This window comes from Schistocerca gregaria, chromosome 8 (genome assembly GCF_023897955.1).
Source record: "Schistocerca gregaria isolate iqSchGreg1 chromosome 8, iqSchGreg1.2, whole genome shotgun sequence".
NCBI lineage: Eukaryota > Metazoa > Arthropoda > Insecta > Orthoptera > Acrididae > Schistocerca > Schistocerca gregaria.
The window spans coordinates 47,468,279-47,540,367 of NC_064927.1; positions in this window are offsets into that span (position 1 = coordinate 47,468,279).

A 72,089-nucleotide genomic window follows, 5' to 3' on the forward strand; every position below is an offset into this window, starting at 1 on the left:
TGGGGAACTTCAGATTGTTGATGAATCACAGATTATGTATCTGCATCGGGTACAACAGGCACCATGTTTACTTTTCTCCATGGGAGTAATGTCTCAAACTGTCTACGGTTTCATCGTTCCCTGGAACAGCAGTAGTAGTTTCCGAAGCATATCTGGAGGCATTCTGTAATCTGTGGACCTTCAGAGGGTTGATGAAACACAGAGATTACATCGAGATTGAATACAACAGGCACCATGCGGAATTTTCTACATTTGAGTAATGTCCCAAATTGTCAACGCTTTGATTGATTCCTGGAATCTAATAGTAGTTTCCGAAGCACATCGAGAGGCATTCTGTAATCAGTGGACCTTCAGAGTGTTGATGAAACATAGAAATTACATCGGGATTGAGTACAACAGGCACCGTGCGGACTTTTCTCCATGGGAGAAACGTCTCAAACTGTCTACGCTTTGATCGTTCCCTGGAAGACCATCAGTAGTTTCCAAAGCACATCTGGAGGCTTTCTGTAATCTGTTGACCTTCCGAGTGTTGATGAAATACAGAAAATGCATCAGCATTTAATACAACAATCACGATGAGGATTTTTCTCCATGGGAGTAATGTCTCAAAATGTCTGCGCTTTGATCGTTCCGTGGAAGACCATTAGTAGTTTCCGAAGCACATCCGGAGGCTTTCTGTAATCTGTGGACTTTCAGTGTGTTGGTGAAACAAAAAAATAGCATCGGGATTGAATACAACAGGCACCATATGGACGTTTCTCCATGGGAGTAATGTCTCAAACTGTCTACGTTTTGATCGTCCCCCGGAAGACCAGTAGGTGTTTCCAAAGCACATCTGGAGGCATTCTGTAAGCTGTGGACTTTCAGTGTGTTGATGAAACATATAAATTGAGCCGGGATTGAATATAACAGGCACCATGTGGTCTTTTTAAATTGGAGTAATGTTTCAAACTGTCTACGCTTTGATCGATTCCTGGATGACCAGTAGTAGTTTTCGAAGCACATCTGGAGGCACTCTGTATTCTGTGGACCTTCAGAGTGTTGATGAAACACAGAAATAGCATCGGGATTGAATACGACAGGCTCCATGCGGAATTTTATCCATGGGAGTAATGTCTCAAGCTGTCTAAGATTTGATCGTTCCCTGGAAGACCTGTAGCAGTTTCCGAAGCACATCTGGAGCCATTCACTAATCTGTCTACCATCAGAGTGTTGATGAAACACAGGAATTGCATGTGGATCGAATACAACAGGCACCATGTGGACTTTTCTACATGGGAGTAATGTCTCACACTGTCTTCGCTTTGATCGTTCCCTGGAAGACCAGTTGTAGTTTCCGAAGCACATCTGGAGGCTTTCTTTAATCTTTGGACCTTCAGAGTGTTGATGAAATACAGAAAATGCATCAGCATTCGATACATCAATCACCATGCGGACTTTTCTCCATGGGAGTATTGTCTCAATATGTCTACGCTTTGATCGTTCCCTGGAAGACCATTAGTAGTTTCCGAAGCACATCTGGAAGCATTCTGTAAGCTATGGACCTTCAGAGTGTTGATGAAACACAGAAATTGCATCGGGATTGAATACAACATTCACCATGAGGAGTTTTCCCCATGGGAATAATATCTCAAACTGTCTACGCTTTGATCGCTCCCTGGATGACCAGTAGTATTTTCCGAAGCACATCTGGAGGATTTCTGAAGTCTGTGGACCTTCCGAATATTGATGAAATACAGAAATTGCATCGGCAGTCAACAGAACAGACACGATCTGGACCTATCTACATGGGATCAATGTCTCAAACTGTCTACGATTTGATTGATTCCTGGAAGACCAGTAGTAGTTTGCGAAGCCCAGGTGGAGTCATACTGTAATCTGTGGACCTTCAGAGTGTTGATGAAACACAGATATTGCATGGGGATTGAATACAACAGGCACCATGCGGTCTTTTCTCCATGGGAGTAGTGTCTTAAAATGTCTACGCTTTGATTAATTAATGGAAGGCCAGTAGTAGTTTCCGAAGCACATCTGGATGCATTCACTAATCTCTCTACCTTCAGAGTGTCGATGAAACACAGAAATTGCATCGGGATCGAGTAAAACAATCACCATGTGGACTTTCCTCCATTTGAGTAATGTCTCAAACTGTCTACGATTTAACCTTCCCCTGGAAAACCAGTATCTGTTTTCAAAGCACATCTGGAGGCATTCTGTAAGCTGTGGAGTTTCAGTGTGTTGATGAAACACAGATATTGATTCGGGATTGAATACAACAGGCACCATGTGGACTTTTCTGCATTGGAGTAATGTCTCAAACTGTCTACACTTTGATCGATTTCTGGAAGACCAGTAGTAGTTTTCGAAGCACATCTGGAGGCATTCTATGATCTGGGGACCTTCAGATTGTTGATGAAACACAGATATTGTATCTGGATCGAATACAACAAGCTCCATGTGGACTTTTCTCCATGGGAGTATAGTTTCAAAGTGTCTACGCTTTGATCGTTCACTGGAACAGCAGTAGTAGTTTCCGAAGCACATCTGGATGCTTTCTGAAATCTGTGGACATTCAGAGTGTTGACGAAATAAAGAAAATGCAGCTGCATTTAATACAACAATCACCATGCGAACTTTTCTCCATGGGAGTAATGTCTCAAACTGTCTACGCTTTGATCGTTCCCTGGAAGACCAATTGTAGTTTCCGAAGCACATCTGGAGGCTTTCTGTAATCTGTTGACCTTTAGAGTGTTGATGAAATACAGAAAATTCATCAGAATTTGATACAACAATCACCATGCGGACATTTCTCCATGGGAGTAATGTCTCAAACTGTCTACGCTTTGATCGTTCCCTGGAAGACAATTAGTAGATTCCGAAGCACATCTGGAGGCATTCTGTAATCTGTGCACTTTCAGTGTGTTGGTGAAACACAAAAATTGCATCGGGATTGAATACAATAGGCACCATTCGGACTTTTCTCCATTTGAATAATTCCTCAAAATGTCTACGAATTGATCGATTTCTGGAAGACCAGTAGTAGTTTCCGAAGCACATCTGGAGGCATTCTGTAATTATTGGACCTTCAGAGTGTATATGAAACACAGAAATCGCATCGGGATATAATACAACATTCACCATGAGGACTTTTCTCCTTGGGAGTAATCTCTCAAACTGTCTACGCTTTGGTCGTTCCCTGGAAGACCAGTAGCAGTTTCCGAAGTACATCTGGAGGCAGTCACTAATCTGTCTACCATCAGAGTGTTGATGAAACCCAGAAATTGCACCGGAATCGAATACAACGGGGCCATGTGGACTTTTCTCCATGGGAGTAATGTCTCAAACTGTCTACGTATCGATCGTTCCCTGGAAGTGCAGTAGGTGTTTCCAAAGATCATCTGGAGGCATTCTGTAAGCTGTGGACTTTCAGTGTGTTGATGAAACACAGAAATTGCATCGGGATTGAATAGAACAGGCACCATGCGGGCTTTTCTCCATGGAAGTGTTGTTGTTGTTGTTGTGGTCTTCAGTCCTGAGACTGGTTTGATGCAGCTCTCCATGCTACTCTATCCTGTGCAAGCTTCTTCATCTCCCAGTACCTACTGCAACCTACATCCTTCTGAATCTGCTTAGTGTACTCATCTCACGGTTTCCCTCTTCGATTTTTACCCTCCACACTGCCCTCCAATGCTAAATTTGTGATCCCTTGATGCCTCAAAACATGTCCTACCAACCGATCCCTTCTTCTAGTCAAGTTGTGATACAAACTTCTCTTCTCCCCAATCCTATTCAATACCTCCTCATTAGTTACGTGATCTATACACCTTATCTTCAGTATTCTTCTGTAGCACCTCATTTCGAAAGCTTCTATTCTCTTCTTGTCCAAACTAGTTATCGTCCATGTTTCACTTCCATACATGACTACACTCCAAACAAATATTTTCAGAAATGACTTCCTGACACTTAAATCTATATTCGATGTTAACAAATTTCTCTTCTTCAGAAACGCTTTCCTTGCCATTGCCAGTCTACATTTTATATCCTCTCTACTTCGACCATCATCAGTTATTTTACTTCCTAAATAGCAAAACTCCTTTACTACTTTAAGTGTCTCATTTCCTAATCTAATTCCCTCAGCATCACCCGATTTAATTGGACTACATTCCATTGTCCTCGTTTTGCTTTTGTTGATGTTCATCTTATATCCTCCTTTCAAGACACTGTCCATTCCGTTCAACTGCTCTTCTAAGTCCTTTGCCGTCTCTGATAGAATTACAATGTCATCGGCGAACCTCAAAGTTTTTACTTCGTCTCCATGAATTTTAATACCTACTCCAAATTTTTCTTTTGTTTCCTTTACTGCTTGCTCAATATACAGATTGAATAACATCGGGGAGAGGCTACAACCTTGTCTCACTCCTTTCCCAACCACTGCTTCCCTTTCATGCCCCTCGACTCTTATGACTGCCATCTGGTTTCTGTACAAATTGTAAATAGCCTTTCGCTCCCTGTATTTTACACCTGCCACCTTTAGAATTTGAAAAAGAATATTCCAGTCAACATTGTCAAAAGCTTTCTCTAAGTCTACAAATGCTACAAACGTAGGTTTGCCTTTTCTTAATCTTTCTTCTAAGATACGTCGTAAGGTCAGTATTGCCTCACGTGTTCCAACATTTCGACGGAATCCAAACTGATCCTCCCCGAGGTCCGCATCTACCAGTTTTTCCATTCGTCTGTAAAGAATTCGCGTTAGTATTTTGCAGCTTTGACTTATTAAACTGATAGTTCGGTAATTTTCACATCTGTCAGCACCTGCTTTCTTTGGGATTGGAATTATTATATTCTTCTTGAAGTCTGAGGGTATTTCGCCTGTCTCATACATCTTGCTCACCAGCTGGTAGAGTTTTGTCATGACTGGCTCTCCCAAAGCTGTCAGTAGTTCTAATGGAATGTTGTCTACTCCGGGGGCCTTGTTTCGACTCAGGTCTTCCAGTGCTCTGTCAAACTCTTCACGCAGTATCGTATCACCCATTTCGTCTTCATCTACATCCTCTTCCATTTCCATAATATTGTCCTCAAGTACATCACCCTTGTATAAACCTTCTATATACTCCTTCCACCTTTCTGCCTTCCCTTCTTTGCTTAGAACTGGGTTGCCATCTGAGCTCTTGATATTCATACACGTGGTTCTCTTCTCTCCAAAGGTCTCTTTAATTTTCCTGTAGGCAGTATCTATCTTACCCCTAGTGAGATAAGCTTCTACATCCTTACATTTGTCCTCTAGCCATCCCTGTTTAGCCATTTTGCACTTCCTGTCGATCTCATTTTTGAGACGTTTGTATTCCTTTTTGCCTGCTTCATTTACTGCATTTTTATATTTTCTCCTTTCATCAATTAAATTCAATATTTCTTCTGTTACCCAAGGATTTCTAGCAGCCCTCGTCTTTTTACCTACTTTATCCTCTGCTGCCTTCACTACTTCATCCCTCAGAGCTACCCATTCTTCTTCTACTGTATTTCTTTCCCCTATTCCTGTCAATTGTTCCCTAATGCTCTCCCTGAAACTCTGTACAACCTCTGGTTCTTTCAGTTTATCCAGGTCCCATCTCCTTAAGTTCCCACATTTTTGCAGTTTCTTCAGTTTTAATCTACAGGTCATAACCAATAGATTATGGTCAGAGTCCACATCTGCCCCTGGAAATGTCTTACAACTTAAAACCTGGTTCCTAAATCTCTGTCTTACCATTATATAATCTATATGATACCTTTTAGTATCTCCAGGGTTCTTCCACGTATACAACCTTCTTTCATGATTCTTAAACCAAGTGTTACCTATGACTAAGTTGTGCTCTGTACAAAATTCTACTAGGCGGCTTCCTCTTTCATTTCTTAGCCCCAATCCATATTCACCTACTATGTTTCCTTCTCTCCCTTTTCCTACACTCGAATTCCAGTCACCCATTACTATTAAATTTTCGTCTCCCTTCACTATCTGAATAATTTCTTTTATTTCATCGTACATTTCTTCAATTTCTTCGTCATCTGCAGAGCTAGGTGGCATATAAACTTGTACTATTGTAATAGGTGTGGGCTTCGTATCTATCTTGGCCACAATAATGCGTTCACTATGCTGTTTGTAGTAGCTTACCCGCATTCCTATTTTCCTATTCATTATTAAACCGACTCCTGCATTACCCCTATTTGATTTTGTGTTTATAACCCTGTAATCACCTGACCAGAAGTCTTGTTCCTCCTGCCACCGAACTTCACTAATTCCCACTATATCTAACTTTAACCTATCCATTTCCCTTTTTAAATTTTCTAACCTACCTGCCCGATTAAGGGATCTGACATTCCACGCTCCGATCCGTAGAACGCCAGTTTTCTTTCTCCTGATAACGACATCCTTCTGAGTAGTCCCCGCCTGGAGATCCGAATGGGGGACTATTTCACCTCCGGAATATTTTACCCAAGAGGATGCCATCATCATTTAATCATACAGTAAAGCTGCTTGTCGTCGCGAAAAATTACGGCTGTAGTTTCCCCTTGATTTCAGCCGTTCGCAGTACCAGCACAGCAACGACGTTTTGGTTAATGTTGCAAGGCCAGATCAGTCAATCATCCAGACTGTTGCCCCCGCAACTACTGAAAAGGCTGCTGCCCCTCTTCAGGAACCACACGTTTGTCTGGCCTCTCAACAGATACCACTCCGTGGTGGTTGCACCTACGGTACGGCCATCTGTATCGCTGAGGCACGCAATCCTCCCCACCAACGGCATGGTCCATGGTTCATGGTTCATGAGTAGTGTCTCAAATTGTCTACTCTTTGATTAATTAATAGAAGGCCAGTAGTAGTTTCCGAAGCACATCTGGAGGCATTCACTGATCTGTCTACCATCAGAGTGTTGACGAACCACAGAAATTGCATCGGGATCGAATAAAACAGGACCATGTGGACTTTTCTACATGGGAGTTATGTCTCAAACTGTCTACGCTTCGATCGTTCCCTGGAAGACCAGTAAGTGTTTTCAAAGCACATCTGGAGGCATTCTGTAAGCTGTGGACTTTCAGTGTGTTGATGCAACACAGAAATTGAATCGGGATTGAATACAACAGGCACCATGTGGTCTTTTCTGCATTGGAGTAATGTCTCAAACTGTCTACGCTTTGATCGATTCCTGGAAGACCAGTAGTAGTTTTCGAAGCACATCTGGAGGCATTCTGTAATCTGGGGAACTTCAGATTGTTGATGAAACACAGATTATGTATCTGCATCGAATACAACAGGCACCATGTGGACTTTTCTCTATGGTAGTAATGTCTCAAACTGTCTACGGTTTCATCATTCCCTCGAACAGCAGTAGTAGTTTCCGAAGCACATCTGGAGGCATTCAGTAATCTGTGGACCTTCAGAGTGTTGATGAAACACAGAGATTGCATCGAGATTGAATACAGCAGGTACAATGAGAACTTTTCTCCAAATGAGTAATGTCTCAAATTGTATATGCTTTGATTGATTCCTGGAAGGCCAGTAGTAGTTTCAGAAGCACATCTAGAGGCATTCTGTAATCTGTGGACCTTCAGAGGGATGATGAAACACAGAGATTGCTTCGAGATTGAATACAACAGGCACCATGCGGAATTTTCTGCATTGGAGTAATGTCTCAAACTGTCTACGCTTTGATCGATTCCTGGAAGACCAGTAGTAGTTTTCGAAGCACATCTGGAGGCATTCTGTAATCTGGGGAACTTCAGATTGTTGATGAAACACAGATTATGTATCTGCATCGAATACAACAGGCACCATGTGGACTTTTCTCTATGGTAGTAATGTCTCAAACTGTCTACGGTTTCATCATTCCCTCGAACAGCAGTAGTAGTTTCCGAAGCACATCTGGAGGCATTCAGTAATCTGTGGACCTTCAGAGTGTTGATGAAACACAGAGATTGCATCGAGATTGAATACAGCAGGTACAATGAGAACTTTTCTCCAAATGAGTAATGTCTCAAATTGTATATGCTTTGATTGATTCCTGGAAGGCCAGTAGTAGTTTCAGAAGCACATCTAGAGGCATTCTGTAATCTGTGGACCTTCAGAGGGATGATGAAACACAGAGATTGCTTCGAGATTGAATACAACAGGCACCATGCGGAATTTTCTGCAATTGAGTAATGTCCCAAATTGTCAACGCTTTGATTGATTCCTGGAATCCAATAGTAGTTTCCGAAGCACATCGAGAGGCATTTTGTAATCAGTGGAACTTCAGAGTGTTGATGAAACATAGAAATTGCATCAGGATTGAGTACAACAGGCACCATGCGGACTTTTCTCCATGCTAGTAATGTCTCAAACTGTCTACGCTTTGATCGTTCCCTGGAAGACCAGTTGTAGTTTCCGAAGCACATCTGGAGGCTTTCTGTAATCTGTTGACCTTCAGAGTGTTGATGAAATACAGAAAATGCATCAGCATTTAATACAACAATCACGATGCGGACTTTTCTCCATGGGAGTAATGTCTCAAACTGTCTAAGATTTGATCGTTCCCTGGAAGACCAGTAGCAGTTTCCGAAGCACATCTGGAGCCATTCACTAATCTGTCTACCATCAGAGTGTTGATGAAACACAGAAATTGCATTTGGATCGAATACAACAGGCACCATGTTTACTTTTCTACATGGGAGTAATGTCTCAAACTGTCTTCGCTTTGATCGTTCCCTGGGAGACCAGTTGTAGTTTCCGAAGCACATCTGGAGGCTTTCTGTAATCTGTTGACCTTCAGAGTGTTGATGAAATACAGAAAATGCATCAGCATTTAATACAACAATCACGATGCGGACTTTTCTCCATGGGAGTAATGTCTCAAACTGTCTAAGATTTGATCGTTCCCTGGAAGACCAGTAGCAGTTTCCGAAGCACATCTGGAGCCATTCACTAATCTGTCTACCATCAGAGTGTTGATGAAACACAGAAATTGCATCGGGATCGAATAAAACAGGACCATGTGGACTTTTCTACATGGGAGTAATGTCTCAAACTGTCTACGCTATGATCGATTCCTGGAATGCCAGTAGTAGTTTCCGAAGCACATCTAGAGGCATTCTGTAATCTGTGGACCTTCAGAGAGTTGATTAAACACAGAGATTTAATCGAGGTTGAATACAACAGGCACCATGCGGAATTTTCTGCGTGTTGGTAATGTCCCAATTGTCTACGCTTTGATTGATTCCTGGAATCCAATAGTAGTTTCCGAAGCACATCGAGAGGCATTCTGTAATCTGTGGACCATCAGAATGTTGATGAAATACAGAAATTGCATCGGCATTTAAAAGAACACACGCCATATGGACTTATCTACATGTGATTAATGTCTCAAACTGCCTACAATTTGATTGATTCCTGGAAGACCAGCAGTAATTTCCAAAGCCCATGTGGAGTCATCCTGTAATCTGTGGACCTTCAGAGTGTTGATGAAACACAAAGATTGCATCGAGATTGAATACAGCAGGTACAATGAGAACTTTTCTCCAAATGAGTAATGTCTCAAATTGTATATGCTTTGATTGATTCCTGGAAGGCCAGTAGTAGTTTCAGAAGCACATCTAGAGGCATTCTGTAATCTGTGGACCTTCAGAGGGATGATGAAACACAGAGATTGCTTCGAGATTGAATACAACAGGCACCATGCGGAATTTTCTGCATTTGAGTAATGTCCCAAATTGTCAACGCATTGATTGATTCCTGGAATCCAATAGTAGTTTCCGAAGCACATCGAGAGGCATTTTGTAATCAGTGGACCTTCAGAGTGTTGATGAAACATAGAAATTGCATCAGGATTGAGTACAACAGGCACCATGCGGACTTTTCTCCATGCTAGTAATGTCTCAAACTGTCTACGCTTTGATCGTTCCCTGGAAGACCAGTTGTAGTTTCCGAAGCACATCTGGAGGCTTTCTGTAATCTGTTGACCTTCAGAGTGTTGATGAAATACAGAAAATGCATCAGCATTTAATACAACAATCACGATGCGGACTTTTCTCCATGGGAGTAATGTCTCAAACTGTCTAAGATTTGATCGTTCCCTGGAAGACCAGTAGCAGTTTCCGAAGCACATCTGGAGCCATTCACTAATCTGTCTACCATCAGAGTGTTGATGAAACACAGAAATTGCATTTGGATCGAATACAACAGGCATCATGTTTACTTTTCTACATGGGAGTAATGTCTCAAACTGTCTTCGCTTTGATCGTTCCCTGGGAGACCAGTTGTAGTTTCCGAAGCACATCTGGAGGCTTTCTTTAATCTGTGGACCTTCAGAGTGTTGATGAAATACAGAAAATGCATCAGCATTCGATACAACAATTACCATGCAGACTTTTCTCCATGGGAGTAATGTCTCAAACTGTCTAAGATTTGATCGTTCCCTGGAAGACCAGTAGCAGTTTCCGAAGCACATCTGGAGCCATTCACTAATCTGTCTACCATCAGAGTGTTGATGAAACACAGAAATTGCATCGGGATCGAATAAAACAGGACCATGTGGACTTTTCTACATGGGAGTAATCTCTCAAACTGTCTACGCTTTGATCGATTCCTGGAATGCCAGTAGTAGTTTCCGAAGCACATCTAGAGGCATTCTGTAATCTGTGGACCTTCAGAGAGTTGATTAAACACAGAGATTTAATCGAGGTTGAATACAACAGGCACCATGCGGAATTTTCTGCATGTGAGTAATGTCCCAATTGTCTACGCTTTGATTGATTCCTGGAATCCATTAGTAGTTTCCTGAAGCACATCTGGAGGCACTCTGTAATCTGTGAAGTTTCAGTGTGTTGGTGCAACACAAAAATTGCATCGGGATTGAATACCACAGGCACCATTCGGACTTTTCTCCATAGGAATAATCCTTCAAACTGTCTACGATTTGATCTATTTCTGGAAGACCAGTAGTAGTTTCCGAAGCACATGTGGAGTCATTCTGTAATCTGTGGACCTTCAGACTGTTGATGAAACCCAGATATTGCATTGGGATTGAATCCAACATTCACCATGATGGCTTTTCCAAATGGGAATAATGTCTCAAACTGTCTACGCTTTGATCGTTCCCTGGATGCCCAGTAGTATTTTCCGAAGCTCATATGGAGAATTTCTGAAGTCTGTGGACCTTCCGAATATTGATGAAATACAGAATTTGCATCGGCATTCAACAGAACAGACACCATCTGAACTTATCTACCTAGGATCACTGTCTTAAACTGTCTACGATTTGATTGATTCCTGGAAGACCAGTAGTAGTTTGCGAAGCACATCTGGAGGCATTCACTAATCTGTCTACCATCAGAGTGTTGATGAAACACAGAAATAGCATCGGGATCGAATGCAACAATCACCATGTGGACTTTTCTCCATGGGAGTAATGTCTTAAACTGTCTACGATTTACCCTTCCCCTGGAAGACCAGTAGGTCTTTCCAAAGCACAATTGGAGGCATTCTGTAAGCTGTGGGATTTCAGTGTGTTGATGAAATACAGTAATTGAATCGGGATTGAATACAACAGGCACCATGTGGACTTTTCTCCAAGGGAATAATGTCTCAAACTGTCTCCGTTTTGATCGATTCTGTAAGACCAGCATTAGTTTCCGAAGCACATCTGTAGGCATTCAGTAATCTGTGGACCTTCAGAGTGTTGATGAAACAAAGGAATCGCATCTAGATTGAATACAACAGGCACCATGTGGACTTTTCTCCATGAGAGTAGTGTCTCGAACTGTCTACGCTTTGATCGTTCCCTGGAGGACCAGTAGTACTTTGCGAAGCACATCTGGAGGCTCTCAGTAATCTGTGGACATTCAGAGTGTTGATGAAATATAGAAAATGCATCTGCATTTGATACAACAATCACCATGCGGGCTTCTCTCCATGGGAGTAATGTCTCAAACTGTCTACGCTATGAACGTTCACTGGAAAACCAATAGTTGTTTCCGAAGCATTTCTGGGGCATTCTGTAATCTGTCTACCTTCTGAGTGTTGATGAAACACATTAATAGCATCGGGATGGAAAACAACAGGCACGATGTGGACTGTTCTCCATAAGCGTAAATTCTCAGACTGTGTACGTTTTGATCGTTTCATGGAAGACTAGTAGTAGATTCCGAAGCACATCTGTAGGCTTTCAGTATTCTGTGGCCCTTCAGAGTGTTGATAAAATACAGAAATTGCATTGGATTTTAATACATCATATACCATGCGGACTTATCTACAAGGGATTAATGTCTCAACTTGTCTACGTTTGTTTCGATTACAGGAAGACCAGTAGTAGTTTCCGAAGCACATCTCGAGAAATTCTGTAATCTGTGGACCTTCAGAGTGTTGATGAAACACAGAAATTGCATCAGGTTTGAATACAAAATGCACCATGCGGACTTTTCTCCATAGGAGTAATGTCTCAATCTGTCTACGTTTTGATCGATTTCTGTAAGACCAGTAGTAGTCTCCGAAGCACATCTGGAGGCATTCTGCAATCTGCAGACATTCAGTATGTTGATGAAACACAGAAATTGCATCACGATTTAATACAACAGGCACCATGCGGACTTTTCTCCATGGGAGTAATGTCTCAAATTGTCTACGGTTTGATCGATTCCTGGAAGACCAGTAGTTTTTTACGAAGCACATCTGTAATCACTCACTAAACTGTCTTCCGTCAGAGTGTTGATGAAAAACAGAAATTGCATCGGGATCGAATTCAACAGGCACCATGTGGACTTTTCCCCATGGGAATAATGTCTCAAACTGTCTACGTTTTGATCGATTCTGAAAGACTAGTAGTAGTTTCCGAAGCACATCTGGAGGCATTCTGTAATCTGTTGACCTTCAGAGTGTTGATGAAATACAGGAATTGCATCGGGATTGAAAACTACAGGCACCATTCGGACTTTTCTCCATGGGAATAATGTCTCAAACTGTCTACGTTTTGATCGATTCTGAAAGACCAGTAGTAGTTTCCGAAGCACATCTGGAGGCTTTCTGAAGTCTGTGGACGTTCAGAATGTTGATGAAATAAAGAAAATTCATCTGCATTTAATACAACAATCACCATGAGGACTTTTCTCAATGGGAGTAATGTCTCAAACTGTCTACGATTTGATCGTTCCCTGGAACAGCAGAAGTAGTTTCCGAAGCACATCTGGAGCCATTCACTAATCTGTCTACCATCAGAGTGTTGATGAAACACAGAAATTGCATTTGGATCGAATACAACAGGCACCATGTTTACTTTTCTACATGGGAGTAATGTCTCAAACTGTCTTCGCTTTGATCGTTCCCTGGGAGACCAGTTGTAGTTTCCGAAGCACATCTGGAGGCTTTCTTTAATCTGTGGACCTTCAGAGTGTTGATGAAATACAGAAAATGCATCAGCATTCGATACAACAATTACCATGCAGACTTTTCTCCATGGGAGTAATGTCTCAATATGTCTACGCTTTGATCGTTCCCTGGAAGACCATTAGTAGTTTCCGAAGCACATCTGGAAGCATTCTGTAATCTATGGACCTTCAGAGTGTTGATGAAACACAGAAATTGCATCGGGATTGAATACAACATTCACCATGAGGACTTTTCCCCATGGGAATAATATCTCAAACTGTCTACGCTTTGATCGCTCCCTGGATGACGAGTAGTATTTTCCGAAGCACATCTGGAGGATTTCTGAAGTCTGTGGACCTTCCGAATATTGATGAAATACAGAAATTGTATCGGCATTCAACAGAACAGACACTATCTGGATTTATCTACATGGGACCAATGTCTCAAACTGTCTACGATTTGATTGATTCCTGGAAGACCAGTAGTAGTTTGTGAAGCCCATGTGGAGTCATACTGTAATCTGTGGACCTTCAGAGTGTTGATGAAACACAGATATTGCATCGGGATTGAATAAAACCGGCACCATGCGGCCTTTTCTCCATGGGAGTAGTGTCTCAAATTTTCTACGCTTTGATTAATTATTGGAAGGCCAGTAGTAGTTTCAAAATCACATCTGGAGGCATTCACTAATCTGTCTACCATCGAGTATTGATGAAACACAGAAATTGCATCGGGATCGAGTACAACAATCTCCATGTGGACTTTTCTCCGTGGGAGTAATGTCTCAAACTGTCTACGATTTAACCTACCCCTGGAAGACCAGTAGGTGTTTCCAAAGCATATCTGGAGGCATTCTGTAAGCTGTGGACTTACAGTGTGTTGTTGAAACACAAAAATTGCATCGGGATTGAATACAACAGGCACCATGCGGGCTTTTCTCCATGGGAGTAGAGTCTCAAATTGTCTACGCTTGATTAATTAATAGAAGGCCAGTAGTAGTTTCCGAAGCACATCTGGAGGCATTCACTAATCTGTCTACCATCAGAGTGTTGATGAAACACAGAAATTGCATCGGGATCGAATAAAACAGGACCATGTGGACTTTTCTACATGGGAGTAATGTCTCAAACTGTCTACGCTTTGATCGATTCCTGGAATGCCAGTAGTAGTTTCCGAAGCACATCTAGAGGCATTCTGTAATCTGTGGACTTTCAGAGAGTTGATTAAACATAGAGATTTAATCGAGGTTGAATACAACAGGCACCATGCGGAATTTTCTGCATGTGAGTAATGTCCCAATTGTCTACGCTTTGATTGATTCCTGGAATCCAATAGTAGTTTCCGAAGCACATCGAGAGGCATTCTGTAATCTGTGGACCATCAGAATGTTGATGAAATACAGAAATTGCATCGGCATTTAAAAGAACACACGCCATATGGACTTATCTACATGTGATTAATGTCTCAAACTGCCTACAATTTGATTGATTCCTGGAAGACCAGCAGTAATTTTCAAAGCCCATGTGGAGTCATCCTGTAATCTGTGGACCTTCAGAGTGTTGATGAAACACAGAAATTGCATCGGGATTGAATACAACTGGCACCATGCGGACTTTTCTCCATGGAAGTAATGTATCAAGCTGTCGACGCTTTGATCGTTCCCTGGAAGACCAGCAGTAGTTTCCAAAGCACATATGGAGGCATTCTGTAATCTGTGGAACTTCAGAGTGTTGATGAAACACAGAAATTGCATCGAGATTGAATACAACAGGTACCATGCGGACGTTTCTCCATATGAGTGATGTTCCTAATTGTCTAAGCTTTGATTGATTTCTGGAAGCCAATAGTAGTTTCCGAAGCACATCTAGAGGCATTGTGTAATCTGTGGACCTTCAGAGTGTTGATGAAACACAGAAATTGCATCAGGATTGAGTACAACAGGCACCATGCATACTTTTCACCATGGTAGTAATGTCTCAAACAGTCTACGCTTTGATCGTTCCCTGGAAGACCAGTTGTAGTTTCCGAAGCACATCTGGAGGCTTTCTGTAATCTGTGGACCTTCAGAGTGTTGATGAAATACAGAAAATGCATCAGCATTTGATACAACAATCACCATGCGTTCTTTTCTCCATGGGAGTAATGTCTCAAAATGTCTACGCTTTAATCGTTCCCTGGAAGACCATTAGTACTTTCAGAAGCACATCTGGAGGCATTCTGCAATCTGTGGACTTTCAGTGTGTTGGTGAAACTCAGAAATAGCATCGGGATTGAATACAACAGGCACCATGTGGCCTTTTCTCCATGGGAGTAATGTCTCAAACTGTCTACGCTTTGATCGTCCCCTGGAAGACCAGTAGGTGTTTCCACAGCACATCTGGAGGCATTCTGTAGGCTGTTGACTTTCAGTGTGTTGATGAAACATATAAATTGAGTCGGGAAGGAATACAACAGGCACCATGTGGACATTTCTGCATTCTATTAATGTCTCAAACTGTCTACGCTTTGATCGATTCCTGGAAGACCAGTACTTTTTTACGAAGCACATCTGGAGGCACTCTGTAATCTGAGGACCTTCAGAGTGTTGATGAAACTCAGAAATATCATCGGGATTGAATATGACAGGCACCATGCGGAATTTTATCCATGGGAGTAGTGTCTCAAATTGTCTTAGCTTTGATCGTTCCCTGGAAGACCAGTTTTAGTGTCCGAAGCACATCTGGAGGTTTTCTTTAATCTGTGGACCTTCAGATTGTTGATGAAATACAGAAAATGCATCAGCATTTGATACGACAATCACAATGCGGACTTTTCTCCATGGGAGTAATGTCTCAATAAGTCTACGCTTTGATCGTTCCCTGGAAGACCATTAGTAGTTTCCTGAAGCACATCTGGAGGCACTCTGTAATCTGTGAAGTTTCAGTGTGTTGGTGCAACACAAAAATTGCATCGGGATTGAATACCACAGGCACCATGTGGACTTTTCTCCAAGGGAATAATGTCTCAAACTGTCTCCGTTTTGATCGATTCTGTAAGACCAGCATTAGTTTCCGAAGCACATCTGTAGGCATTCAGTAATTTGTGGACCTTCAGAGTGTTGATGAAACAAAGGAATCGCATCTAGATTGAATACAACAGGCACCATGTGGACTTTTCTCCATGAGAGTAGTGTCTCGAACTGTCTACGCTTTGATCGTTCCCTGGAGGACCAGTAGTACTTTGCGAAGCACATCTGGAGGCTCTCAGTAATCTGTGGACATTCAGAGTGTTGATGAAATACAGAAAATGCATCAGCATTTGATACAACAATCACCATGCGGGCTTCTCTCCATGGGAGTAATGTCTCAAACTGTCTACGCTATGAACGTTCACTGGAAAACCAATAGTTGTTTCCGAAGCATTTCTGGGGCACTCTGTAATCTGTCTACCTTCTGAGTGTTGATGAAACACATTAATTGCATCGGGATGGAAAACAACAGGCACGATGTGGACTGTTCTCCATAAGCGTAAATTCTCAGACTGTGTACGTTTTGATCGTTTCATGGAAGACTAGTAGTAGATTCCGAAGCACATCTGTAGGCTTTCAGTATTCTGTGGACCTTCAGAGTGTTGATAAAATACAGAAATTGCATCGGATTTTAATACATCATATACCATGCGGACTTATCTACAAGGGATTAATGTCTCAACTTGTCTACGTTTGTTTCGATTCCTGGAAGACCAGTAGTAGTTTCCGAAGCACATCTCGAGAAATTCTGTAATCTGTGGACCTTCAGAGTGTTGATGAAACACAGAAATTGCATCAGGTTTGAATACAAAATGCACCATGCGGACTTTTCTCCATAGGAGTAATGTCTCAATCTGTCTACGTTTTGATCGATTTCTGTAAGACCAGTAGTAGTCTCCGAAGCACATCTGGAGGCATTCTGCAATCTGCAGACATTCAGTATGTTGATGAAACACAGAAATTGCATCACGATTTAATACAACAGGCACCATGCGGACTTTTCTCCATGGGAGTAATGTCTCAAATTGTCTACGGTTTGATCGATTCCTGGAAGACCAGTAGTTTTTTACGAAGCACATCTGTAATCACTCACTAAACTGTCTTCCGTCAGAGTGTTGATGAAAAACAGAAATTGCATCGGGATCGAATTCAACAGGCACCATGTGGACTTTTCCCCCTGGGAATAATGTCTCAAACTGTCTACGTTTTGATCGATTCTGAAAGACTAGTAGTAGTTTCCGAAGCACATCTGGAGGCATTCTGTAATCTGTTGACCTTCAGAGTGTTGATGAAACACAGGAATTGCATCGGGATTGAAAACTACAGGCACCATTCGGACTTTTCTCCATGGGAATAATGTCTCAAACTGTCTACGTTTTGATCGATTCTGAAAGACCAGTAGTAGTTTCCGAAGCACATCTGGAGGCTTTCTGAAGTCTGTGGACGTTCAGAATGTTGATGAAATAAAGAAAATTCATCTGCATTTAATACAACAATCACCATGAGGACTTTTCTCAATGGGAGTAATGTCTCAAACTGTCTACGATTTGATCGTTCCCTGGAACAGCAGAAGTAGTTTCCGAAGCACATCTGGAGCCATTCACTAATCTGTCTACCATCAGAGTGTTGATGAAACACAGAAATTGCATTTGGATCGAATACAACAGGCACCATGTTTACTTTTCTACATGGGAGTAATGTCTCAAACTGTCTTCGCTTTGATCGTTCCCTGGGAGACCAGTTGTAGTTTCCGAAGCACATCTGGAGGCTTTCTTTAATCTGTGGACCTTCAGAGTGTTGATGAAATACAGAAAATGCATCAGCATTCGATACAACAATTACCATGCAGACTTTTCTCCATGGGAGTAATGTCTCAATATGTCTACGCTTTGATCGTTCCCTGGAAGACCATTAGTAGTTTCCGAAGCACATCTGGAAGCATTCTGTAATCTATGGACCTTCAGAGTGTTGATGAAACACAGAAATTGCATCGGGATTGAATACAACATTCACCATGAGGACTTTTCCCCATGGGAATAATATCTCAAACTGTCTACGCTTTGATCGCTCCCTGGATGACGAGTAGTATTTTCCGAAGCACATCTGGAGGATTTCTGAAGTCTGTGGACCTTCCGAATATTGATGAAATACAGAAATTGTATCGGCATTCAACAGAACAGACACTATCTGGATTTATCTACATGGGACCAATGTCTCAAACTGTCTACGATTTGATTGATTCCTGGAAGACCAGTAGTAGTTTGTGAAGCCCATGTGGAGTCATACTGTAACCTGTGGACCTTCAGAGTGTTGATGAAACACAGATATTGCATCGGGATTGAATAAAACCGGCACCATGCGGCCTTTTCTCCATGGGAGTAGTGTCTCAAATTTTCTACGCTTTGATTAATTATTGGAAGGCCAGTAGTAGTTTCAAAATCACATCTGGAGGCATTCACTAATCTGTCTACCATCGAGTATTGATGAAACACAGAAATTGCATCGGGATCGAGTACAACAATCACCATGTGGACTTTTCTCCGTGGGAGTAATGTCTCAAACTGTCTACGATTTAACCTACCCCTGGAAGACCAGTAGGTGTTTCCAAAGCATATCTGGAGGCATTCTGTAAGCTGTGGACTTACAGTGTGTTGTTGAAACACAAAAATTGCATCGGGATTGAATACAACAGGCACCATGCGGGCTTTTCTCCATGGGAGTAGAGTCTCAAATTGTCTACGCTTGATTAATTAATGGAAGGCCAGTAGTAGTTTCCGAAGCACATCTGGAGGCATTCACTAATCTGTCTACCATCAGAGTGTTGATGAAACACAGAAATTGCATCGGGATCGAATAAAACAGGACCATGTGGACTTTTCTACATGGGAGTAATGTCTCAAACTGTCTACGCTTTGATCGATTCCTGGAATGCCAGTAGTAGTTTCCGAAGCACATCTAGAGGCATTCTGTAATCTGTGGACTTTCAGAGAGTTGATTAAACACAGAGATTTAATCGAGGTTGAATACAACAGGCACCATGCGGAATTTTCTGCATGTGAGTAATGTCCCAATTGTCTACGCTTTGATTGATTCCTGGAATCCAATAGTAGTTTCCGAAGCACATCGAGAGGCATTCTGTAATCTGTGGACCATCAGAATGTTGATGAAATACAGAAATTGCATCGGCATTTAAAAGAACACACGCCATATGGACTTATCTACATGTGATTAATGTCTCAAACTGCCTACAATTTGATTGATTCCTGGAAGACCAGCAGTAATTTTCAAAGCCCATGTGGAGTCATCCTGTAATCTGTGGACCTTCAGAGTGTTGATGAAACACAGAAATTGCATCGGGATTGAATACAACTGGCACCATGCGGACTTTTCTCCATGGAAGTAATGTATCAAGCTGTCGACGCTTTGATCGTTCCCTGGAAGACCAGCAGTAGTTTCCAAAGCACATATGGAGGCATTCTGTAATCTGTGGAACTTCAGAGTGTTGATGAAACACAGAAATTGCATCGAGATTGAATACAACAGGTACCATGCGGACGTTTCTCCATATGAGTGATGTTCCTAATTGTCTAAGCTTTGATTGATTTCTGGAAGCCAATAGTAGTTTCCGAAGCACATCTAGAGGCATTGTGTAATCTGTGGACCTTCAGAGTGTTGATGAAACACAGAAATTGCATCAGGATTGAGTACAACAGGCACCATGCATACTTTTCACCATGGTAGTAATGTCTCAAACAGTCTACGCTTTGATCGTTCCCTGGAAGACCAGTTGTAGTTTCCGAAGCACATCTGGAGGCTTTCTGTAATCTGTGGACCTTCAGAGTGTTGATGAAATACAGAAAATGCATCAGCATTTGATACAACAATCACCATGCGTACTTTTCTCCATGGGAGTAATGTCTCAAAATGTCTACGCTTTAATCGTTCCCTGGAAGACCATTAGTACTTTCAGAAGCACATCTGGAGGCATTCTGCAATCTGTGGACTTTCAGTGTGTTGGTGAAACTCAGAAATAGCATCGGGATTGAATACAACAGGCACCATGTGGCCTTTTCTCCATGGGAGTAATGTCTCAAACTGTCTACGCTTTGATCGTCCCCTGGAAGACCAGTAGGTGTTTCCATAGCACATCTGGAGGCATTCTGTAGGCTGTTGACTTTCAGTGTGTTGATGAAACATATAAATTGAGTCGGGAAGGAATACAACAGGCACCATGTGGACATTTCTGCATTCTATTAATGTCTCAAACTGTCTACGCTTTGATCGATTCCTGGAAGACCAGTACTTTTTTACGAAGCACATCTGGAGGCACTCTGTAATCTGAGGACCTTCAGAGTGTTGATGAAACTCAGAAATATCATCGGGATTGAATATGACAGGCACCATGCGGAATTTTATCCATGGGAGTAGTGTCTCAAATTGTCTTAGCTTTGATCGTTCCCTGGAAGACCAGTTTTAGTGTCCGAAGCACATCTGGAGGTTTTCTTTAATCTGTGGACCTTCAGATTGTTGATGAAATACAGAAAATGCATCAGCATTTGATACGACAATCACAATGCGGACTTTTCTCCATGGGAGTAATGTCTCAATATGTCTACGCTTTGATCGTTCCCTGGAAGACCATTAGTAGTTTCCTGAAGCACATCTGGAGGCACTCTGTAATCTGTGAAGTTTCAGTGTGTTGGTGCAACACAAAAATTGCATCGGGATTGAATACCACAGGCACCATGTGGACTTTTCTCCAAGGGAATAATGTCTCAAACTGTCTCCGTTTTGATCGATTCTGTAAGACCAGCATTAGTTTCCGAAGCACATCTGTAGGCATTCAGTAATCTGTGGACCTTCAGAGTGTTGATGAAACAAAGGAATCGCATCTAGATTGAATACAACAGGCACCATGTGGACTTTTCTCCATGAGAGTAGTGTCTCGAACTGTCTACGCTTTGATCGTTCCCTGGAGGACCAGTAGTACTTTGCGAAGCACATCTGGAGGCTCTCAGTAATCTGTGGACATTCAGAGTGTTGATGAAATACAGAAAATGCATCAGCATTTGATACAACAATCACCATGCGGGCTTCTCTCCATGGGAGTAATGTCTCAAACTGTCTACGCTATGAACGTTCACTGGAAAACCAATAGTTGTTTCCGAAGCATTTCTGGGGCATTCTGTAATCTGTCTACCTTCTGAGTGTTGATGAAACACATTAATTGCATCGGGATGGAAAACAACAGGCACGATGTGGACTGTTCTCCATAAGCGTAAATTCTCAGACTGTGTACGTTTTGATCGTTTCGTGGAAGACTAGTAGTAGATTCCGAAGCACATCTGTAGGCTTTCAGTATTCTGTGGACCTTCAGAGTGTTGATAAAATACAGAAATTGCATCGGATTTTAATACATCATATACCATGCGGACTTATCTACAAGGGATTAATGTCTCAACTTGTCTACGTTTGTTTCGATTCCTGGAAGACCAGTAGTAGTTTCCGAAGCACATCTCGAGAAATTCTGTAATCTGTGGACCTTCAGAGTGTTGATGAAACACAGAAATTGCATCAGGTTTGAATACAAAATGCACCATGCGGACTTTTCTCCATAGGAGTAATGTCTCAATCTGTCTACGTTTTGATCGATTTCTGTAAGACCAGTAGTAGTCTCCGAAGCACATCTGGAGGCATTCTGCAATCTGCAGACATTCAGTATGTTGATGAAACACAGAAATTGCATCACGATTTAATACAACAGGCACCATGCGGACTTTTCTCCATGGGAGTAATGTCTCAAATTGTCTACGGTTTGATCGATTCCTGGAAGACCAGTAGTTTTTTACGAAGCACATCTGTAATCACTCACTAAACTGTCTTCCGTCAGAGTGTTGATGAAAAACAGAAATTGCATCGGGATCGAATTCAACAGGCACCATGTGGACTTTTCCCCATGGGAATAATGTCTCAAACTGTCTACGTTTTGATCGATTCTGAAAGACTAGTAGTAGTTTCCGAAGCACATCTGGAGGCATTCTGTAATCTGTTGACCTTCAGAGTGTTGATGAAACACAGGAATTGCATCGGGATTGAAAACTACAGGCACCATTCGGACTTTTCTCCATGGGAATAATGTCTCAAACTGTCTACGTTTTGATCGATTCTGAAAGACCAGTAGTAGTTTCCGAAGCACATCTGGAGGCTTTCTGAAGTCTGTGGACGTTCAGAATGTTGATGAAATAAAGAAAATTCATCTGCATTTAATACAACAATCACCATGAGGACTTTTCTCAATGGGAGTAATGTCTCAAACTGTCTACGATTTGATCGTTCCCTGGAACAGCAGAAGTAGTTTCCGAAGCACATCTGGAGGCTTTCTGAAGCCTGTGGACATTCAAAGTGTTTATCAAATAAAGAAAAAGCATCTGCATTTAATTCAACAATCACCATGCGGACATTTCTCCATGGGAGTAATGTCTCAATGTGTCTACGCTTTGATCGTTCACCGGAAGACCAGTAGTAGTTGCCGAAGCACATCTGAAGGCATTCTGTAATCTGAGGACTTTCAGAGTGTTGATGAAACACAGAAATTCTATCAAGATCGAATACAACAGGCGTGATGTAGACTTTTCTCCATGGGAGTAATGTCTCAAATTGTCTACGGTTTGATCGATTCCTGGAAGACCAGGAGTTTTTTACGAAGCACATCTGGAGGCACTCTGTAATCTGCGGACCTTCAGAGTGTTGATAAAACACAGAAATTGCATCGGGATTGAATACAACAGGCACCATGCGGATTTTTATCCATTGGAGTAATGTCTCAAACTGTCGACGCTTTGATCGTTCCCTGGTAGACCAGTTGTAATTTCCGAAGCACATCTGGAGGCATTCACTAATCTGTCTACCATCAGAGTGTTGATGAAACACAGAAATTGCATCAGGATCGAATACAACATTCACCATGTGGACTTTTCTCCATGGGAATAATGTCTCAAACTGTCTACGTTTTGATCGATACAGTAGGACCAGTAGTAGTTTCCGAAGCACATCTGGAGTCATTCAGTATTCTGTGGACCTTTCAGAGTGTTGATGAAACACAGGAATCGCATCTGGATCGTATACAACAGGCACCATGTGGACTTTTCTCCATGAGAGTAATGTCTCAAACTGTCTACGCTTTGATCGTTCCCTGGAGGACCAGTAGTAGTTTACGAAGCACATCTGGAGGCATTCTGTGATCTGTGGACCTTCGGAGTGTTGATGAATCACAGAAATTGTATCGGGATTGACTACAACAGGTACAAAGCGAACTTTTCTCCAAATGAGTAATTTCTCAAATTGTATATGTTTTGATTGATTCCTGGAAGGCCAGTAGTAGTTTCCGAAGCACATCTAGAGGCATTCTGTAATCTGTGGACCTTCAGAGGTTTGATGAAACACAGAAATTGCTTCGAGATTAAATACAACAGGCACCATGCGGATTTTTCTGCATGTGAGTGATGTCCCAAATTGTGTACGCTTTGATTGATTCCTGGAAGGCCAGTAGTAGATTCCGAAGCACATCTAGAGGCATTCTGTAATCTGTTTCCCTTCCGAGTGTTGATGAAACACATTAATTGCATGGGGATCGAATACAACAGGCACCATGTGGACTTTTCTCCATGGGCGTAAATTCTCAGACTGTGTACGTTTTGATCGTTCCCTGGAAGACTAGTAGTAGTTTCCGAAGCACATCTTGAGACTTTCAGTTTTCTGTGGACCTTCAGAGTGTTGATAAAATACAGAAATTACATCGGCATTTAATACAAAATATACCATGCGGACTTATCCACAAGGGATTAATGTCTCTAATTGTCTACGTTTTTTTCGATTCCTGGAAGAGCAGTAGTAGTTTCCGAAGCACATCTTGAGGCATTCTGTAATCTGTGGACCTTCAGAGTGTTGATGAATCACAGAAATTGTATCGGGATTGACTACAACAGGTACAAAGCGAACTTTTCTCCAAATGAGTAATTTCTCAAATTGTATATGTTTTGATTGAATCCTGGAAGGCCAGTAGTAGTTTCCGAAGCACATCTTGAGGCATTCTGTAAGCTGTGGACTTTCAGTGTGTTGATGAAACACAGAAGTTGAATCGGGATTCAATATAACAGGCACCATGCGGACTTTTCTCCATGGGAGTAATGTCTCAAATTTTCTACGTTTTGATCGATTCTGAAAGACCAGTAGTAGTTTCCGAAGAACATCTGGAGGCATTCTGAAATCTGTGGACTTTCAGTGCGTTGATGAAACACAGAAATTGTATCGAGATTGAAAACAACAGGCACCATTCGGACTTTTCTCCATGGGAATAATGTCTCAATCTGTAAACGTTTTGATCGATTTCTGTAAGACCAGTAGTAATCTCCGAAGCACATCTGGATGCATTCTGTAATCTGTGGACTTTCAGAGCGTTGATGAAACACAGAAATTGTATCAAGATTGCATACAACAGGCACCATGCGGACTTTTCTCCATGGGAGTAATGTCTCAAACTGTCTACGCTTTGATCGTTCCCTGGAAGACGAGTAGTAGTTTTCGAATCACGTCTGCAGGCATTCTGAAATCTGTGGACTTTCAGTGTGTTGATGAAACCTTGTGGACTTTTCTCCATGAGAGTAATGTCTCAAACTGTCTACGCTTTGATCGTTCTCTGAAGGACCAGTAGTAGTTTGCGAAGCACATCTGGTGGCATTCTGTTATCTGTGGAATTTCAGAGTGTTGATGAAACACAGAAATTGTATCGGGATTGAATACAACAGCTACAATGCGAACTTTTCTAAAAATGAGTAATGTCACAAATAGTATATGCTTTGATTGATTCCTGGAAGGCCAGTAGTAGTTTCCGAAGCACATCTAGAGGCATTCTGTAATCTGTGGACCTTCAGAGGGTTGATGAAACACAGACATTGCATCGATATTAAATACAACATGCACCTCGCGGAATTTTCTGCATGTGAGTAATGTCCCAAATTGTCTACTCTTTGATTGATTCCTGGAAGGCCAGTAGTAGATTCCGAAGCACATCTAGAGGCATTCTGTAATCTGTCTACTATCAGAGTGTTGATGAAACACAGAAATTGCATCGGGATCGAATACAACAGGCACCATGCGGAATTCTCTCCATGAGAGTAATGTCTCAAACTGTCTACGCTTTGATCGTTCCCTGGAAGACCAGTAGAAGTTCACGAAGTACATCTTGAGGCATTCTGTAACCTGTGGACCTTCAGAGTGTTGATGAATCACAGAAATTGCATCGGGTTTGAATACAAAATGCACCATGCGGACTTTTCTCCATAGGAGTAATGCCTCAATCTGTCTACGTTTTGATCGATTTCTGTAAGACCAGTAGTAGTCTCCGAAGCACATCTGGAAGCATTCTGCAATCTGTGGACATTCAGAATGTTGATGAAACACAGAAATTGCATCAGGATTTAATACAACAGGCACCATGCGGCCTTTTCTCCATGGGGGTAATGTCTCAATTAGTCTACGATGTGATCGATTCCTGGAAGACCAGTAGTTTTTTCCGAAGCACATCTGGAGGCACTGTGTAATCTGTGGACCTTCAGAGTGTTGATGAAACACAGAAATTGCATCGGGATCTAATATAACAGCCACCATGTGGACTTTTCTCCATGGGAGTAATGTTTCAAACTGTCTACGCATTGATCGTTCCCTGGAAGACCAGTTGGTGTTTCCAAAGCACATCTGGAGGCATTCTGTAAGCTGTGGACTTTCAGTGTGTTGATGAAACACAGAAATTGAATCGGGATTGAATATAACAGGCACCACGTGGACTCTTCTGCATTGGAGTAATGTCTTAAACTGTCTACGCTTTGATCGATTCCTGGAAGACCAATAGTAGTTTTCGAAGCACATGTGGGGCAATTATGTAATCTGGTGACCTTCAGATTGTTGATGAAACACAGATATTGCATCTGGATCATATACAAAAGGCACCATGTGCACTTTTCTCCATGGGAGTAATGTCTCAAACTGTCTACGCTTTGATCGTTCCCTGGAACAGCAGTAGTAGTTTCCGAAGAACATCTCTAGGCTTTCTGAAATCTGAGGACATTGAGAATGTTGGTGAAATAAGGAAAATGCATCTGCATTTAACACAACAGGCACCATGCGGACTTTTCTCCATGGGAGTAATGTCTAGAATTGTCTACGTTTTGATCGATTTCTGTAAGAGCACTAGTAGTCTCCGAATCACATCTGGAGGCATTCTGCAATCTGCGGACAATCTGAACGTTTATGAAACACAAAAATTGCATCGGGATTTAATACAACATTCACCATGCGGAGTTTTCTCCATGAGGGTAATGTCTCAAAATGTCTACGCTTTGATCGATTCCTGGAAGACGAGTAGTTTTTTACGAAGAACATCTGCAGGCACTCTGTATTCTGTTGACCTTCTAGGTGTTGATGAAACACAGGAATTGCATCGGGATTGAAAACAACAGGCACCATTCGGACTTTTCTCCAGGGGAATAATGTCTCAAACTGTCTACGCTTTGATCGTTCCCTGGAAGACCAGTAGTAGTCTCCGAATCACATCTGGAGGCATTCTGTAATCTGCGGACATTCAGAATGTTAATGAAACACAGAAATTGCATCGGGATTTAATACAACAGGCACCATGCTGACTTTTCTCCGTGGGGGTAATGTCTCAAATTGTCTACGGTTTGATCGATTCCTGGAAGACCAGTAGTTTTTTACGAAGCACATCTGCAGGCACTCTGTAATCTGTGGACGTTCAGTGTGTTGATGAAACACAGAAATTGTATCAAGATTGAATACAACAGGCACCATGCGGACTTATCTCCATGGGAGTAATGTCTCAATCTGTCTACGTTTTGATCGATTTCTTTAACACCAGTAGTAGTCTCCGAATCAAATCTGGAGGCATTCTGTAATCTGCGGACATTCAGAGTGTTGATGAAACACAGAAATTGCATGGGGATTTAATATAACAGGCACCATGCGGACTTTTCTCCATGGGGGTAATGTGTCAAATTGTCTACGGTTTGATCGATTCCTGGAAGACCAGTATTTTTTCACGAAGCACATCTGGAGGCACTCTGTAATCTGTGGACCCTCAGAGTGTTGATGAAACACAGAGATTGTATCGGGATTGAATACGACACGCAGCATGCGGAATATTATCCATGCGAGTAATGTCTCAAACTGTCTACGTTTTGATCGATACTGTAAGACCAGTAGTAGTTTCTGAAGCACATCTGGAGGCATTCAGTAATCTGTGGACCTTCACAGTGTTGATGAAACACAGGAATCGCATCTGGATCGAATACAACAGGCACCATGTGGACTTTTCTCCATGAGGGTAATGTCTCAAACTGTCTACGCTTTGATCGTTCCCTGGAGGACCAGTAGTAGTTTGCGAAGCACATCTGGTGGGATTCTGCTATCTTTGGACCTTCAGAGTGTTGTGGAAACACTGAAATTGTATCAGGATTGAATACAAGAGGTACAATACGAACTTTTCTCCAAATGAGTAATGTCTCAAATTGTATATGCTTTGATTGATTCCTGGAAGGCCAGTAGTAGTTTCAGAAGCACATCTAGAGGCACTCTGTAATCTGTGGACCATCAGAGGATTGATGAAACACAGAAATTACATCGAGATTGAATACAACAGGCACCATGCGGAATTTTCTGCATGTGAGTAATGTCCCAAATTGTCTACGCTTTCATTGATTCCGGGAAGGCCAGTAGTAGTTTCCGAAGCACATCTAGAGGCATTCTGTAATCAGTTTACGTTCAGAGTGTTGATGAATCACAGAAATTGCATCAGTATTGAATACAACTGGCACCATGGGGACTTTTCACCATGGGAGTAATGTCTCAAACTGTCTACGCTTTGCTCGTTCCCTGGATGACCAGTTGTAGTTTCCGAAGCACACCTCGAGGCTTTCTGTAATCTGTGGGCATTCACAGTGTCGATGAAATACAGAAAATGCATCATCATTTGATACAACGATCACCATGCCAGCTTCTCTCCATTTGAGTAATGTCTCAAACTGTCTACGCTATGATCGTTCACTGGAAAACCAATAGTTGTTTCCGAAGCATATCTGGGGCATTCTGTAATCTGTCTACCTTCAGTGTGTTGATGAAACACATTAATTGCATCGGGATCGAATTCAACAGGCACCATGTGGACTTTTCTCCATGGGTGTAAATTCTCAGACTGTGTACGTTTTGATCGTTCCCTGGAAGACTAGTAGTAGTTTCCAAAACACATCTGGAGGCTTTCAGTATTCCGTGGACCTTCAGAGTGTTGATAAAATACAGAAATTGCATCGGAATTTAATACAACATATACCATGCGGACTTATCTACAAGTGAAGACCAGTACTGGTTTCCGAAGCACATCTTGAGGCATTCTGTAATCTGTGGACCTTCAGAGTGTTGATGAAACACAGAAATTGCATCGGGTTTGAATACAAAATGCACCATGCGGACTTTTCTCCATGGGGGTAATGTCTCAAATTGTCTACGCTTTGATCGATTCCTGGAAGACCAGTAGTTTTTTCCGAAGCACATCTGGAGTCTTTCTGAAATCTGTGGACATTCAGAATGTTGATGAAATAAAGAAAATGCATCTGCATTTAATACAACAATCACCATGAGGACTTTTCTCAATGGGAGTAAGGTCTTAAAGTGTCCACGCTTTGATCGTTCACTGGAAGACCAGTAGTAGTTTCCAAAGCACATCTGGAGGCATTCTGAAATCTGTTTACTTTCAGTGTGTTGATGAAACACAGAAATTGCGTCGGGATTAAATACAAAATGCACCATGCTGACTTTTCTCCATAGGAGTAATGTCTCAATCTGTCTACGTTTTGATCGATATATGTAAGACCAGTGGTAGTCTCCGAATCACATCTGGAGGCATTCTGTAATCTGCAGACATTCAGAATGTTGATGAAACACAGGAATTGCATCGGGATTTATTACAACAGGCAACATGCGGACTTTTCTCCATGGGGGTAATGTCTCAAATTGGCTACGCTTTGATCGATTCCTGGAAGACCAGTAGATTTTTACGAAGCAGATCTGTAATCTGTGGACCTTCAGAGTGTTGATGAAACACAGAAATTTCATCGAGATTTAATACAACTGGCACCATGCGGACTTTTCTCCATGGGAGTAATGTCACAAATTGTCTACGGTTTGATCGATTCCTGGAAGATCAGTAGTTTTTTACGATGGACATCTGGAGGCACTCTGTAATCTCTGGACCTTCAGAGTGTTGATGAAACACAGAAATTGTATCGGGATTGAATACGACAGGCACCATGCGAATTTTTATCCATGGGAGTAATGTCTGACACTGTCAACGCTTTCATCGTTCCCTTCAGGACCAGTAGTAGTTTCCGAAGCACATCTGGAGGCATTCACTAATCTGTCTACCATCAGTGTGTTGATGAAAACCAGAAATTGCACCCGGATCGAATTCAGCAGGCACCATGTGAACTTTTCTCCATGGGACTAATGTCTCAAACTGTCTACGTTTTGGTCGGTTCTGAAAGACTAGTAGTAGTTTCCGAAGCACATATGGAGGCATTCTGTAATCTGTTGACCTTCAGAGTGTTGATGAAACACAGGAATTGCATCGGGATTGAAAACAACAGGCATCATTCGGACTTTTCTCCATGGGAATAATGTCTCAAACTGTCTACGTTTTGATCGATTCTGGAAGACCAGTAGTAGTTGCCGAAGCACATCTGGAGGCATTCTGTAATCTGTGGACCTTCGGAGTGTTAATGAAACACAGTAATTGCATCCGGATTGAAAACAAAAGGTACGATGTGGACATATTTGCATTGGAGTAATGTCTCAATATGTGTACGCTTTGATCGATTCCTGGAAGACCAGTAGTAGTTTCCGAAGCACATCTGGAGGCATTCTGTAATCTGTGGACGTTCAGAGTGATGATGAAAAACAGAAATTGCATCGGGATCGAATTCAACAGGCACCATGTGGACTTTTCTCCATGGGAATAATATCCCAAACTGTCTACGTTTTGATCGATTCTGAAAGACTAGTAGTAGTTTCCGAAGCACATCTGGAGGCTTTCTAAAATCTGTGGACATTCAGAATGTTGATGAAATAAAGAAAATGCATCTGCATTTAATAAAACAATCACCATGCGGATATTTCTCAATGGGAGTAATGTCTCAAAGTGTCCACGCTTTGATCGTTCACTGGAAGACCAGTAGTAGCTTCCGAAGCACATCTGGAGGCATTCTGAAATCTGTGGCCTTTCAGTGTGTTGATGAAACACAGAAATTGCATCGTGATTGAGTACAAAATGTACCATGCGGACTTTTCTCCATGGGAGTAATGTCTCAAAGCGTCTACGCTTTGATCGTTCACTTTAAGACCAGTAGTATTTCCGTAGCACATCTGGAGGCATTCTGAAATCTGTGGCCTTTCAGTGTGTTGATGAAACACAGAAATTGCATCGGGATTAAATACAAAATGCACCTTGCGTACTTTTCTGCATAGGAGTAATGTCTCAATCTGTCTACGCTTTGATCGCTATCTGTAGTAGTCTCCGAATCACATCTGGAGGCATTCTGTAATCTGCGGACATTCAGAATGTTGATGAAACACAGAAATTTAATCGGGATTTAATGCAACAGGCACCATGCGGACTTTTCTCCATGGGGGTAATGTCTCAAATTGTCTACGCATTGATCGATTCCTGGAATACCAGTAGATTTTTACGAAGCACATCCGCATTCACTCTTTAATCTGTGGACCTTACGAGTGTTGATGAAACACAGAAATTGTATTGGGATTGAATACGACAGGCACCATGCGAATTTTTATCCATGGGAGTAATGTCTGAAACTGTCGACGTTTTCATCGTTCCCTTCAGGACCAGTAGTAGTTTCCGAAGCACATCTGGAGGCATTCTGTAATCTGTTGACCTTCAGAGTGTTGATGAAACACAGGAATGGCATTGGGATTGAAAACAACAGGCACCATTGGGACTTTTCTCCATGGGAATAATGTCTCAAACTGTCTACGTTTTGATCGATTCTCGAAGACCAGTAGTAGTTTCCGAAGCACATCTGGAGGCATTCTGTAATCTGTGAACCTTCGAAGTGTTGATGAAACACAAAAATTGCATCGGGATTTAATACAACAGGCACCATGCGGACTTTTCTCCATGGGGGTAATGTCTCAAATTGTCTACGCTTTGATCGATTCCTGGAAGACCAGTAGTTTTTTACGAAGCACATCTGGAGGCACTCAGTAATCTGTGGACCTTCAGAGTGTTGATAAAACACAGAAATTGCATCGGGATTGAATACGTCAGGCACGATGCGGAATTTTATCCATGGGAGAAATGTCTCAAACTGTCTACTCTTTGATCGTTCCCTGGACGACCAGTAGCAGTTTCCGAAGCACATCTGGAGGCATTCACTAGTCTGTCTACCATCAGTGTTGTTGAAACACAGAAATTGCACCGGGATCGTATACAACAGCCACCATGTGGACTTTTCTCCATGGGTGTAATGTCTCAAACTGTCTACGCTTTGATCGTTCATTGGAACAGCAGTAGTAACTTCCGAAGCACATCTGGAGGCTTCCTGAAATCTGTGGACATTCAGAATGTTGATGCAATAAAGAAATTGCATCTGCATTTAATACGTCAATCACGATGCGGATATTTCTCAATGGGAGTAATGTTTCAAAGTGTCCACGCTTTGATCGTTTACTGGAAGACCAGTAGTAGTTTCCGAAGCCCATCTGGAGCCATTCTTAAATCTGTCTACCGTCAGGGTGTTGATGAAGCACAGAAATTGCATCGGGATTGAGTACAAAAGGCACCATGCTCACTTTTCTGCATGGGAGTAATGCCTCAAATTGTCTATAGTTCACTGGAAGACAAATAGTTGTTTCCGAAGCACATCTGGAGGCATTCTGTAATCTGTCTACCTTCAGAGTGTTGATGAAACACATTAATTACATCGGGATCGAATACAACAGGCACCATGTGGACTTTTCTAAATGGGCGAAAATTCTCAAACTGTGTACGTTTTGATCGTTCCCTGGAAGACTAGTAGTAGTTTCTGAAGCACATCTGGAGGCATTCTGTAATCTGCGGACATTCAGAATGTTGATGAAACACAGAAATTGCATCGGGAGTAATGTCTCAAACTCTCTACGCTTTGATCGTTCCCTGGAAGACCAGTAGCATTTTCCGAAGCACATCTGGAGGCTTTCACTAATCTGTCTACCATCAGAGTGTTGATGAAACACAGAAATTGCATCGGGATCGAATACAACAGGCACCATGTGGACTTTTCTCCATGGGAATAATGACTCAAACTGTCTACGTTTTGATCGATTCTGAAAGAGTAGTAGTAGTTTCCGAAGCACATCTGGTTCTATTCTGTTATCTGTGGATCTACAGAGTGTTGATGAAACACAGAAATTGTATCGGGATTTAATACAACAGGCACCATTCGGACTTTTCTCCATGGGGGTAATGTCTCAAAGTGTCTACGCTTTGATTGATTCCTGGAAGGCCAGTAGTAGTTTCCGAAGCACATCTGGAGGCATTCTATAATCTGTGGACCTTCAGAGTGGTGATGAAATACGCAAAATGCATCAGCATTTAATACAACAATCACCATGCAGACTCTTCGCCATGGGTGTAATGTCTCAAACTGTCTACGCTTTGATCGATTCCTGGAAGACCAGTAGTTTTTTTACGAAGCACATCTGGATGCATTCTGTAATCTATGGACCTTCAGAGTGTTGATGAAACACAGAATTTGGCTTGGGATTGAATACGACAGGCACCATGCGAAATTTTATCCATGGGAGTAATGTCTCAAACTGTCTACGCTTTGATCGTTCCCTGGAAGACCAGTAGCATTTTCCGAAGCACATCTGGAGGCTTTCACTAATCTGTCTACCATCAGAGTGTTGATGAAACACAGAAATTGCATCGGGATCGAATACAACAGGCACCATGTGGACTTTTCTCCATGGGAATAATGACTCAAACTGTCTACGTTTTGATCGATTCTGAAAGAGTAGTAGTAGTTTCCGAAGCACATCTGGTTCTATTCTGTTATCTGTGGATCTACAGAGTGTTGATGAAACACAGAAATTGTATCGGGATTTAATACAACAGGCACCATTCGGACTTTTCTCCATGGGGGTAATGTCTCAAAGTGTCTACGCTTTGATTGATTCCTGGAAGGCCAGTAGTAGTTTCCGAAGCACATCTGGAGGCATTCTATAATCTGTGGACTTTCAGAGTGTTGATGAAACACAGAAATTGCACCGGGATTGAATAGAACATACACCGTGCGGACTTTTCTGCATGGGAGTAATGTCTCAAAGTGTCTACGCTTTGATCGTTCCCTGGAAGGCCAGTAGTAGTTTCTGAAGCACATCTGGAGGCATTCTGTAATCTGTGGACCTTCAGAGTGTTGATCAAACACAGAAATTGCACCGGGATTGAATAGAACATACACCGTGCGGACTTTTCTGCATGGGAGTAATGTCTCAAACTGTCTACGCTGTGATCGTTCCCTGGAAGACCAGTAGTAGTTTCCGAAGCAAATCTGGAGGCACTCTGCAATCTGTGGACCTTCAGAGTGTTGATGAAACACAGAAATTTCATCGGGATTAAATACGACAGGCACCATGCGGAATTTTATCCACGGAAATAATGTCTCAAATTGTCGACGATTTGATTGTTCCCTGGAAGACCAGTAGTAGTTTCCGAAGCAAGTCTGGAGGCTTTCTGTAATCTGTGGACCTTCAGAGTGTTGATGAAATACAGATATTGCATCAGCATTTAATACAACAATCAACATGCGAACTTTTCGCCAAGGGAGTAATGTCTCAAACTGCGTACGATGTGATCGTCCCCTGGAAGACCAGTAGTAGTTTCCGAAGCACATCTGGAAGCATTCTGTAATCTGTGGATATTCCGAGTGTTGATGAAATATAGAAATTGCATCGGGATTGAATACAAGAGGAGCGATTCAGTCTTTACTCCATGGCAATAATGTCTCAAACTGTCTAAGGTTTGATCGTTCCCTGGAAGACCAGTAGCAGTTAACGAAGCACATCTGGAGGCTTTCAGTAATCTATCTACCATCAGAGTGTTGATGAAACACAGAAATTGCAGCGGGATTGAATACAACAGGCACCATGCTGACTTTACTCCATGGGGGTAATGTCTCAAAGTGTCTACGCTTTGATTGAATCCTGGAAGGCCAGTAGTAGTTTCCGAAGCACATCTGGAGGCATTCTGTAATCTGTGGACCTTCAGAGTGTTGATGAAACACAGAAATTGCACCGGGATTGAATAGAACATACACCGTGCGGACTTTTCTGCATGGGAGTAATGTCTCAAAGTGTCTACGCTTTGATCGTTCCCTGGAAGACCATTAGTAGCTTCCGAAGCACATCTGGAGGCATTCTGTAATCTGTGGACCTTCAGAGTGTTGATGAAACGCAGAAATTGCACCAGGATTGATTAGAACATACACCGTGCGGACTTTTCTGCATGGGAGTAATGTCCCTTGATCGTTCCCTGGAGGACCAGTAGTAGTTTGCGAAGCACATCTAGAGGCATTCTGTTATCTGTGGAACTTCAGAGTGTTGATGAAACACAGAAATTGCATAGGGATTGAATACAACAACCACCATGCGGACTTTTCCCCATGGGAGTAATGTCTAAAACTGTCTACGCTTTGATCGTTGCCTGGAAGACCAGTAGTAGTTTCCGAAGCTCATCTGGAGGCATTCTATTATCTGTGTACCTTCAGAGTGTTGATGAAATTCGGAAAATGCATCAGCATTTAATACAACAATCACCATGCAGACTTTTCGCCATGGGAGTAATGTCGCAAAGTGTCTACGCTTTGATCGTTCCCTGCAAGACCAGTAGTAGTTTCCGAAGCACATCTGGAGGCATTCTGTAATCTGTGGATCTTCCGAGTTTTGATGAAATATAGAAATTGCATCGGGATTGAATACAAGAGGCGCGATTCAGACCTACCTCCATGGCAACAATGTCTCAAACTGTATACGCATTGATCGATTCCTGGAAGACCAGTAGTTTTTTTACGAAGCACATCTGGATGCATTCTGTAATCTGTGGACCTTCAGAGTGTTGATGAAACAAAGAATTTGCATTGGGATTGAATACGACAGGCACAATGCGGAATTTTCTACATGGGAGTAATGTGTCAAACTGTCTAAGCTTTGATCGTTCCCTGGAAGACCAGTAGCAGTTAACGAAGCACATCTGGAGGCTTTCAGTAATCTATCTACCATCAGAGTGTTGATGAAACACTGATATTGCATCGGGATCGAATACAACACGCACCATGTGGACTTTTCTCACTGGGAGTAATGTCTCCAACTGTCTACGCTTTGATCGTTCCCTGGAAGACAAATAGTTGTTTCCGAAGCACATCTGGAGGCATTCTGTAATCTGTGGACCTTCAGAGTGTTGATGAAACACAGAATTTGCATTGGGATTGAATACGACAGGCACCATGCAAATTTTATCCATGGAAGTAATGTCTCAAACTGTCTACGCATTGATCGTTCCCTGGAAGACCAGTAGCAGTTTCCGAAGCACATCTGGATGCATTCACTAATCTGTCTACCATCAGAGTGTTGAAGAAAAATACAGAAATTGCATCGGGATTGAATACAACAGGCACCATGTGGACTTTTCTCAATTTGAGTAATGTCTCAAAATGTCTACGCTTTAATCGTTCCCTGGAACAGCAGTAGTGGTTTCGGTAGCACATCTTGAGGCTTTCTGAAATTTGTGGACATTCAGAGTGTTGATGAAACACAGAAATTGCATCGGGATTGAATACAACAGTCACCATGCGCACTTTTCTCCATGGGAGTAATGTCTCAAACTGTCTACACTTTGATTGATTCCTGAGAGGCCAGTAGTAGTTTCCGAAGCTCATCTAGAGGCATTCTGTAATCTGTGGACCTTCAGAGTGTTGATGAAATACAGAAATTGCATCAGCAATGAATACAACAATCACCATGCGGACTTTTCTCCATGGGAGTAATGTCTCAAACTGTCTACGCTTTGATCGTTCCCTGGAAGACCAGTAGTAGTTTCCGAAGCAAATCTGGAGGCATTCTGCTATCTGTGGAACTTCAGATAGTTGATGAAACACAGAAATTGCATAGGGATTGAATACAACAACCACCATGCGGACTTTTCACCATGGGAGTAATGTCTCTTAATCGTTCCCTGGAGGACCAGTAGTAGTTTGCGAAGCACATCTGGAGGCATTCTGTAATCTGTTGACCTTCAGAGTGTTGATGAAACACAGAAATTGCACCGGGATTGAATAGAACATACACCGTGCGGACTTTTCTGCATGGGAGTAATGTCTCAAAGTGTCTACGCTTTGATCGTTCCCTGGAAGACCATTAGTAGTTTCCGAAGCACATCTGGAGGCATTCTGTAATCTGTGGACCTTCAGAGTTTTGATGAAACACAGAAATTGTACCGCGATTGAATAGAACATACACCGTGCGGACTTTTCTGCATGGGAGTAATGTCTCAAAGTGTCTACGCTTTGATCGATTCCTGGATGACCAGTAGTAGTTTCCGAAGCACATCTGGAGGCATTCACTAATCTGTCTACCATCAGAGTGTTGCTGAAACACAGAAATTGCATCGTGATTGAATACAACAGAGACCATATGGACTTTTCTCCATTTGAGTAATGTCTCAAACTGTCTTATCGTTCCCTGAACAGCAGTAGTGGTTTCCGAAGCATATCTTGAATCTTTCTGAAATCTGTGGACATTCAGAGTGTTGATGAAACACAGAAATTGCATCCGGATTGAATACAACTGGCACAATGCAGACTTTTCTCCATGGAAGTAATGTCTCAAACTGAATACGGTTTGATCGATTCCTGGAAGGCCAGTAGTAGTTTTCGAAGCCCATGTTGAGGCATTCTGTAATCTGCGGACCTTCAGAGTGTTGATAAAAAACACAGAAATTGCATCTGGTTTTAATACAACAGTCAGCATGCGGACTTTTCTAAATGGGAGTAATGTCTCAAACTGTCTACGTTTTGATTGATTCCTGAAAGGCCAGTAGTTGTTTCCGAGGCACATCTAGATTCATTCTGTAATCTGCGGACCTTGAGAGTCTTGATGAAACACAGAAATTGCATCAGGATTGAATACAACAGGCACCACGCGGACTTTTCTCCATGGGAGTAATGTCTCATACTCTCAACGCTTTGACCGATTCTTGGATACCAGTAGTAGTTTCCGAAGCACATCTGGAGGCATTCTGTAATCTGTCTACCTTCACAGTTTTAATGAATCACAGAAATTGCATCGGGATCGAATACAACTGGCACCATGTGGACTTATCTCCATGGGAGTAATATCTCAAACTCTCTACGCTTTGACCGATTCTTGGATACCAGTAGTAGTTTCCGAAGCACATCTGGAGGCATTCTGTAATGTGTTGACCTTCAGAGTGTTGATGAAACGCAGGAATTGCATCGGGATTGAAAACAACAGGCACCATGTGGACTTTTCTGCATTGGAGTAATGTCTCAAACTGTCTACGCTTTGATCGTTGCCTGGAAGACCAGTAGTAGTTTCCGAAGCGCATCTGGAGGCATTCTATTATCTGTGGACCTTCAGAGTGGTGATGAAATACGCAAAATGCATCAGCATTTAATACAACAATCACCATGCAGACTCTTCGCCATGGGTGTAATGTCTCAAACTGTCTACGCTTTGATCGATTCCTGGAAGACCAGTAGTTTTTTTACGAAGCACATCTGGATGCATTCTGTAATCTATGGACCTTCAGAGTGTTGATGAAACACAGAATTTGGCTTGGGATTGAATACGACAGGCACCATGCGAAATTTTATCCATGGGAGTAATGTCTCAAACTGTCTACGCTTTGATCTTTCCCTGGAAGACTAGTAGCAGTTTCCGAAGCACATCTGGATGCATTCACTAATCTGTCTACCATCAGAGTGTTGATGAAACACAGAAATTGCATAGGGATTGAATAAAACAGGCACCATGTGGACTTTTCTCCATTTGAGTAATGTCTCAAACTATCTACGCTTTTATCGTTCCCTGGAACAGCAGTAATGGTTTCCGAAGCACATCTTGTGGCTTTCTGAATTCTGTGGACATTCAGAGTGTTGATGAAACACAGAAATTGCATCGGGATTGAATACAACTGGCACAATGCGGACTTTTCTCCATGGGAGTAATGTCTCAAACTGCCTACGCTTTGATCGAGTCCTGGAAGGCCAGTAGTAGTTTTCGAAGCCCATGTTGAGGCAATCTGTAATCTGCGGACTTTCAGAGTATTGATAAAAAACACAGAAATTGCATCGGGTTTTAATACAACAGTCACCATGCGGACTTTTCTCCATGGGAGTAATGTCTCAAACTGTCTACGCTTTGATTGATTCCTGAGAGGCCAGTAGTAGTTTCCGAAGCACATCTAGAGGCATTCTGTAATCTGCGGACCTTGAGAGTGTTGATGAAACACAGAAATTGCATCAGGATTGAATACAACAGGCACCATGTGGACTTTTCAATATGGGAGTAATGTCTCTTGGTCGTTCCCTGGAGGACCAGTAGTAGTTTGCGAAGCACATCTAGAGGCATTCTGCTATCTGTGGAACTTCAGAGTGTTGATGAAACACAGATATTGCATAGGGATTGAATACAACAACCACCATGCGGACTTTTCTCCATGGGAGTAATGTCTAAAAGTGTCTACGCTTTGTTCGTTCACTGGAAGACCAGTATTAGTTTCCGAAGCACATCTGGAGGCATTCTGTAATCTGTGGACCTTCAGAGTGTTGATGAAACACAGAAATTGCATCGGAATTGAATACAACAGGCACCATGCGGACTTATCTCCATGGGAGTAATGTCTCAAATTTTCTACGCTTTGATCGTTCCCTGGAAGACCAGTAGTAGTTTCCGAAGTACATCTGCAGGCTTTCTGTAAACAGTGGACCTTCAGAGTGTTGATGAAACACAGAAATTGCATCGGGATTGAATACAACAGTTTCCATATGGACTTTTCTCAAGGGAGGAATGTCTCAAACTGTCTCCGTTTTGATCGAATTCTGGAAGACTAGTAGTAGTTTCCGAAGCACATCTGGAGGCATTCTGTAATCTGTGGACCTTCAGAGTGTTGATGAAACACAGAAATTGCATCGGGATTGAATAGAACATGCACCGTGCGGACTTTTCTGCATGGGAGTATTGTCTCAAAGTGTCTACGCTTTGATCGATTCCTGGATGACCAGTAGTAGTTTCCCAAGCACATGTGGAGACATTCTGTAATCTGTGGACCTTCAGAGTGTTGATGAAACACAGAAATTTCATAGGGTTGAATACAACAGGCACCATGCTGACTTTACTCCATGGGGGTAATGTCTCAAAGTGTCTACGCTTTGAATGATTCCTGGAAGGCCAGTACTAGTTTCCGAAGCACATTTAGATTCATTCTGTAATCTGTGGAACTTCAGAGTGTTGATGAAACACAGAAATTGCATCGAGATTGAATACAACAGGCACCATGCGGACTTTCCTCCCTATGAGTAATGTCTCAAACTGTTTACACTTTAATCGTTCCCTGGAAGACCAGTTGTAGTGTCCGAAGCACATCTGGAGGCATTCTGTAATCTGTGGACCTTCAGAGTGTTGATGAAACTCTGAAATTGCATCGGGATGGAATACAACAATCACCATGAAGACTTTTCTTAAGGGATGTGTGTCTCAAACTGTCTCCGTTTTGATCGAATTCTGGGAGACCAGTGGTAGTTTCCGAAGTACATCTGGAGGCATTCAGTAATCTGTGGACCTTCATTGTGTTGATGAAACACAGATATTGCATAGAGATGTAATACAACAGGCACAATGCGGATTTTTCTCCATGGGGGGAATGTCTCAAACTGCCTACGCTTTGATCTATTCCTGGAAGACCAGTTGTAGTTTCCGAAGCACATCTGGAGGCATTCTGTAATCTGTGGACCTTCAGAGTGTTGATGAAACACAGAAATTGCATCGGGATTGAATACAACAGTTTCCATATGGACTTTTCTCAAGGGAGGAATGTCTCAAACTGTCTCCGTTTTGATCGAATTCTGGAAGACTAGTAGTAGTTTCCGAAGCACATCTGGAGGCATTCTGTAATCTGTGGACCTTCAGAGTGTTGATGAAACACAGAAATTGCATCGGGATTGAATAGAACATGCACCGTGCGGACTTTTCTGCATGGGAGTATTGTCTCAAAGTGTCTACGCTTTGATCGATTCCTGGATGACCAGTAGTAGTTTCCCAAGCACATGTGGAGACATTCTGTAATCTGTGGAGCTTCAGATAGTTGATGAAACACAGAAATTGCATCAGGATTGAATACAACAGGCACCATGTGGACTTTGCTCCATGTGAATAATGTCTCAATCTGTCTACGCTTTGATCGTTCTCTGGATGACCAGTAGTAGTTTCCGAAGCACATGTGGAGACATTCTGTAATCTGTGGAGCTTCAGTTTGTTGGTGAAACACAGATATTGCATCGGGATTGAATACAACAATTACCATAAGGACTTTTCTCAAGGGAGAAATGCCTCAAACTCTCTCCGTTTTGATCGAATTCTGGAAGACCAGTAGTAGTTTCCGAAGCACATCTGGAGGCATTCTGTAATCTGTGGACTTTCAGTGTGCTGATGGAACACTGAAATTGTATCGGGATTGAATACAACAGGAACCATTCGGACTTTTCCCCATGGGAATAATGCCTCAAAATGTCTACGCTTTGATCGTTACCATGAAGACCAGTAGTAGTGTCCTAAGCACATCTGGAGTTATTCTGGAATCTGTGGACTTTCAGAGTGTTGATGAAACACAGAAATTGCATCGGGATTGAATACAACAGGCACCATGCGGACTTTTCTCCACGTGAGTAATGTCTCAAACTGTCTACGATTTGATCGTTCCCTGGATGACCAGTAGTAGTTTCGGAAGCACATGTAGAGACATTCTGTAATCCGTGGAGCTTCAGATTGTTGATGAAACACAGATATTGCATCGGGATTGAATACAACAATTACCATAAGGACTTTTCTCAAGGAAGGAATGTCTCAAACTGTCTCCGTTTTGATCGAATTCTGGAAGACCAGTAGTAGTTTCCGAAGCACATCTGGAGGCATTCTGTAATCTGTGGACATTCAGAGTGTTGATGAAACACAGAAATTGCATCGGGACTGAATAGAACATGCACCGTGCGGACTTTTCTGCATGGGAGTACAGTCTCAAAGTGTCTGCGCTTTGATCGTCCCCTGGAAGACCAGTAGGTGATTCCGAAGCACATCTGGAGGCATTCTGTAATCTGTGGACTTTCAGTGTGTTGATGGAACACAGAAATTGCATCGGGATTGAATGCAAAAGGCACGATTCGGACTTTTCTCTATGGGAATAATGTCTCAAGCTGTCTACGCTTTGATCGTTCCCTGGAAGACCAGTTGTAGTGTCCGAAGCACATCTGGAGGCTTTCTGTAATCTGTCTACCTTCAGAGGGTTGATGATACTCTGAAATTGCATCGGGATGGAATACAACAAACAGCATGCGGACTTTTCTTAAGGGAGGTGTGTCTCAAACTGTCTCCGTTTTGATCGAATTCTGGGAGACCAGTAGTAGTTTCCGAAGTACATCTGGAGGCATTCAGTAATCTGTGGACCTTCATTGTGTTGATGAAACACAGATATTGCATAGGGATGTAATACAACAGGCACAATGCGGATTTTTCTCCATGGGGGGATGTTTCAAACTGCCTACGCTTTGATCGATTCCTGGAAGACCAGTAGTAGTTTCCGAAGCACATCTGGAGGCATTCTGTAATCTGTGGACTTTCAGTGTGTTGATGGAACACAGAAATTGTATCGGGATTGAATACAACAAGAACCATTCGGACTTTTCTACTTGGGAATAATGCCTCAAATTGTCTACGCTTTGATCGTTCCCTTGAAGACCAGTAGTAGTTTCCTAAGCACATCTGGAGGCATTCTGCAATCTGTGGACTTTCAGAGTTTTGATGAAACACAGATATTGCATCGGGATTGACTACAACAGGTCCCATTTGGACTTTTCTCCTTTTGAATAATGACTCAGATTGTCTTCGTTTTGATCGATTTCTGAGAGACCGGTAGTAGTAGTTTCCGAAGGTCATCTGGAGGCATTCTGTAATTTGTGGACCATCAGAGTGTTGATGAAACACAGAAATTGCATCGGGATTGAATACAACAGGCACCATGCCGACTTTTCTGCATCGGAGTAACGTCTCAAACCGTCTACACACAGATCGATTCCTTTAAGACCAGTAGTAGTTGGCGAAAGAACATCTGGAGGCATTCTGTAATCTGTGGACCTTCAGATTGTTGATGAAACACAGAAATTGCGTCTGTATCGAATACAACAGGCACCATGTGGGCTTTTCACCATGGGAGTAATGTCTCAAACTGTCTACGCTTTGATCGTTCAGTGGAGGACCTGTATTTGTTTGCGAAGCACATCTGGTGGCATTCTGTTATCTGTGGACCTTCAGAGTGTTGATGAAACACAGAAATTGCATAGGGATTGAATACAACAGCCACCATGTGGACTATTCAAAATGGGAGTAATTTCTCAAATTGTCTACGCTTTGATTGATTGCTGGAAACCCAGTAGTAGTTTCCGAAGCACATATAGAGGCATTCTGTAATCTGTGGACCTTCAGAGTGTTAATGAAACACAGAAATTGCATCGGGATTGAATACGACAGGCACCATGCGGAATTTTACCCAAGGGAGTAATGTCTCAAACTGTCTACGCTTTGATCGTTCCCTGGAAGACAAGTAGCAGTTTCCGAAGCACATCTGGAGGCATTCACTAATCTGTCTACCATCAGAGTTTTGATGAAACACAGAAATTGCATCGGGATCGAATTCAACAGGCACCATGTCGTCTTCTCTCAATGGGAGTAATGTCTCAAACTGACTACGCTTTAATCGTTCCCTGGAAGACCATTAGTAGTTTCCGAAGCACATCTGGACTCATTCTGTAATCTGTGGACTTTCAGTGTGTTGGTGAAACACAAATATTGCATCGGTATTGAATACAACAGCCACTATGCGGACTATTCTAAAAGGGAGTAATTTCTCAAATTGTCTACTCTTTGATTGATTCCTGGAAACACAGTAGTAGTTTCCGAAGCACAACTAGAGGCATTCTGTAATCTGTGGACCTTCAGATTGTTGATGAAACACTGAAATTTTATCAAGATTGAATACAACAGGCACCATGCGAACTTTTCTCCTTGGGAGTAATGTCTCAATCAGTCTACGATTTGACCGACTGCAGTAAGACCAGTAGTAGCCTCCGAAGCACATCTGGAGGCATTCTGTAATCTGCGAACATTCAGAGTGTTAGAGTGTTGATGAAACACAGAAATTGCATCAGAATTTAATACAAAAGGCTTCATGGGGACTTCTCTCCTTGGGAGTAATGTCTCAAATTGTCTACGCTTTAAACTATTCCTGGAATACCAGTAGTTTTTTACGAAGGACATCTGGAAGCACTCTGTAATCTGTGGACCTTTAGAGTGTTGATGAAACACAGAAATTGCATCGGGATTGAATACGACAGGCACCATGCCGAATTTTCTCCATTTGAGTAATGTCTCAAACTGTCTACGCTTTGATCGATTCCTGGAAGACCAGTAGTAGTTTTCGAAGCACATCTGGAGGCATTATGTAATCTATGGACCTTCAGAGTGTTGATGAAACACAGAAATTGCATCGGGATTGAATACAACAGGCACAATGCGGACTTTTCTCCATGGGAGTAATATCTGAAATTGCCTACGCTTTGATAGATTCCTGGAAGGCCAGTAGTAGATTCCGAAGCACATCTAGAGTCATTCTGTAATCTGTGGACCTTCAGAGTGTTGATGAAACACGGAACGTGCTGCGAGATTGAATACAACAGGCACCATGCGGACTTTTTTCCATAGGAGTAATGTCCCAAATTGTCTACGCTTTGATCGTTCCCTGGAAGACCAGTAGTTTTTTACGTAGCACATCTGGAGGCATTCTGTAATCAGTTGACTTTCAGTGTGTTGGTGATATACAAAAATTGCATAGGGATTGAATACAACAGGCACCATTCGGACTTTTCTCCATTGGAATAATAACTCTAACTGTCTACGATTTCATCGATTTCCGGAAGACCAGTAATAGCTTCCGAAGCACATCTGGAGGCATTCTGTAATCTGTGCTCCTTCAGAGTCTTCATGAAACACAGAAATTGCATCGGGATCGAATACAACAGGCACCATGTGGACTTTTCTCCATGTGAGTAATGTCTCAAAACGTCTAAGCTTTGATCGTTCCCTGGAAGACCAGTAGTAGTTTCCGTAGCACATCTGGAGGCAATCTGTAATCTGTGGACCTTCAGAGTGTTGATCAAACGCAGAAATTGCATCGAGATTGAATACAACAAGCACCATGCAGACTCTTCTCCATAGGAGTAATGAACCAAATTCTCTAGGCTTTGATTCCTGGAATTCCAGTAGTATTTTACGAAGCACATCTGGAGGCTTTCTGTAATCTGTGGACCTTCGGAGTGTTGATGAAACACAGAAATTGTATAGGGATGGAATACAACAGGCACCACGCGGAATTCATTGATCGATTCCTGGAAGACCAGTAGTAGTTTTCGAAGCACATCTAGAGGCATTCTGTAACCTGTCTAACTTCAGAGTGTTGATGAAACGCAGAAATTGCATCGAGATTGAATACAACAAGCACCATGCAGACTCTTCTCCATAGGAGTAATGACCCAAATTGTCTAGGCTTTGATTCCTGGAATTCCAGTAGTATTTTACGAAGCACATCTGGAGGCTTTCTGTAATCTGTGGACTTTTAGAGTGTTGATGAAACAGAATTTGCATCGGGATTGAATTCAACAGGCACCATGTGGACTTTTCTCAATGGGAGTAATGTTTCAAACTGTCTACGTTTTGATCGTTCCCTGGAAGACCATTAGTAGTTTCCGATGCACATCTGGAGGCATTCTGTAATCCGTGGACTTTCAGTGTGTTGGTGAAGCACAAAAATTGCATCAAGATTGAATACAACAGGCACCATGCGGACTTTTTTCCATGGTAAAAATGTCTCACACTGTCTACGTTTTGATCGACTCCTGGTATACCTGTAGTAGTTTCCTAAGCACATCTGGAGGCATTCCGTAACCTGTAGACCTTCAGAGTATTGATGAAACACAGAAATTGCATCGGAAATGAATACAACAGTCACCATGGGGACTTTCTCCATGAGAGTAATGTCTCAAATTGTCTACGGTTTGATCAATTATTGGAAGACCAGTAGTAGTTTCCGAAGCACATCTGGAGGCTTTCTGTAATCTGTGAACCTTCAGAGTGTTGATGAAATACAGAAATTGCATCAGAATTTAATACTAAAATCACCATGCGGACTTTTCTCCATGGGAGTGATGTCTCAAACTGTCTACGCTTTGATCGTTCCCTGGAAGACCAGTAGTAGTTTCTGAAGCACATCTGGAGGCATTCTGTATTCTTTGGACCTTCCGAGTATTGATGAAATACGGAAATTGCATCGGGATTTAATACAAGAGGCACGATTCCGCTTTTCTCCATGGCAATAATGTCTACAACTATCTACGCTTTGATCGATTCCTTGGATGTCCAGTAGTTTTTTACGAAGCACATCTGGAGGCACTCTGTAATCTGTGGAACTTCAGACTGTCGATGAAACACAGAAAATGCATCGGGATTGAATGAAACAGGAACCATCGGAAACTTTCTACATGGGAGGTCAAATTGTCAAAGATTTGATCGTTCCCTGGAAGACCAGTAGCAGTTTACTAGGCACATCTAGAGGCATTCTGTAATCTGTCTACCATCAGAGTGTTGATGAAATACGGAAATTGCATCGGGATCGAATACAAAAGGCACCATTGCGACTTCTCTCCAGTTGAATAATGTCTCAAACTGTCTACGATTTCATCGATTTCTGGAAGACCAGTACTAGTTTCCGAAGCACATCTGGAGGCATTCTGTAATCTGTGGACCTTCAGAGTGTTGATGCAATTCAGAAAAAGCATCGGGATTGAATCGAACAGGCACCATGCTGACTTTTCTCCATGGGAGTTATGTGTCAAATTTCTACGCTTTGATCGATTCCTGGAAGACCTGTAGTAGTTTCCGAAGCACATCTGGAGGCATTCTGTAATCTGTGGACCTTCAGAGTGTTGATGAAACACAGAAATTGCAACAGGATTGAATACAACAGGCACCATGCGGACTTTTCTCCATGGGAGTAATGTCTCAAACTGTCTACGCTTTGATCGTTCCCTGGAAGACCAGTAATAGATACCGAAGCACATCTGGAGGCATTCTGTAATCTATCTACCATCAGAGTGTTGATGAAATACAGATATTGCATCGGGATTGAATACAACAGTCACCATGCGCACTTTCCTCCATGGGAGTAATGCCTCAAACAGTCTACGCTTTGATCGTTCCCTGGAAGACCAGTAGTAGTTTCCGATGCACATCTAAAGGCATTCTGTAATCTGTAGACCTTCAGAGTATTGATGAAACATAGAAATTAAATCGGAAATGAATACAACAGGCACCATGGGGACTTTCTCCATGAGAGTAATTACTCAAATTGTCTACGGTTTGATAAATTAATTGAAGACCAGTAGTAGTTTCCGAAGCAAATCTGGAGGCCTTCTGTAATCTGTCTACCTTCAGAGTGTTGATGAAACAAAGAAATTGCATCGGGATTGAATAGAACAATCAACATGCGGACTTTTCTTAATGGGAGGAATGACTCAAACTGTCTCCGTTTTCATAGAATTCTGTTAGACCAGTAGTAGTTTCCTAAGCACATCTGGATTCATTCTGTAATCTGTGGACCTTCAGAGTATTGATGAAACACAGAAATTGCATTGGAAATGAAGACAACAGCACCATGTGGACTTTTCTCCATGGGAGTAATGTCTCAAATTGTCTACGGTTTGATCAATTACTGGAAGACCAGTAGTAGTTTCCGAAGCACATGTGGAGGCTTTCTGTAATCTGTGGACCTTCAGAGTGTTGATGAAATACAGAAATTGCATCGGGATCGAATACAACAGGCACCATATGGACTTTTCTCAATGGGAGTAATGTCTCAAACTGTCTCCGTTTTGATCGAATTGTGGAAGACCAGTAGTAGTTTCCGATGCACATCTGGAGGCATTCTGTAATCTGTGGACATTCAGAGTGTTGATGAAACACAGAAATTGCATCGGGATTTAATACAACAGGCTCAATGCGGACCTCTCTCCATGGGAGGAATGTCTCAAACTACCTACGCTTTGATCGATTAATGGACGACCAGTAGTAGTTTTCGAAGCACATCTGGAGGCATTCTGTAATCTGTGGACGTTCAGAGTGTTGACGAAACACAGAAAATGCATCGAGATTGAATACAACAGGCACCATACGGACTTTTCTCCATAGGAGTAATGTCCCAAATTGCCTACGGTTGATTGATTCCTGGAAGGCCAGTAGTTTTTTACGAAAAACACATCTGGAGGAATTCTGTAATCTGAGGTCCTTCTGAGTGTCGATGAAACACACAAAATGCATGGAGATTGAATACAACAGGCACCATGCGGCACTCTCTCCATGGGAGTAATGTCTCAAACTGTCTACGCTTTGATCGTTCCGTGGAAGACCAGTAGCAGTTTACGAAGCACATCTGGTGGCATTCTGTAATCTGTCTACCATCAGAATGTTGACGAAACACAGAAATTGCATCGGGATCGAATACAAAAGGCACCATTGCGACTTCTCTCCAGTTGAATAATGTCTCAAACTGTCTACGATTTCATCGATTTCTGGAAGACCAGTACTAGTTTTCGAAGCACATCTGGAGGCATTCTGTAATCCGTGGACATTCAGAGTGTTGATGAAACACAGAAAATGCATCGGGATTTAATACAACAGGCACAATGCGGATTACTCTCCATGGGAGGAATGTCTCAAACTGCCGATGCTTTGATCGATTCCTGGAAGACCAGTAGTAGTTTTCGAAGCACATCTAGAGGCATTCTGTAATCTGTGGACCTTCAGACTGTTGATGAAACGCAGAAATTGCATCGGGATTGAATACACAGGCACCATGCAGACTCTTCTCCATAGGAATAATGACCCAAATTGTCTACGCTTTGATTCCTGGAATTCCAGTAGATTTTTACGAAGCACATCTCGAGGCTTTCTGTAATCTGTGGACTTTCAGAGTGTTGATGAAACCCAGAAGTTGCATCGGGATTGAATACAACAGGCACCATGTGGACTTTTCTCAATGGGAGTAATGTTTCAAACTGTCTACGCTTTGATCGTTCCCTGGAAGACCATTAGTAGTTTCCGATTCACATCTGGAGGCATTCTGTAATCTGTGGACCTTCAGAGTGTTGATGAAACACAGAAATTGCATCGGAATTGAATAGAACAGGCACCGTGCGGAATTTTCTGCATGGGAGTAATGTCTCAATGTGTCTACGCTTTGATCGATTCCTGGAAGACCAGTAGTAGTTTCTGAAGCACATGTGGAGGCATTCTGTAATCTGTGGAGCTTCAGATTGTTGATGAAACACAGGTATTGCATCAGGATTGAATACAACAGGCACCATGCGGACTTTTCTCTATGTGAGTAATGTCTCAAACAGTCTACGCTTTGATCGTTCTCTGGAAGACCAGTAGTAGTTTCCGAAGCACATCTGGAGGCTTTCTCTAATCTGTGGACCTTCAGAGTGTTGATGAAATACAGAAATTGCATCGGGATCGAATACGACATTCACTATATGGACGTTCCTCAATGGGAGTAATGTCTCAAACTTTCTCCGTTTTGATCGAATTCTGAAAGACCAGTAGTAGTTTCCGAAGCACATCTGGAGGCATTCTGTAATGTGTGGACATTCAGAGTGTTGATGAAACACAGAAATTGCATCGGGATTTAATACAACAGGCACAATGCGGACTTCTCTCAATGGGAGGAATGTCTCAAACAACCTACGCTTTGATCGATTAATGGAAGACCAGTAGTAGTTTTCGAAGCACATCTGGAGGCATTCTGTAATCTGTGGACCTTCCGAGTGTTGATGAAACACAGAAATTGCATGGAGATTGAATACAACAGACACCATGCGGACTTTTCTCCATAGGAGTAATGTCCCAAATTGTCTACGTTTGATTGATTTCTGGAAGTCCAGTAGTTTTTTACGAAACACATCTGGAGCAATTCTGTAATCTGATTACCTTCTGAGTGTCGATGAAACACACATAATGCATCGAGATTGAATACAACAGTCACCATGCGGCATTCTCTCCATGGGAGTAATGTCTCAAACTGGCTACGCTTTGATACTTCCCTGGAAGACCAGTAGCAGTTTACGAAGCACATCTGGAGGCATTCTGTAATCTGTCTGCCATCAGAGTGTTGATGAAACACAGAAATTGCATCGGGATTGAATACAACAGGCACCATGCGAATTCCTCTCCATGGGAGTAATGTCTCAAACTGTCGACGCTTTGATCGTTCACTGGAAGACCAGTAGCAGTTTACGAAGCACATCTGGATTCATTCTGTAGTCTGTCTACCATCAGAGTGTTGATGACACACAGAAATTGCATCGGGATAGAATACAACAGGCACCATGCGGACTATTCTCCATATGAGTAATGTCCCAAATTGTCTACGTTTTGGTTGATTCCTGGAAGGCCAGTAGTAGTTTCCGAAGCACATCTAGAGGCATTCTGTAATCTGTGGACCTTCAGAGTGTTGATGAAACACAGAAATTGAACTGGGATTGAATACAACAGGCACCATGCGTCCTTTTCTCCATGAGAATAAGGTCTCAAACTGTCTACGATTAGATCGATTTCTGAAAGACCAGTAGTAGTTTCCGTAGCACATCTGGAGGCATTCTGGAATCCGTGGACCTTCAGATTGTTGATCAAACACAGATATTGCATCGGGATTGAATGCAACAGGCACCATGTTGACTTTTCTCCATGGGAGTAGAGTCTCAAACTGTCTACGTTTCGATCATTCCCTGGAATACTACTAGTAGTTTCAGAAGCACATCTGGAGGCATTCTGTAATCTGCGGACATTCAGAGTATTGATGAAATACAGAAATTGCAACGGGATTTAAAACAACAGGCACCATGCGGCCTTTTCTAGATGGGAATAATGTCTCAAACTGTCTACGATTAGATCGATTTCTGAAAGACCAGTAGTAGTTTCCGAAGCACATCTGGAGGCATTCAGTAATCTGTGGACATTCAGAGTGTTGATAAAACACAGAAATTGCATCGGGATATAATACAACAGGCAGAATGCGGACTTTTCTCCATGGGAGGAAAGTCTCAAACTGTCTACGCTTTGATCGATTCCTGGAGGACCAGTAGTAGTTTTCGAAGCACATCTGGATTAATTCTGTAATTTGTGGACATTCAGAGTGTTGACGAAATACAGAAATTGCATCGGCATTTGATACAACAATCACCATGCGGACTTATATACATGGGATTAATGTCTCAAATTATCTACGTTTTCTCCATTCCTGGAAGATCGGTAGTAGTTTCCGAAGCACATCTATTGGCATTCTGTAGTTTGTCTACCTACAGAGTGTTGATGAAACACAGAAATTGCATCGGGATTGAATAGAACAGGCACCGTGCGGATTTTTCTCCATGGGAGTAATGTCTCAAATTGTCTACGTTTTGATCGATTCCTGGATGACCAGTATTTCCTTAGTAAGCAGATCTTAGAGGCATTCTGTAATCTGTGGACCTTCAGATAGTTGATGAAACACAGATATTGCATCTGGATCTAATACAACAGCCACCATGCGGACTTTTCTCCATGGGAGTAATGTCTCAAACTGTCTACGCTTTGATCGTTCCCTGGAGGACCACTAGTAGTTTGCCAAGCACATCTGGTAACATCATGTTATCTGTGGATCTTCAGAGTGTTGATGAGACACAGAAATTGCATAGGGATTCAATACAACAGCCACCTTGCGGACTTATCTCCATGGGAGTAATGTCTCAAACTGTCTACGCTTTGATCGTTCCCTGGAAGAGCAGTAGTAGTTTCCGCAGCACATCTGGAGGCATTCTGTAATCTGTGGACCTTCAGAGTGTTGATGAAACACAGAAAATGTATCAAGATTGAATACAACCGGCAACATGTAAACTTATCTAAATTGGATTAATGTCTCAAACTCTCTACGATTTGATCGATTCCTGGAAGACCAGTAGTAGCTTCCTAAGAACATATTGAGGCAATCTGTAATCTGTGGATCTTCAGAGTGTTGATGAAACACAGAAATTGCATCGGGATTGAATACAACATGCACCATGCAGATTTTTTTCCATGGGAGTAATGTCTCAAATTGTCTACGTTTTGATCGGTTCCTGGAAGACCAGTATTTCCTTATTAACCACATCTTTGAGGCATTCTGTAATCTGTGGACCTTCAGAGTGTCGATGAAACACAGAAAATGCATCGGGATCGAATACAACAGGCACAATGCGAAATTTTCTCCATGGGAGTAATGTCTCAAACTGTCTACGCTTTGATCGTTCCCATCAAGACCAGTAGCAGTTTCCGAAGCACATCTGGAGCCATTCTGTAATCTGTGGACCTTCACATTGTTCATGAAAGACAGAAATTGCATGAGGATCGAATATAACATGCACCATGCGGACTTTTCTTTGTGGGAGTAATGTCTCAAACTGTCTACGCTTTGATTGTTAGCTAGAAGACCAGTTGTAGTTTCCGAAGCACATCTGGAGGCTTTCAGTATTCTGTAGACCTTCAGAGTGTTGATGAAATACAGAAATTGCATCGGCATTTTATACAACAGGCACCATGCGGACTTATCTACAAGGGATTAATGTCTCAAATTGTCTACGTTTAGATCGATTCCTGGAAGACCAGTAGTAGTTTCCGAAGCACATCTGGAAGCATTCTGTAATCTGTCTACCTTTAGAGTGTTGATAAAACACATTAATTGCATCGGGATCGAATACAACAGGCACCATGTGGCCTTTTCTCCATGGGAGTAAAGTCTGAAAATGTCTACGTTTTGATCGTTCCCTGGAAGACCAGCAATATTTCCCGAAACACATCTGGAGGCATTCTGTAATCTGTGGATCTTCAGATTGTTGATGAAACACAGAAATAGCATGAGCATTGAATATAACATGTACCATGCGACATCTCTCCATGGGAGTAATGTCTCATACTGTCTACGCTTTGATCGTTCCCTAGAAGACCAGTAGTAGTTTCCGAAGAACATCTGGAGGCTTTCTATAATTTGTGCACCTCCAGAGTGTTGATGAAATACAGAAAATGCTTCAGCATTTAATACAACAATCACCATGCGGACTTTTCCCCATGGGAGTAATGTCTGACGCTGTCTACGCTTTGATCGTTCCCTGGAGGACCATTAGTTGTTTCCGAAGCACATCTGGAGGCATTCTGTTATCTGTGGACCTTCAGAGTGTTGACGAAATTCTGAAATTGCACCGGGATTCAATACAACAGGCACCTTGCGGACTTTTCTTCTTGGGAATAATGTCTCAAACTGTCTACGCTTTGATCGTTCCCTGGGAGAACAGTAGTAGTTCCAGAAACATATCGGGTGGCATTCTGTAATCTGTGGACCTTCTGAGTGTTAATGAAACACAGAAATTGCATCGGGATTGAGTACAACATGCACCATGCGAACTATTCTCCATGGGAGTAATTTGTGAAACTGTCTACGATTTGATCGACTTTTGGAAGACCAGTAGTAGTTTCCGAAGCACATCTGGAATCATTCTGTAAACTGTGGACCTTCAGAGTGTTGATGAAACACAGAAAATGCTTCGGGATTGAGAACAACAGGCACCATGCCAACATTTCTCCATGGGAGTAATATCTCAAACTGTCTACCTTTTTGATCGGATTCTGGAAGAAGCACATCTGGAGGCATTCTGTAATCTGTGGACCTTCAAAGTGTTGATGAAACACAGAAATTGCGTCGGGATTGAATACAACAGGCACCATGCGGACTTTTCTTTATCTGAGTAATGTCTCAAACTATCAACGCTTTGTTAGTTCCCTGGAAGACAAGTAGTAGCTTCCGAAACACATCTGGAGGCATTCATAGTCTGTGGACATTCAGAGTGTTGATGAAATACAGATATTGCTTCGGGATTTAAACAACAGGCCCCATTCGGACTTATTTACATGGGAAGAATGTCTGAAACTGCCTACGCTTTGATCGATTCCTGAGAGGCCAGTGGTAGTTTCCGATGCACATCTGTATGCGTTCTGTAATCTGTGGACCTTCAGAGTGTTGATGAAATACAGAAATTGCATCGGCATTCAATAGAACAGGCACCATGTGGACTTATCTACATGGGATTAATGTCTCAAACTGTCTACGATTTGATCGATTATTGGAAGACCAGTAGTAGTTTGCGAAGCACATCTGTAGGCATTCTGTATTCTGTGGACCTTCAGGGTTTTGATGAAACACAAAAACTGCATCAGGATTGAATAAAACAGGTACTTTGCTGACTTTTCTCCCCTGGTGTAATGCTTTAAACTACCTACGGTTTGATCGATTCCTGGAAGACCAGTAGTATTTTCCTAAGCACATCTGGAGGCTTTCTGTAATCTGTGTGTCTTCAGATTGGTGATGAAACACAGAAAATGCATCTGCATTTAATACAACAAACACCATGCGGACTTTTCTCCATGGGAGTAATGTATCGAAGTGTCTACGCTTTGATCGTTCACTGGAAGACCAGTAGTAGTTTCCGAAGCACATCTGGAGGCATTCTGTAATCTGTGGACCTTCAGAGTGTTGATGAAACACAGAAATTGCATCGGGATTGAATACAACAGGCACCATATGGACTTTTCTCCATGGGAGTATTGTCTCAAACTGTCTACGCTTTAATCGTTCCCTGGAAGACCAGTAGTAGTTTCCGAAGCACATCTGGAGGCATTCTGTAATCTGCGGACATTCAGAGTGTTGATGAAACACAGAAAGTGCAACGGGATTTAATACAACAGGCACCATGCGTCCTTTTCTCCATGGGAATAAGGTCTCACACTGTCTACGATTAGATCGATTTCTGAAAGACCAGTAGTATTTTCCGTAGCACATCTGGAGGCATTCTGTAATCTGTGGACCTTCAGATTGTTGATCAAACACAGATATTGCATCGGGATTGAATGCAACAGGCACCATGTGGACTTTTCTCCATGCTAGTAGAGTCTCAAACTGTCTACGTTTTGATCATTCCCTGGAATACTAGTAGTAGTTTCAGAAGCACATCTGGAGGCATTCTGTAAGCTGCGGACAATCAGAGTATTGATGAAATACAGAAATTGCAACGGGATTTAATACAACAGGCACCATGCGGCCTTTTCCCCATGGGAATAACGTCTCAAACTGTCTACGATTAGATCGATTTCTGAAAGACCAGTAGTAGTTTCCGAAGCACATCTGGAGGCACTCAGTAATCTGTGGACATTCAGAGTGTTGATGAAACACAGAAATTGCATCGGGATATAATACAACAGGCACCATGCGGACTTTTCTCCATGGGAGTAATGTCTCAAATTGTCTACGCTTTGATCGTTGCCTGGAGGACCACTAGTAGTTTGCCAAGCACATCTGGTAACATGATGTTATCTGTGGATCTTCAGACTGTTGATGAGACACAGAAATTGCATAGGGATTCAATACAACAGACACCTTGCGGACTTATCTCCATGGGAGTAATGTCTCAAACTGTCTACGCTTTGATCGTTCCCTGGAAGAGCAGTAGTAGTTTCCGCAGCACATCTGGAGGCATTCTGTAATCTGTGGACCTTCAGAGTGTTGATGAAACACAGAAAATGTATCAAGATTGAATTCAACAGGCACCATGTAAACCTATCTACATGGGATTAATGTCTCAAACTCTCTACGATTTGATCGATTCCTGGAAGACCAGTAGCAGTTTCCTCAGAACATCTTGAGGCATTCTGTTATCTGTGGATCTTCAGAGTGTTGATGAAACACAGAAATTGCATCGGGATTGAATACAACGGGCAACATGCGGATTTTTCTCCATGGGAGTAATGTCTCAAATTGTCTACGTTTTGATCGGTTCCTGGAAGACCAGTATTTCCTTAGTAACCACATCTTTGAGGCATTATGTAATCTGTGGACCTTCAGAGTCACCATTCTGAATTTTATCATGGGGGGAATGTCTGAAACTGCCTACGCTCTGATCGATTCCTGGAAGACCAGAAGTAGTTTTCGAAGCACATCTGGAGGCATTCTGTAATCTGTGGACCTTCAGAGTGTTCATGAAAAACGGAAATTGCATCGGCATTAAATAGAACAGGCACCACGTGGACTTATCCACATGGGATTAGTGTCTCAAACTGTCTACGATTTGATCGATTGTTGGAAGACGAGTAGTAGTTTCCGAAGCACATCTGGAGGCATTCTGTAAACTGTGGACCTTCAGAGTTTTGATAAAACACAAAAACTTCATCGGGATTGAATACAACATGCACCATGCGGACTTTTCTCCATGGGAGTAATGTGTCAAAGTGTCTACGTTTTGATCGATTTCTGGAAGACCAGTAGAAGTTTAAGAAGCACATCTGGAGGCATTAGGTGAACTGTGGACCTTCAGAATGTTGTTGAAACATAGAACTTGCATCAGGATTGAACACATCCTGCACCATGCGGACTTTTGTGCAATGGAGCTATGTCTCAAATTGTCTACAATTTGATCGCTCCCTGGAAGACCAGTAGTAGTTTCCGAAGCACATCTGGAAGCATTCTGTAATCTGTGGCCCTTCAGAGTGTTGATGAAACACAGAGATTGCATCACGATTGAATATAACATGCACCATGCGGACTTTTCTCAATAGGAGTAATGTCTCAAACTGTCTACGCTTTGATCGTTCCCTACAAGACCAGTAGTAGTTTATGAAGAACATCTGGAGGCTTTTTGTAATATGTGGACCTTCAGAGTGTTGATGAAAAACAGAAAAAGCATCAGCATTTAATACAACAGTCACAATGCGGAGATTTCTAAAATGGGGTAATGTCTCAAAGTGTCTACGTTTTGATCGCTCCCTGGAAGACTAGTAGTAGTTTCCGAAGCACATCTGGAGGCATTCTGTAATCTGTGGACCTTCAGCGTGTTGATGAAACACAGAAATTGCATCGGGATTGATTACAACAGGCACCATGCGGACATTTCTCCATGGGAGTAATGTCTCAAACTGTCTACACTTTGTTCGTTCCCTGGAAGACAAGTAGTAGCTTCCGAAACACTTCTGGAAGCATTCATAGTCTGTGGACATTCAGAGTGTTGATGGAACACAGAAATTGCATCGCGATTTAATACATCACTCACCATTCGGACTTATTCCCATGGGATTAATGTCTCAAACTGACTACGATTTGATCGATTATTGGAAGACCAGTAGTAGTTTCCGAAGCACATCTGTAGGCATCTGTAATCTGTGGACCTTCAGAGTTTTAATGAAACACAAAAACTGCATCGGGATTGAATACAACAGGTACCATGGGGACTTTTCTCCATGGGAGTAATGCTTCCAACTGCCTACACTTTGATCAGTTCCTGGAAGACCAGTAGTAGTTTCCGAAGCACATCTGGAGGCAACCTGTAATCTGTCCACCTTCAGAGTGTTGATGAAACACATTACTTTCATCGGGATCAAATGCAACAATAACCATGCGGACTTTTCTCCACGGGAGTAATGTTTCAAAGAGTCTACTATTTGATTGTTCGCTGGAAGACCAGTAATTGTTTCCGATGCACATCTGGAGGCATTCTGGTATCTGTGGACCTTAGAGTGTTGATGAAACACAGAAATTGCACTGGGATTCAATACAACAGGCACCATGCGGACTTTTCTCCATGGGAGTAATATCTAAATTGTCTACGATTTGATCAATTTATGGAAGACATGTAGTTTCTCCCGAAGCACATCTGGAGGCATTCTGTAATCTGTGGACATTCAGAGTGTTGATGAAACATGGAAATTGCATGAGGAATAAATAAAACAATCACCATACGGGCTTTTCTCCATGGGAGAATTGTCTCAAACTGTCTACGTTTTAATCGTTCCCTGGAAGACCAGTAGTAGTTTCCGAAGCACTTCTGCAGGCTTTCTGTAATCTGTGAACCTTCAGAGTGTTGATGAAATAAAGAAAATGCATTTGCTTTTAATACAACACTCACCATGCAGACTTTTCTACATGGGATTAATGTCTCAAAGTGTCTACGATTCGATCGATTCCTGGGAGACCAGTAGAAGTATCCGAAGCACATCTGGAGGCATTCTGTAATCTGTGGACCTCCAGAAAGTTGATGAAACACAGAAATTGCATAGGGATTGAATACAACAGGCACCATGCAGACTTTCCTCCGTGGGAGTAATGTTTCAAATTGTCTAAGATTTGATCGATTCTTGGAAGACCAGTAGTAGAATAGGAAGAACACCTGGAGACATTCTGTAATCTGTAGGCCTTCAAAGTGTTGATGAAACACAGAAACTGCATCGGGATTGATCAGAGCAGGTACCATTGCGACTTTTCTCCATGGGAGTAATGTCTCAAACTGTCTACGGTTTGACCGTTTCCTAGGAGTCCAGTAGTAGTATACGAAGGACATCTGGAAGCATTCTGTAATCTGTGGACATTCCGAGAGTTGATGAATCACAGAAATTGCTTCGGGATTAAATACAACATACAACAGGCACCATGCTGACTTTTATCCATGGGAGTAATGTCTCAAACTCTCCACGCTTTGATCGATTCCTGGAAGACCAGTAGTTTTTTACGAAGCACGTCTGGAAGCATTCTGTAATCTGTGGACCTTCAGAGTGTCGATGAAACACAGAAAATGCATCGGGACTGAATACAACAGGCCTCATTCGGACATTTCTCAATGATATTAATGTCTCAAACTGTCTACGTTCTGATCGATTTCTGGAAGACCAGTAGTAGTTTCCAAAGCTCATCTGGACTCATACTGTAATCTGTGGACCTTCAGATTGTTGATGAAACAAAGATATTGCATCTGGACCGAATACAACAGGCCCCATGTGTACTTTTCTCCATGGGAGTAATGTCTAAAACCGTCTACGCTTTGATCGTTCCTGGAGGACCAGTAGTTGTTTCCGAAGCACATCTGGAGGCATTCTGTTATCTTTCTACCTTCAGAGTGTTGACGAAACACAGAAATTGCATCGGGATTGAATAAAACAGTCACATTGCGGACTTTTCTCAATGGGCGGAATATGTCAAACTGTCTACTTTTTGATCGATTTCTGGAAGACCGGGTAGTAGTTTCTCAAGCACATCTGGCGGCATTCTGTAGTCCTTGGACCTTCAGCGTGTTTATGAAACACGGAAATAGCATCGGGATTGAATACAACAGGCACCATGCGGTCTTTTCTGCATGGGAGAAGTGTCTCAAACTGTCTACGTTTTGATCGATTTCTAGAAGACCAAGGGCACTTTCCGAAACACATCTCGAGGCATTCTGTAATCAGTGGATCATCCGAGTGTTGATGAAACACAGATATTGCACCGGGATTGAATACAACGTTCACCATGCGGACTTTTCTCCATGGGAATAATGTCTCAAGCTGTCTACGCTTTGATCGTTCTCTGAAAAGACCAGTAGTAGTTTCCGAAGCACATCTGTAAGCATTCTGTAATCTGTGGACTTTCAGAGTGTTGATGAAACAAAGAAATTACATCGGAGTTGAATACAACAGGCACCATACGGACTTTTTTCCATGGGAGTTTTGTCTCAAACTGTCTACGCTTTGATCGTTACCTGGAAGACCAGTTTCAGTTTCCGAAGCACATCTGTATCCATTCTTTAATCTGTGGACTTTGAGAGTGTTGATGAAACACAGAAATTGCATCGGCATCGAATACAACAGGCACTGTGTGGACTTTTCTCAATGGTAGTAATGTCTCAAACTGTCTACGTTTTGATCGATTCCTGGTAGACCAGTAGTAGTTTACAAAGCACATCTCGAGGCATTCTGTAATATGTCGACCTGCAGAGTGTTGATGAAACACAGAAATTGCATCGGGATTGAATACAATAGGCACCATGCGGACTTTTCTCCATGGGAGTCATGTCTCAAATTATCTACGCTTTCATCGATTCCTGGAAGACCAGTAGCTTTTTACGAAGCACATCTGGAGGCATTCTGTAATCTGTGGACCATCAGAGTGTTGATGAAACACAAAAATTTCATCGGGATTGAATACAACAGGCACCATGCGGATTTTTCTCCATGGGAGTAATGTCTCAAATTGTCTACGCTTTGATCGATTCCTGAAAGACCAGTAGTTTTGTACGAAGCACATCTTTGAGGCATTCTGTAATCTGTGGTCCTTCTTAGTGTCGATGAAACACAGAAAATGCATCGGGTTTGAATACAACAGACACAATGCGGAATTTTCTCCATGGGAGTTATGTCTCAAACTGTCTACGCTTTGATCGTTCCCTTGAAGACCAGTAGCAGTTTCCGAAGCATATCTGGAGGCATTCTCTAATCTGTGGACCTACAGATTGTTGACGAAACACAGAAATTGCATCTCGATCGAATACAACAGGCACCATGTGTACTTCTCTCCATGGGAGCAATGTCTAGAACTGTATACGCTTTGATCGTTCCTGTAGGACCAGATGTAGTTTCCGAAGCAAATCTGGAGGCAATCTGTTATCTGTGGACTTTCAGAGTGTTGATGAAACACAGAAATTCCATGGGGATTGAATACAACAGGCACCATGCAGACTTTACTCCGTGGGAGTAATGTTTCAAATTGTCTAAGATTTGATCGATTCTTGGAAGACCAGTAGTAGAATAGGAAGCACATCTGGAGGCATTCTGTAATCAGTAGGCCTTCAAAGTGTTGATGAAACACAGAAACTGCATCGGGATTGATCAGAGCAGGTACCATGGCGACTTTTCTCCATGGGAGTAATGTCTCAAACTGTCTACGGTTTGACCGTTTCCTGGGAGTCCAGTAGTAGTATACGAAGGACATCTGAAAGCATTCTGTAATCTGTGGACATTCCGAGTGTTGATGGAACACAGAAATTGCTTCGGGATTAAATACAACATACAACAGGCACCATGCTGACTTTTATCCATGGGAGTAATGTCTCAAACTCTCTACGCTTTGATCGATTCCTGGAAGACCAGTAGTAGTATCCAAAGCACATCAGCAGGCATTCTGTTACTCGTGGACCTTCCGAGTGTTGATGAAACACAGAAATTACAACGGGATTAAATACAAGAGGCACCATGCCGACTTGTCTAATGGGAGGAATGACTCAAACTGTCTACGATTTGTTCAATTCCTGGGAGACCAGTAGAAGTATCCGAAGCACATCTGGAGGCATTCTGTAATCTGTGCACCTTCTGAGTGTTGATGAAACACAGAAAATGCACCGGGATTGAATACAACATGAACCTTGCGGAATTTTCTCCATGTGAGGATTGTTTCAAACTGTCTACGCTTTGATCGTTCCCTGGAAGCCAGTAGTAGTTCCCGAAGCACATCTGGAGGTATTCTGTAATCTGTCGACTTTCAGTGTGTTGATGAAACACAGAAATTGCATCGGGATTGAATACAACAGGCACCATGCGGTCTTTTTTCCATGGGAGTAATGTCTGAAACTGTATACATTTTGATCGATTTTTGGAAGACCAATAGTTTCCGAAGCACATCTGGAATTATTCTGTAATCTGTGGACCTTCAGATAGTTGACGAAATACAGAAATTGCATCGGCAATTAATATAACAGGCCTTATTCGGACATTTCTCCATGATATTAATATCTCAAACTGTCTACGTTCTGATCGATTTCTGGAAGACCAGTAGTAGTTTTCGAAGAACATCTGGATGAATTCTGAAATATGTGTACCTTCAGAGTGTTGATGAAACATAGAAATGACATCGGGATTGAATACAACATGCACCATGCGGACTTTTCTCCATGGGAGTAATGTGTCAATCTGTCTACGTTTTGATCGATTTCTAGAAGACCAGTAGTAGTTTCCGAAGCACATCTGGAGGTATTCTGTAATCTGTTGACTTTCAGTGTGTTGATGAAACACAGAAATTGCATCGAGATTGAATACAACAGGATCCATGTTGCCTTTTTTCCATGGGAGTAATGTCTCAAACTGTATACATTTTGATCGATTTTTGGAAGACCAGTAGTAGTTTCCGAAGCACATCCGGAGGCATTCTGTAATCTGTCTACCTTCAGATTGTGGATGAAACACAGAAATTGCATCAGGATTGAATACAGCATGCAACCTTGCGGACTTTTCTCCATGGGAGTAATGTCTCAAAATCTCTACGCTTTGATCGTTCCCTGGAAGCCCAGTCGTAGTTTCCGAAGCACATCTGGAGGCTTTCTGTAATCTGTTTACCATCAGAGTGTTGATGAAACACAGAAATTGCATCGGCATCGAATACAACAGACATCATGTGGACTTTTCTCAATGTTAGTAGTGTCTCGAACTTTCTACGTTTTGATCGATTCCTGGTAGACCAGTAGTAGTTTACTAAGCACATCTCGAGGCATTATGTAATCTGTGGACTTTCAGAGTGTTGATAAAATCCAGAAATTTCATCGGGATTGAATACAACAGATACCATCCGGACTTTTCTCCATGGGAGTAATGTGTCAATCTGTCTACGTTTTGACCGATTTCTGGAAGAATAGTAGTAGTTTCTGAAGCACATGTGGAGGCATTCTGTAATCTGTGGACCTTCAGATTGTTGATGAAACACAGAAATTGCATCAGGATTGAATACAGCATTCAACCTTGCGGACTTATCTCCATGGGAGTAATGTCTCAAAATCTCTACGCTTTGATCGTTCCCTGGAAGCCCAGTCGTAGTTTCCGAAGCACATCTGGAGGCTTTCTGTAATTTGTCCACCGTCAGAGAGTTGATGAAATACAAAAATGGCATTGGAATTGAATACAACAGGCACCATACGGACTTTTATCCATGGCAGAGTTGCTTCAAACTGCCTACGCCTTGATCGATTCCTGGAAGACCAGTAGTCGTTTTCGAAGCCCATGTGGAAGCATTCTGTAATCTGTGGACCTTCAGAGTGTTGATAAAACACAGATATTGCATCCGGATTGAATACAACAGGCACCATACGGACTTTTCTCCATGGGAGTTTTGTCTCAAACTGTCTACGCTTTGATCGTTACCTGGAAGACCAGTAGTAGTTTCCGAAGCACATCTGGAGGCATTCTGTAATCTGTCAACCGTCAGAGTGTTAACGAAACACAGATATTATATCAGGATTGAATACAACAGGCACCATGTGGACTTTTCTCAATCTTAGTAATATCTCATACTGTATACGCTTTGATAATTCCATGGAAGACCAGTAGTAGATTCCGAAGCACATCTGTAGGCATTCTGTAATCTTTGGACTTTCAGAGTGTTGATGAAACATAGAAATTGCATCGCGATTGAATACAACAGGCACTATGCAGTCTTTTCTCCATGGGAATAATATCTCAAACTGTCTACGTTTTGATCGATTACTGGAAGACCAGTAGTAGTTTCCAAAGCACATCTGGAGGCATACTGTAATCTGTGGACCATCACATTGTTGATGAAACACAGAAATTGCATCTGGATCGAATACAACAGGCCCCATTTGTACTTTTCTCCAGGGGAGTAATGTCTAAAACTGTCTACGCTTTGATCGTTCCTGGAGAACCAGTAGTTGTTTCCGAAGCACATCTGGAGGCATTCTGTTATCTTTGTAAATTCAGAGTATTGATGAAACGTAGAAATTGCATCGGGATTGAATATAACATCCACATTGCGGACTTTTCTCAATGGGCGTAATGTGTCAAACTGTCTACTTTTTGATCGATTCCTGGTAGACCAGTAGTAGTTTACTAAGCACATCTCGAGGCATTATGTAATCTGTGGACTTTCAGAGTGTTGATAAAACACAGAAATTGCATCGGGATTTTAATACAACAGGGACCATCCGGACTTTTCTCCATGGGAGTAGTGTCTCAAATTGTCTACGCTTTGATCGATTCCTGGAAGACCAGTAGTAGCTTCTGAAGCACATCTGGAGGCATTCTGTAGTCGGGGACCTTCAGCGTGTTTATGAAACACAGAAATAGCATCAGGATTGAATACAACAGGCACCATGCGGTCTTTTCTCCATGGGAGAAATGTCTCAAACAGTCTCGCTTTGATCGATTTCTAGAAGACCAAGGGTACTTCCCGAAGTACATTTCGAGGCATTCTTTAATCTGTGGATCTTCAGTGTGTTGATGAAACACAGAAATTGCACCGGCATTGAATACAACAGGCACCGTGGGGACTTTTCTCCATGGGAATAATGTCTCAAGCTGCTACGCTTTGATCGTTCCCTGAAAGACCAGTAGTAGTTTCCGAAGCACATCTGTAGGCATTCTGTAATCCGTGGACTTTCAGATTGTTGATGAAACACAGAAATTGCATCGGGATTGATTACAACAGGCACCATACGGACTTTTCTCCATGGGAGTTTTGTCTCAAACTGTCTACGCTTTGATCGTTACCTGGAAGACCAGTTGTAGTTTCCGATGCACATCTGTATCCATTCTGTAATCTGTGGACTATCAGAGTGTTGATGAAACACCGAAATTGCATCGGCATCGAATACAACAGGCACTGTGTGGACTTTTCTCAATAATAGTAATGTCTCGAAATGTCTACGTATTTGATCGATTCCTGGTAGTCCAGTAGCAGTTTCCTAAGCACATCCCGAGGTATTCTGTAATATGTGGACCTGCAGAGTGTTGATGAAACACAGAAATCCCATGGGGATTGAATACAACAGGCACCATGCAGACTTTTCTCCGTGGGAGTAATGTTTCAAATTGTCTAAGATTTGATCGATTCTTGGAAGACCAGTAGTAGAATAGGAAGCACATCTGGAGGCATTCTGTAATCCGTAGGCCTTCAAGGTGATGATGAAACACAGAAACTGCATCGGGATTGATCAGAGCAGGTACCATGGCGACTTTCCTCCATAGGAGTAATGTCTCAAACTGTCTACGGTTTGACCGTTTCCTGGGAATCCAGTAGTAGTATACGAAGGACATCTGGAGGCATTCTGTAATCTGTGGACATTCCGAGAGTTGATGAAACACAGAAATTGCTTCGGGATTAAGTACAACATACAACAGGCGCCATGCTGACTTTTATCCATGGGAGTAATGTCTCAAACTCTCTACGCTTTGATCGATTCCTGGAAGACCAGTAGTAGTATCCAAAGAACATCAGCAGGCATTCTGTAACTCGTGGACCTTCTGAGTGTTGATGAAACACAGAAATTACATCGGGATTAAATACAAGAGGCACCATGCCGACTTGTCTAATGGGAGGAATGACTCAAAATGTCTACGTTCTGATCGATTTCTGGAAGACCAGTACTAGTTCCGAAGAAGATCTTTAGGCATTCTGTAATATGTGTACCTTCAGAGTGTTGATGAAACACAGAAATTGCATCGGGATTGAATACAACATGCACCATGCGGACTTTTCTCCATGGGAGTGATGTGTCAATCTGTCATCTTTTTCATCGATATCTGGAAGCCCAGTAGTAGTTCCGAAGAACACCTGGAGGCATTCTGCAATCTGTGGACCTTCAGATTGTGGATGAAACACAGAAATTGCATCAGGATTGAATACAGCATGCAACCTTGCGGACTTTTCTCCATGGGAGTAATGTCTCAAAATCTCTACGCTTTGATCGTTCCCTGGAAGCCCAGTCGTAGTCTCCGAAGCACATCTGGAGGCTTTCTGTAATCTGTTTACCATCAGAGTGTTGATGAAACACAGAAATTGCTTCGGCATCGAATATAACAGGTATCATGTGGACTTTTCTCAATGGTAGTAATCTCTCGAACTTTCTACGTTTTGATCGATTCCTGGTAGACCAGTAGTAGTTTACTAAGCACATCTCGAGGCATTATGTAATCTGTGGACTTTCCGAGTGTTGATAAAACACAGAAATTGCATCGGGATTGAATACAACAGGGACCATCCGGACTTTTCTCCATTGGAGTAATGTCTCAAATTGTCTACAATTTGATCGATTCCTGGAAGACCAGTAGTTTTTTACGAAGCACATCTGGAGGCATTCTGTAATCTGTGGACCTTCAGAGTGTTGATAAAACACAGATATTGCATCCGGATTGAATACAACAGGCACCATACGGACTTTTCTCCATGGGAGTTTTGTCTCAAACTGTCTACGCTTTGATCGTTAACTGGAAGACCAGTAGTAGTTTCCAAAGCACATCTGGAGGCATTCTGTAATCTGTTACCCGTCAGAGTGTTGACGAAACACAGAAATTTTATTAGGATTGAATACAACAGGCACCATGTGGACTTTTCTCAATCTTAGTAATATCTCATACTGTATACGCTTTGATCGTTCCCTGAAAGACCAGTAGTAGTTTCCGAAGCACATCTGTAGGCATTCTGTAATCTTTTTACTTTCAGAGTGTTGATGAAACATAGAAATTGCATCGCGATTGAATACAACAGGCACTATGCAGTCTTTTCTCCATGGGAATAATATCTCAAACTGTCTACGTTTTGATCGATTACTTGAAGACCAGTAGTAGTTTCCAAAGCACATCTGGAGGCATACTGTAATCTGTGGACCATCACATTGTTGATGAAACACAGAAATTGCATCTGGATCGAATACAACAGGCCCCATTTGTACTTTTCTCCAGGGGAGTAATGTCTAAAACTGTCTACGCTTTGATCGTTCCTGGAGAACCAGTAGTTGTTTCCGAAGCACATCTGGAGGCATTCTGTTATCTTTGTAAATTCAGAGTATTGATGAAACGTAGAAATTGCATCGGGATTGAATATAACATCCACATTGCGGACTTTTCTCAATGGGCGTAATGTGTCAAACTGTCTACTTTTTGATCGATTCCTGGTTAGACCAGTAGTAGTTTACTAAGCACATCTCGAGGCATTATGTAATCTGTGGACTTTCAGAGTGTTGATAAAACACAGAAATTGCATCGGGATTGAATACAACAGGGACCATCCGGACTTTTCTCCATGGGAGTAGCGTCTCAAATTGTCTACGCTTTGATCGATTCCTGGTAGACCAGTAGTAGTTTACTAAGCACATCTCGAGGCATTATGTAATCTGTGGACTTTCAGTGTGTTGATGAAACACAGAAATTGCACCGGCATTGAATACAACAGGCACCGTGGGGACTTTTCTCCATGGGAATAATGTCTCAAGCAGCTACGCTTTGATCGTTCCCTGAAAGACCAGTAGTAGTTTCCGAAGCACGTCTGTAGGCATTCTGTAATCCGTGGACTTTCAGATTGTTGATGAAACACAGAAATTGCATCGGGATTGATTACAACAGGCACCATACGGACTTTTCTCCATGGGAGTTTTGTCTCAAACTGTCTACGCTTTGATCGTTACCTGGAAGACCAGTTGTAGTTTCCGATGCACATCTGTATCCATTCTGTAATCTGTGGACTATCAGAGTGTTGATGAAACACCGAAATTGCATCGGCATCGAATACAACAGGCACTGTGTGGACTTTTCTCAATAATAGTAATGTCTCGAAATGTCTACGTATTTGATCGATTCCTGGTAGTCCAGTAGCAGTTTCCTAAGCACATCCCGAGGTATTCTGTAAGATGTGGACCTGCAGAGTGTTGATGAAACACAGAAATCCCATGGGGATTGAATACAACAGGCACCTTGCAGACTTTTCTCCGTGGGAGTAATGTTTCAAATTGTCTAAGATTTGATCGATTCTTGGAAGACCAGTAGTAGAATAGGAAGCACATCTGGAGGCATTCTGTAATCCGTAGGCCTTCAAGGTGATGATGAAACACAGAAACTGCATCGGGATTCATCAGAGCAGGTACCATGGCGACTTTTCTCCATAGGAGTAATGTCTCAAACTGTCTACGGTTTGACCGTTTCCTGGGAATCCAGTAGTAGTATACGAAGGACATCTGGAGGCATTCTGTAATCTGTGGACATTCCGAGAGTTGATGAAACACAGAAATTGCTTCGGGATTAAATACAACATACAACAGGCACCATGCTGACTTTTATCCATGGGAGTAATGTCTCAAACTCTCTACGCTTTGATCGATTCCTGGAAGACCAGTAGTAGTATCCAAAGCACATCAGCAGGCATTCTGTAACTCGTGGACCTTCTGAGTGTTGATGAAACATAGAAATTAAATCGGGATTAAATACAAGAGGCACCATGCCGACTTGTCTAATGGGAGGAATGACTGAAAATGTCTACGTTCTGATCGATTTCTGGAAGACCAGTACTAGTTCCGAAGAACATCTGGAGGCATTCTGTAATATGTGTACCTTCAGAGTGTTGATGAAACACAGAAATTGCATCGGGATTGAATACAACATGCACCATGCGGACTTTTCTCCATGGGAGTGATGTGTCAATCTGTCATCTTTTTCATCGATATCTGGAAGACCAGTAGTAGTTCCGAAGAACACCTGGAGGCATTCTGCAATCTGTGGACCTTCAGATTGTGGATGAAACACAGAAATTGCATCAGGATTGAATACAGCATGCAACCTTGCGGACTTTTCTCCATGGGAGTAATGTCTCAAAATCTCTACGCTTTGATCGTTCCCTGGAAGCCCAGTCGTAGTCTCCGAAGCACATCTGGAGGCTTTCTGTAATCTGTTTACCATCAGAGTGTTGATGAAACACAGAAATTGCTTCGGAATCGAATATAACAGGTATCATGTGGACTTTTCTCAATGGTAGTAATCTCTCGAACTTTCTACGTTTTGATCGATTCCTGGTAGACCAGTAGTAGTTTACTAAGCACATCTCGAGGCATTATGTAATCTGTGGACTTTCCGAGTGTTGATAAAACACAGAAATTGCATCGGGATTGAATACAACAGGGACCATCCGGACTTTTCTCCATTGGAGTAATGTCTCAAATTGTCTACAATTTGATCGATTCCTGGAAGACCAGTAGTTTTTTACGAAGCACATCTGGAGGCATTCTGTAATCTGTGGACCTTCAGAGTGTTGATAAAACACAGATATTGCATCCGGATTGAATACAACAGGCACCATACGGACTTTTCTCCATGGGAGTTTTGTCTCAAACTGTCTACGCTTTGATCGTTAACTGGAAGACCAGTAGTAGTTTCCAAAGCACATCTGGAGGCATTCTGTAATCTGTTACCCGTCAGAGTGTTGACGAAACACAGAAATTTTATCAGGATTGAATACAACAGGCACCATGTGGACTTTTCTCAATCTTAGTAATATCTCATACTGTATACGCTTTGATCGTTCCCTGAAAGACCAGTAGTAGTTTCCGAAGCACATCTGTAGGCATTCTGTAATCTTTTTACTTTCAGAGTGTTGATGAAACATAGAAATTGCATCGCGATTGAATACAACAGGCACTATGCAGTCTTTTCTCCATGGGAATAATATCTCAAACTGTCTACGTTTTGATCGATTACTGGAAGACCAGTAGTAGTTTCCAAAGCACATCTGGAGGCATACTGTAATCTGTGGACCATCACATTGTTGATGAAACACAGAAATTGCATCTGGATCGAATACAACAGGCCCCATTTGTACTCTTCTCCAGGGGAGTAATGTCTAAAACTGTCTACGCTTTGATCGTTCCTGGAGAACCAGTAGTTGTTTCCGAAGCACATCTGGAGGCATTCTGTTATCTTTGTAAATTCAGAGTATTGATGAAACGTAGAAATTGCATCGGGATTGAATATAACATCCACATTGCGGACTTTTCTCAATGGGCGTAATGTGTCAAACTGTCTACTTTTTGATCGATTCCTGGTTAGACCAGTAGTAGTTTACTAAGCACATCTCGAGGCATTATGTAATCTGTGGACTTTCAGAGTGTTGATAAAACACAGAAATTGCATCGGGATTGAATACAACAGGGACCATCCGGACTTTTCTCCATGGGAGTAGCGTCTCAAATTGTCTACGCTTTGATCGATTCCTGGAAGACCAGTAGTAGCTTCTGAAGCACATCTGGAGGCATTCTGTAGTCGGGGACCTTCAGCGTGTTTATGAAACACAGAAATAGCATCAGGATTGAATACAACAGGCACCATGCGGTCTTTTCTCCATTTGAAAAATGTCTCAAACAGTCTCGCTTTGATCGATTTCTAGAAGTCCAAGGGTACTTCCCGAAGCACATCTCGAGGCATTCTGTAATCTGTGGATCTTCAGAGTGTTAATGAAACACAGAAATTGCACCGGCATTGAATACAACAGGCACCATGGGGTCTTTTCTCCATGTGAATAATGTCTCAAGCTGTCTACGCTTTGATTGTTTCCCTGAAAGACCAGAAGTAGTTTCCGAAGCACATCTGTAGGCATTCTGTAATCCGTGGACTTTCAGAGTGTTGATGAAACACAGAAATTGCATCGGGATTGATTACAACAGGCACCATACGGACTTTTCTCCATGGGAGTTTTGTCTCAAACTGTCTACGTTTTGATCGTTTCCTGGAAGATCAGTTGTAGTTTCCGAAGCACATCTGTATCCATTCTGTAATCTGTGGACTTTCAGAGTGTTGATAAAACACAGAAATTGCATCGGGATTGAATACAACAGGGACCATCCGGACTTTTCTCCATGGGAGTAGTGTTTCAAATTGTCTACGCTTTGATCGATTCCTGGAAGACCAGTAGTAGCTTCTGAAGCACATCTGGAGGCATTCTGTAGTCGGGGACCTTCAGCGTGTTTGTGAAACACAGAAATAGCATCAGGATTGAATACAACAGGCACCATGTGGTCTTTTCTCCATGTGAATAATGTCTCAAGCTGTCTACCCTTTGATCGTTTCCCTGAAAGACCAGAAGTAGTTTCCTAAGCACATCCATAGGTATTCTGTAATATGTGGACCTGCAGAGTGTTGATGAAACAGAGAAATTGCATCGGGATTGAATACAGCAGGCACCATGCGGACTTCTCTCCATGGGGGTAATGTCTCAAACTGTCTACGCTTTGATCGTTACCTGGAAGACCAGAAGTAGTTTCCGAAGCACATCTGGAGGCATTCTGTAATCTGTGGACTTTCAGTGTGTTGATGAAACACAGATATTGCATCGGGATTGAATACAACAGGCATCATTCGAACATTTCTCCATGATATTAATGTCTCAAACTGTCTACGTTCTGATCGATTTCTAGTAGTTTCCGAAGAACATCTGGAGGCATTCTGTAGTATGTGTACCTTCAGAGTGTTGATGAAACACAGAAATTACATCGGGATTGAATACAACATGCACCATGCGGACTTTTCTCCATGGGAGTAATGTGTCAATCTGTCTACGTTTTGACCGATTTCTGGAAGAACAGTAGTAGTTTCCGAAACACATGTGGAGGCATTCTGTAATCTGTGTACCTTCAGATTGTTGATGAAACATAGAAATTGCATCAGGATTGAATACAGCATGCAACGTTGCGGACTTTTCTCCATGGGAGTAATGTCTCAAAATCTCTACGCTTTGATCCTTTCCCTGGAAGCCCAGTCGTAGTTTCCGAAGCACATCTGGAGGCTTTCTGTAATTTGTCCACCGTCAGAGTGTTGATGAAATACAAAAATGGCATTGGAATTGAATACAACAATCACCATGCGGACTTTTATCCATGGCAGAGTTGCTTCAAACTGCCTACGCCTTGATCGATTCCTGGAAGACCAGTAGTCATTTTCGAAGCCCATGTGGAAGCATTCTGTAATCTGTGGACCTTCAGAGTGTTGATAAAACACAGATATTGCATCCGGATTGAATACAACAGGCACCATACGGACTTTTCTCTATGGGAGTTTTGTCTCAAACTGTCTACGCTTTGATCGTCACCTGGAAGACCAGTAGTAGTTTCCGAAGCACATCTGGAGGCATCCTATAATCTGTTACCCGTCAGAGTGTTGACGAAACACAGAAATTATATCAGGATTGAATACAACAGGCACCATGTGGAATTTTCTCAATCTTAGTAATATCTCATACTGTATACGCTTTGATCATTCCCTGGAAGACCAGTAGTAGATTCCGAAGCACATCTGGAGGCATTCTGTAATCTGTGGACCTTCAGAGTGTTGATGAAAAACAGAAATTGCATCGGGATTGAATACAACAGGCATCATTCGCACATTTGTCCATGATATTAGTGTCTCAAACTGTCTACGTTCTGATCGATTTCTGGAAGACCGTTAGTAGTTTTCGAAGAACATCTCGAGTCATTCTGTAATATGTGTACCTTCAGGGTGTTGATGAAACACAGAAATGACATCGGGATT